Raw genomic sequence first — 72,089 nt, 5'->3', positions numbered from 1 at the left:
GACTATTTACAGACTATCACTAAATCCTTCGATTCCAAATTATTGTTGTCCAATGAACGAGTTACATTTTTCCACCTCATGCGGCAACATAATAGAAGGCGAACTAATTTTATGGAACATCTCGTATTAGAAAATAACCAAGTTGTCACGGCATTACCTGATATTATGTCTAGTTTAACACAGCATTATGAACAACTGTTTGAATCGCATCCAGTTGCTACTCAGACATGGCCCACTTTCTTTTCCAATATATCTTGTAAAGTAACAAAGGCTGACAATGCACAATTGTTAGCCCCGATTACTAAACAAGAGATTTGTGATGTGTTAAATACTACCAAGCATTGCAGCAGTTCTGGAAAAGATGGAATCATTTTTCTCTTCTATAAACAGTATTGCGATGTGGTAGGAGATACTTTCACTGCTGTACTTAATGATATGTTTCAATCTGGCAATGTTATGCAAAATGATGGTATCATTATTTTAGTTCCAAGAAAAGGAGCCCAAGCTCATATTTCTAATTTTCGACCCAATACGCTGTTAAATAGTGATGTAAAATTATTGTCTAAGGTATATAAAGTACGCATGGAAAAAGTTCTTGAGAAAATTTTAAGTGGTAAGCAGGCAGCGCTATCAAAAGAACGTAATATTTACTATGCCCTGTGTAGCCTACGAGACATCATGGGATATTTTCAAGTGCAACAGCTCCCTGTCTGTGTCACTTCTATAGATTTCAAACATGCTATTGATTTTGTCGAGCATAACTATCTTTACACTGTTTTACAAGCATTTGGTTTTGATTCACGCTTTATTGATAGTATTAAAAATTTATATCACAATGCAAAATCCCAGCTCCATATCAATGGTTACTTTAGCTCACCCATATCTATCAAGCAAGGTATTCGACAAGGATGTTCATTGTCAATGTTGTTATTTGGCTTAGTTCTTGATCGTTTATTGCAAAGTTTGTCCTGTTTTCCAGTTTCAAATTTACATGATTTTCAAAATATTGTTTGTTTTGCTTTCGCTGATAATGTCTCAATCAGTTGTACTACTGTTGCTCACATCAACTATGTGCACAAGTGCTTAAATAGCTATTGTAATGCTAGTGGAGCAAGTATTAATGTCAATAAAACGAAGAGTTTAACCTTTAATAATTGGGCTACTGTCAATAAAGGGTTAACTATCTGTCACTCAGAAATTGTGACGAAACTAAAAATTTTAGGCGTTATTTTACGAGTAATCTTGATCCAGACTCTGAGACAGTCTGGACGCCAATAATTAATAAAATCAGGACAGTTGTTCTCCAAAATCGTCATCGACAGCTGAATTTAATCCAGAGAGTATGGTATGTAAATACTTAGTCTTGCTGCTTTCCGCATCTACGGATTCAGATAATGGAGGCGGAATGTCGTGAAGTACTTTAGTAGGCGGTATCTGAGAAACACTGGTGTTGGAAGCCTCCTCTATTGCCGACACACTTATTAACGAACACTGGTCATTGACATCAGGCACCATGGGCGGATCTCCTATATCTTCGGGGACGCACTAGTTATTGAATCCTGTATCCCGGTATCCGTGGGTCGATCCATGGGAATAGGCACAGTCAGCATTGGAAACTCATTGAGGTCCTGTAACGATGGAGCACTGTGGGCACTGGGTAATGAGTCAGATAAAGCCGTTGTTAATGTACTGTTACCAGGTTGAAAGCTCTCATCGGCTGAGTAACGAGGAGTTTGATGAAGAGTTTTTCCAGATAACTGGGACATATTAAGCGTCAGAAGAGCTGTACTCAAATGTTTGGAGCGCTGTAGGCGTCGGGAACAAGAATTAATCGTCTGATCGACCTGGTGGCACGCGAAGCAAGTTGGGGGTTGCCCAGAGTATATAACACTTGTTCGATAACCTTGGATGAGTAATTTCGAAGGAATATGCTTCTTGAGTTCCATAGATGCTATACGTACGCCATTAAACACAGAAAAGCGGTACTTGTGGGACCACTGCTCATTTTCTATCTTTTTCACACTTCCGTAATTACTGAGGGCAGAATTGAGAAAACTAACATCTAGTTCAAGGGAGAGATCTGTGATACGCACACGTGTAAGAGCATCTGAAACATTTTGAACTAAAACAAGGCTCCGGGACCCATCTTGATGCAAAAAGAGAAGCTCACTAGGTGTATTGAGGAGAAATTGTTCAAATTTTTCTGGAGAACTTAATTTTAAGAACACACAATATTCCTCACTGTTTAATTGAATACCATCAATCTGATCCAAATTCACATGTACCTGTTCATCCAGCCAGACATGGATATCCAAAGCAGTTGGGCGTATATGTCGTGTAGTTTTATCGAATGCAAGTTTCACTGTGTTCTGACGTAAACCACGAAACATGAAACGCACTAAATCAAACAAAAAAAAACTTTTCAAACAATAACTAGATACTCTAAAAGTATCAAAGCTGTTCACTATAGCAAGATAGCACTAATAAGAGTCACTTGAAATAGCACTTAGCTAGCCGCACTTAACTGGCTACTCGGTAGTCACAACGAGCAGGAGCAAACGTCTGCACTCCTTCACGTCTACCGGTGAACTCGAGAACACTCGGCCATGAGGGCCGACAGCAGCTTGCCTTAATTTCCGCTATACATAGGTCATGACTCTTGATGTCCTATTTGTATCGGCCAATAAGATCAGATGGTATCTGAAATTCTTGGAATCTCCCGCACACCAAAGTCTGCGGGTCGTTAGTTACGCCTCTGGACCCGTTCCAAACACGACAAATTAATTAAGCGGGCAATATTGACAAATCTGACAATATACGAATATATATTATTTCTAGTGCCCCTAATAGTAGACATTTTTTACGGAAATGGGCCCACGACTCATTATTGTTTTATTTACCTTTAGTATGCTGTTCTGATCATGTAGTGAACCTATTTGATGCTTCACTTATAATTTCATTTTCGTACCGTATATGGAGTAATACAATTTTGTCTTAAAATGGGAACCCCTTGAACGGCGGGGAGCTTCCCTGGGGGTGGGGGGCAGTGGCCCCCTGACCCCACAAGTTACGGCCCGTCGTCGTGGCAATCATTTCTTAATAGTCACTTGTTATGTCATCAAAATGTATATGCTAAGGTGGAGGAATAAAGTTGCTCGTATTTCATGTTTAAGCAATAACTGCAGCATAATATGATATACTTTAAGAAATTGGAGTGAGAAAATTTAGTGGAGTGGCCTGTATCTTTTATTACTTATTGAGAAAATAGTTATAGAATTTTTCCTCTTAAAGTGGAATTTCACAAAATGCTGGAGCAAATGTTCAGTTACTTTTAATACTGAGTTTATATACTGTTTCATCTCCCTAACATGTCGCGAAGTGTAAACAAAAACTTAATTGGAAAATTCATGACTACCCCTATAAATCGGAATGGTAAGACAAATGTGGAAACAGGGAAGAAAGCGTGGCATTGTTTTCAAAGCACAAAGTGAAAATGCCTTGTTCCAGAGTCCCCACACGGTCCCAGGTGGAGTCCAACTAAAAAGTTTCAAATGGCAAGAGAGGTAGGACATCGTTTGAAAGCTCTTGTTAAGTGAAAGAAGATGGAGCACGTCTCGACTTTCTACGGCAACCCTGTCCAAAATTACGGCGGGTCAAAATATAAGCAAAAGCTTAATTGAAAATCTATGGCCACCTTGAATCCAAGAGACAGCTTAAAACCTATATCGAAAGGATAGGCATACCAAACTACTGAAGCTAGGAAAACCAAATTTGGCATGAATGTTGATCAGTGGATGACGAAAAGATGCGAAATGTTCAAAAACGAAACGTCTTGAGTTAAAAGTGCCGTAGTATGTATCGAACGCATGTCCAGCTCAAACCACTGGTGTTGGAGGTAATCCAATATGGCTGCGAGCGTGAAAAATGAGTTTCTATATAAATATTTTATTTCCTGGAATACTGTAATTAAACCAACAAAGTTTGGCTCGAAGTACTGAAATGACTTACACATGGTTTGGTACTACTCGATAGTCTTGCAAATGATTTTTTGTTGTATATATTGGTATTGCTTGGAGTATTGCGATCAAACCAACGAATGACATACAAATGTAACCGCCACGAATACGCAGTTACGAATTACAATAGAGCCACCCACCTACTGGTGCAGCAAGTCCTTTATGCATGAACTACGTATGACAAAATTAGAGGAAGTCAGAGTTGTGTGTTCATCGCATATTCGTTATATTAAAGTAAATGATGGCGAGGGAACCAAACAAAACATATATGTGTTGTTACCGAATGAAATTATAGTTGAGGTGAATCGAAATTCAATTGTTCTTTAATCTTCCTACTGTTGCTAAATATATAATAGAGAAAAATAGAGATTTAAATTTGTACTGTTATGAACGACATAAGTTTTAACCGGCCATCTTGGATTCGAGGTGGCCATAGTTTATCAAATAAGCTTTTGATTACTTTTTGACCCGCCACAATTTTGGACAGAGTTGTCGTAGAGAGTAGAGACTTGATCCATCTACTTACATTTAACAAGATCTTGCGAACGATGAGCTACTTAACCCCACTTGCCATTTGAAACTTTTTAGTTGGACCCCATCTGGGACCATGTGGGGACCCTGGGACAAGACGTTTTACCTTAAATTGTTGTACTTTGAAAATAATGCCACACTTCCTTTCCTATTTTCACATTTCTCACCGTTTCCGATTTATAGGGGTGACCATTGACTTTTCAATTTAGTTTTTGTTTACATTTTGACCCTCCGCCATTTTGCACAGGGTTGTCGTAGAGAGTCGAGACTTGCTGCATCTTCTTTCATTTTGCAAACAGCTTTCAAACGATGTGCTACTTAATCCCTCTTGTCATTTGAAAAGTTCGAGTGGGACCACATGTGGGACCCTGCGAGGATCCTGGGCAAACTTTTTTATCCGAAAAAGTGTGTTCTTGAAAATAACGGGATACATATTATCCGAGTTTTCCATTTACCCAACCGTTTCCGAACAAATGATTCGGTCAAAATATTTTTACAGCTTTGTAGTTCTTACATTACAAAATATGTTGTAACTCACGATATTCCGCTCGGTGGCACGTATAACTTTGGGATCCATCTAGTTATAACATATCAAATGAAAACACATTTGTCTCGTTCGGATCTCAGCGGAGCCACTGCGTGACCCTTCCTTGTTAGGAGTCTGGATATGTAAACCCGCTTAACGTAGGGATTTATTTCTGTGAAATTTGGGACATGGCGAATAAATACGAGTGAGCTTGGAAATGTGAAAGTTCATCTGAATTTGTTTTACAATCACTTCAAAATACAACTTTATATATACTTTTAAAAAGCCATCTCTATTTTAAAAAAAGAATCTTACTGTACTCAGGCTCGAACCGCCGCCCTCTGGTTCTAGAACTCTAACAGCGCTATTAGGCACACTTGACCACAGAGGCAACTCACGAAAATGCGTTGTGATATAGCTAATAGAATCGTTCCAAGCGCAGGTTTACACTTGGAGTTTTAAATAGCCAGTTTCTGTCTTTTTCAGTAATTCCAACTGAAGATATTGACTGATTTCCCATATTGGAACTTTGCGTGAAGTGTGAATTGTATGCTCATTTCAAAAATGCACTATTTTTTGTTCTTTCAATTTTACGTACTTGTGAGTGTTCCTAAGACCTGTTGTGTGCAGCGATTTCCACACAGTTAAGCGTTTTACTAACCCCCGGAGGCATAATATGTTAAACGTAGGCAGCATTCTGTTGTTATCATAGTAGTCACTTGTAAAGGCACAAATAGTATTAGTTTTTTGTTCTTGTGTTGACCTTGAAGGACCAACAAATGCCTTTCGTGAAGCTACAAGTTTTCCTTAAATTTATACTTTATAGCAAGAATATTAACTGCTATATAAGACACAATTATATACCTGTGGCGTGGGAGACCCTGGTTTGATTCCAACGGGAGCTCATGTGTTTCGGATTACATGTTAATCAGTAGGTCCCGTCTCATATAGCCTCGCTGCTGAAAAGGGCGCTAAACTCAAAATCAACTCAACTCAATAATTATCTATACATTGAATTTAATAATAAGGAGGGAGGCCGAATAAAGAGGGAGATCATAAAATTTAAAACGTAGGGTCAGTGTGAGTCAGAGAGGTCACGGTGGGTGGTGTGTCACAGTGAGTCACGTCCTATTGACCCACAACCCACTGACCTACTTACAAATCTTGACCCAATTGACTCACTCCATCTCTGGACTGTACACACAGATAAAGCAGACACATATGTAATCTGACCTTACTTGGCCTTCACTAATTTAAGATAATCTACAAAAAATTAAAGAAAGCAATTTCAAACGCAAAAATATAGAAATGTATTTTCAACGGAACAGAAAAAAACGTAACAGCCCAGATTTGAACCCGTATTTCTCCACTCAGCAAGCAGACGTCTTACCGACTTATCCACGGCATATCTTCCGACTTCTGGTTTTGAAACTTTATTTACATTGCGTGTGTTACGTAACAACGTTACGAGATGTCCTTACTGTTGTGTTAACACGCGTTCAGTAAATTTACGAAGTCGCTTTTTTAATCCTCAATCAATCCGACACACACACACACACACACACACACACACACATATATATATATATATATATATATATATATATATATATATATATATATATAGATAGATAGATAGATAGATAGATTGATAGATAGATAGATAGATAGATAGATATGTTGGTGCACCAGTAAGCTCCCAAGAGTACAGATTAATTCATTCTTGATTTTAATTTACAGAACAAATGCTTTTTATGAAAGCAAGGGGACTGCTACCCATAGATGGCTAAGTGAGGTAAATAAAATTTAAACTTCAAATGGAACTGGGGTGGCTCACCGACAATGGCTGATTTAACACGTTTGAGAACAGCGCGGGTAATAGCTTATTTATAGATAGAGCCTGTGTAGGTAAGTGGATACCGCGTGAGACTGTCATTCTAAGGGTCTGGGGTTCGAGTCTCGGCCTAGACTGAGTTAAAATTTTTTCAAGGAATTCAACACTATAAATGATGTTCGCTTTTGATACTGAAAGAGATTTATCTTATGAAGGGAGAAAAACCAAGACGGGGGCAGGGGGAAAGACGGACACTGTTTATCCTTAAGTGTTAATATTTAATTTATTCCCATGTCTTTTGCTCTTTCCTTTCCTTCTTTTCTCATTTTGTTTAGCTTTCCGTACTTTTTCGGTTTCTGCATGAAGCGTATTATTCTTTTCGTTTTCTTTGCATTAATTCCTATCTCTTTGAACTTAATGTGAATGGAATTTCTGCAGATTTATCTCGTGGTTGTTTCTCTAAATGATGCTCTCAGATAGTAATACTTTTTCCTCCAAATGGAGGAATATCCTGGCATGTTATGTTTTCGGGCACGTATTTGCTGTCATGTTGGTTGTCCAACTATCAGACATTGAGTGAAACTATTCTGCTACTGGAAAAAGCTATCATTTCTTATGTATCCAACCTCCATTTTCTACTGTCGCTGACTGTACAAATTAATAGTCCAGGGAGCTTTATTCTTTCGTTTATTTGAATTGTACAAAATGATATAAAATTCTGAGCTAGTTAAAATGTACGTTCTTTACTTTTTAAATAGTGTAATTTATTTCCTGGTTGGTAGAAAACTAAATAAAAACAAATTTATTCCCTTGCATATTTCAATAATGCCAGAGGTATAAGATTTTAGCTAGTTGATATTGACTTTCTTTGCTAATTTAAATAATTCAACATTTTTGGTACGAAAATAAATACAATACCCAAATTAATTTGTTCATTTATCTGAACAGTACGAAAGATACAAAATTCTGACCTAGTTAAAATGGACCTACTTAACTTTTAAAATAATTCATTTTTTGATTGAGATTAAATTGGTTAAAATTAAATAAATAAGGCATTAAAGTTTTTCCATCGTTTGTTTGAAAAGTACAAAATGTAGAAAGTTCTGCGATAGTAAAAATAGACCTCTTTTCTTTTTCAAATGCAATTTTTTTGGTTGGTTCAAAATTAAATAATGCATTGAAATTTTTAATTGGTTTATTTGAATAGTTAAAAACGATTTAATGTTCGGAGCTAGTTAATATGTACATCCTTATTTTTATGTAATTCAACCTTTCCTGGTTAGTATAAAAATAAATCGCCCACTCCGATTTGTTTCTTCGGGTAACTGAGTAGCACAAAAGAATATAAAATTGTGAGCTAGAAAATGTTCTTTTTGCTTATTTAAATAATACATTTCTGGTTGGTAAAAAATTATTAAACCCCCATATTTAATCCTCGGTTTATTTGTATTGTACAAAATTGTAAAAAATTCTGAGATGGTTCAAACTGACTTTGTTTATTTCTTTAAACAATGAAATTTTTGTGGTTGTTACAAAATTAAATAATCCACGCAAATTTATTTCTTCGTTCATTTCAATAGTACAAAATGATATAAAATTCTGATTTAGTTGAAATGAAGCGTTCTTTATTTTCAAACAGTACAATTTATTTCCTGTTTGGTACAAATATAAATAAGGCACTCAAATTTATTCTCTTTTTTATTTGAATGCTGAAAAGGGTATAGGGTTCTACTTAGTTAAAATGAACGTTCTTCACTTAAATAATTCAGTATTTTTTGTACCAAATTGAATAGGACACAAATTATTTTTGTTTATCTCAATAGTACGAAATGTAAAAATTTATGAGCCAGTTAAAATATACCTTCCTTTATTGTTTAAACAATGCAGTTGTTTTCTGGTTGGAACAAAATTAAATAGAACACTCAAAATTATTATTTTCATTATCTGAATAGTACAAAATGACTTAATACAGTTAGCTAGTTGAAATGCACCTTCTTTACTTATTTAAATATTGTTATTTTTCATTGATACAAAACAATTATGGCACTCAAATTTACTACTTCGTTTATTCCATAGTACAAAAGTACAAGATTCTAGCTATTTAAAATGGATCTGGTAAAAAAGACACACCAAAATTAATTCTTTCTTTTATCTGAATAGTACGAAAAGTATAAATTTGTGAGGTAGTTAAAATAAAACTTCATTACTTTTTCAAATAGTTCATTTGTTTCTTGGTTTATACGAAATTAAAATGCCTACTTAAATTTATTTCTTAGTTTATTGAAATAGTACAAATAATATAAAATTGTGAGCTAATAAAAATGCTACTTCTTCGCTTATTGCATTAAGATATTTTTTCAGATTGGTAGAAAATCAAATATTCCAATTAAATGTATTCCTTTGTTTATTTGAACAGTACAAATCGTATAAAATTCTAAGCTAGTTAAAATGGTTTCTCTTTTGTTCTTTATATAATAGAACATTTTACAGCTTTGTACAAAAATATATAGAATACCGAAATTCATTTCATCGATTATTTGAGTTTAAGAAAATGATATAAATTTGTGAGCTAATTAAAATGAACTTCTTCGCTTATTTATATAATATATTTTTGTGGTAGGTAGCAAAATAATGAAGTCACCCAAATATATTCCCGGGTTTATGAGAATAATAAAATTTAAATAAAATTCCGAGCTGGTTGAAATTGCCTTTCTTTACTTTTTTAAATTATTTTTTCTGGTTGATACAAAATTAAATGATAAACTCAAATTTATCCCTTGGTTTATTTGAGAGGTACAAAATGGTTTAAAACTTTGAGCTGGTTAAAATACACTTTCTTATTTTTTAAATACTGCAATTTTCCTGATTGGTACAAAAATAAACAGGGCACTTAAATTTATTTTTCGTTTATTTAAGTAGCACAAAATGATATAATATTATGAGCTAATTAAATTTTGCTTTTCTTGTTTATTTAATAAATATATTTTTTGGTTTTTACCAACATTATTAAGCCACCCACATTTAATCCTCTTTTTATTTTAATAGTACAAAATTGTATCAAGTCCACAGCTAGCTCAAATCGACTTTCGGTATTTTTTAAACAATAAAATTTTTGTGGTTGGTACAAATTAAAAGTCCAGGGAGCTTTATTCTTTCGTTTATTTTAATTGTACAAAATGATATAAAATTCTGAGCTAGTTAAAATGTACGTTCATTACATTTTAATAGTGTAATTTATTTCCTGGTTGGTAGAAAACTAAATAAAAGCAAAAATATTTCCCTTCTATACTTCAATAGTGCTAGAGGTATAAGATTTTAGCTAGTTGAAAATTTCCTTGTTTGCTTATTTAAATAATTTAACATTTTTGGTACGAAAATAAATACAATACCCAAATTAATTTGTTCATTTATCTGAAGAGTACGAAAGGTACAAAATTCTGACCTAGTTAAAATGGACCTACTTAACTCTTAAAATAATTCATTTTTTTATTGGTTGAAATTAAATTGGTTAAAATTAAATAAATAAGGCATTAAAGTTTATTCCATCGTTTGTTTGAATAGCACAAAATGTAGAAAGTTCTGACATAGTTAAAATAGACCTTCTTTTCTTTTTCAAATGCAATTTTTTGGTTGGTTCAAAATTAAATAATCCAGTGAAATTTTCAATTCGTTAATTTCAATAGTTCTAAATGATTTAAAGTTCGGAGGTAGTTAATATATACATCCTTATTTTTGTGTAATTCAACCTTTCCTGGTTAGTGTAAAAATAAATCGCCCACTCAGATTTGTTTCTTTGGGTAACTAAGTAGCACAAAAAAATATAAAAATTGTGAGCTAGATAAAATGTACTTTTGCTTATTTAAATAATACATTTCTGGTTGGTAAAAAAAATATTAATCCCCCATATTTAATCCTCGGTTTATTTGTATTGTACAAAATTGTACAAAATTCTGAGATAGTTCAAACTGACTTTGTTTATTTCTTTAAACAATGAAATTTTTGAGGTTGCTACAAAATTAAATAGTCCACGCAAATTTATTTATTCGTTCATTTCAATAGTACAAAATGATATAAAATTCTGATTTAGTTGTAATGAAGCGTTTTTTTAGTTTTAAGCAGTGCAATTTATTTGCTGGTTAGTACGATACTAAATAAGGGATCCAAATTTTTCCTCTCGTTTATTTGAACGCTGAAAAAGGTATAGGGTTCTACGTAGTTAAAATGGACCTTTTTCGCTTTCTTAAATAATTCAGTTTTTTTGGTACCAAATTGAATAGCACATACAACTTATTTTTTCGTTTATGTGAATAGTAAGAAATGAATAAAATTCTGAGCTAGTTAAAATGGAACTTTCTTTACTTTTTAAATAATGCAATTTTTTATGGTTGGATCAAAATTAAATAATCCACTCAAATTTATTATTTCGTTTACTTGCATAGTACAAAATGATATAATACACTTAGCGAGTTGAAATGCACTTTCTTTACTTATTTAAACATAGCAATTTTGGCTTGTTTTTACAAAGATAATTTTGGCACTCAAATTTATTACTTCGTTTATTTCCGTAGCACAAAAGTACAAGATTCGAGCTATTTAAAATGGATCTGGTAAAACAGGTATGCCAAAATTAAATCTTTCTTTTATATCTTAGTTAAAATGAAATTTATTTACTTTTTCAAATAATTCATTTTATTGGTTTGTAAAAAATTAAAATTCCCAGCCAAATTTATTTCTTTGTTTATTTAAATAGTACAAAACTATATAAAATTCTGAGCCAGTAAAAGCGCCAGTCTTTGTTTATTGATGTAATTTATTTCTTCTATTTATTATAAAATTAAAAAATGCATTAAATTATATTCTATCGTTTATTTGAATAGTACAAATTTTATAAAATTCTCAGCCAGTTAAAATGCTTATTCTTTACATATTTAAATAATAAAACATTTCTCTGGTTTGCACAAAAATATATAGCGTACTGAAATTTATCTGTTTTTTTATTGAATACTTAAAAACGAATTCAATTCTGAGCTATTGAAAACGAACATTCTTTATTTTTAAATAGTTCAATTTTTTGTTACTTTGTATGAAATCAAAATGTCCAGTCAAATTTATTTCTTCAATTATTTGAGTACTAGAAAATATTAAATTGTGAGCTAGTAAAAATGATACTTCTTCGCTTATTGCACTAATATATTTTTCAGCTTGATAGAAAATTAAATATTCCACTTAAATGTATTCCTTTATTTATTTCAACAGTACAAATCGTATAAAATTCTCAGCTAGCTAAACTGGCCTTTCTTTGCTTCTTTAAGAAATAGAACATTTTACTGTTTTGTACAAAAATATATAGGACACCCAAATTTATTTGATCAATAATTTGAGTTCAACAAAATGATATAGAATTGAGAGCTAGTTACAATGAACTTCTTCGCTTATTTAAATAATATATTTTTCTGTTAGATAGAAAAATAAATAAACCACAAAAATTTTTCCCCGGTTTATCGGAAGAGTAAAATTTGAATAAAATTCCGAGACTGTTGAAATAGCCTTTCTTTACATTTTTAAATTATTATTTTTTTTGTTTGATACAAAATCAAATGGTAAACGCAAATTTACCTTTTGGTTTATTTGAATAGTAGAAAATGATTTAAAACTCTGAGCTATTTAAAATGCACTTTCTTTATTTTTTAAATACTGCTATTTTTCTTGGTTGGTACAAAAATAAATAGGGCACTCAAATTTATTTCTTCGTTTATTTAAGTCGCACAAAATGATATAAAATTATAAGCTATGTAAAATTAACTTTTTTATATATGAAATACATTTTCTGTTTGGTAAAAAATTATTGAGCCACCCACATTTAATCGACTTTTTATTTTAATAGTACAAAATGGTTTATAATTCACGGGTGGTTCAAATAAACTTTCCTTAATTTTTTAAACTGAAATTTTTGTGGCTGGTACAGATTATATAGTCCAGGAACCTTTATTCTTTCGTTTGTTTCAGTAGTCGAAAACAATATAAAATTCTGAGCTAGTTAAAATGTACGTTCTTTACTTTTTAAATAGTGTAGTTTACTTCCTGGTTGGTAGAAAACTAAATAAAACACAAATTTATTCCTGTGTTTATTTCAATACGGCAAGAGGTATAAGATTCCAGCTTGTTGAAATTGACCTTCTTCGCTTACTTAAATAACTCAACATTTTTTGGTACGAAAAAGAATACAATGCCCAAATTAATTTGTTCACTTATCTGAACAATACGAAACACAAAATTCTGAGCTATTTAAAATGGACCTACTTAACTTTTAAAATAATTAAATTTTTATTGGTTGAAATTAAATTGGTTAGAGGTGAAATAAATAAAGCATTAATATTTATTTCGTCGTTTGTTTGAATAGTACAAATGATATAAAATTTTTAGCTGTTTAAAATAGACCTTTACTTTTTGAAATGCAATTTTTCTAGTTTGTTCAAAATTAATTAATCAAGTGAAATTTTCCATTGGTTTATTTGAGTAGTACAAAATGATTTAAAGTTCAGAGATAGTTAATATGCACATCATTTACTTTTATGTAATACAATTTTTCCTAGTTGGTATAAAAATAAATCGCCCAATAAGATTTACTTCTGCGTTTACTTGAGTTGCACAAAAGAATATAAAATTGTGAGCTAGATAAAACGTACTTTCTTTATATAAATAATACACTTCTGGTTGGCACAAAAATTATTAAGGCCCCCAAATTTAATACTCACTTTATTTCTATTGGACAAAATTGTATAAAATTCTGAGATGGTTGAAACAGACTTTATTTCTGTAAAGAATGAAATTCTTCTGGTTGTTACAAAATTAAATAGTCCACTCAAATTTATTTCATCGTTCATTTCAATACTACAAAATGATATAAAATTCTGGTTTAGTTAAAATGGAAAATTATTTAAGTTTTAAACACTGCTATTTTTTCCTGCTTGATACAAAACTAAATAACGCATTCAAATTTATTCTCTTGTTCATTTGAATGCTGAAAAAGGTATAAGGTTCTACCTAGTTAAAATATACTTTGTTCGCTTTCTTAAATAATTCAGTATTTTGGTACCAAATTGAATAGGGGACACAAATTATTTTTTGGTTTATCTAAATGGTACGAAAGGTATAAAATAGTAATGAGAACTGTTCAAATAAACAAAGGAATACATTTAAGTGGAATATTTAATTATCTACCAAGCTGAAAAATATATTACTGCAATAAGCAAAGAGGTAGCATTTTACTAGCTCACAATTTTATATGATTTTGTGCTACTCAGACAAATGAAGAAATAAATTTGACTGGACATTTTGATTTTGTAAAAAGTAGCAAAAAATTGAATTATTCAAAAAGTAAAAAATGTTCCTTTTTATTCCCTCAGGATTTAATTCATTTTCTAATACTCCAATAAAACAAAAAATAAATTTGAGTGTCCTATATGTTTTTGTACAAACTAGAATAATGCTTTATAATTTAAATAAGGAAAGAAAAAGCATTTTAAGTGGCTGAGAATTTTATAAAATTTGTACTATTCAAGTAAAGAATATGTTTTAGTGGCCTTTTTACTTTTATACTAAATAGAAAATATGTATTACTTCAATAAATGAAGAAGTGGCACTTTTACTAGCACAGAATTTTATATCATTTTCTACTATTTAAATAAACGAAGATATAAATTTGGCTGCGCATTTTAATTATGGACAAACGAAGAAAAATATTTTATTTGAAAAAGTAAAGAAGTTTCATTTTAACTACCTCACAAATTAATACTTTTCATACTATTCAGATAAAAGAAAGAACTAATTTTGGTTTCCCTTTTTACGAGATCAATTTTAAAAAGCTAGAATCTTGTACTTTTGTTCTACGGAAATGTTCTACGGTTTTGTTCTACGAAGTAATAAATTTGAGTGCCGTAATTATTTCTGTAGCAACAAGGAAAAATTGCGATTTTTAAATAAGTAAAGAAGGTGAATTTCAAGTAGCTAACTGTAGTAACTGCATTCACTTCAAGTAGCTAGAAGGTGAAAGATTCTTTACTATTCAAATAAACGAAATAATAAATTTTAGTAGACTATTTAATTTTGATCCAAACAGAAAAATCATTTTTTGATAAAGTAAAGGTCTATTTAACTAGCTCAGAACTTTATACCTTTTGTACTATTCACATAAATGAGGCATTAAATTTTTATGCCTTATTAGTTTTTTACCAATCCGAAAACTATAACATTTAAATAAGTGAATAAGGTCCATTTTTCTTAGCTCACTATTTTAAACCATTTTGTCGTATTCAGATAAACGAATAGATAAAACTGAGTGTCCTATATATTTTACCACAAAACAGAAAACTGTTTTATTATTTGATATGCAAAGAAGGACCATTTTAACTAACTGAGAATCTTCTACCATTTGTACTGTCCCAATATACGACGGAATAAGTTTCATTGTCGTATTTAATTATTTACCAACTAAGAAATTGTATTATTTTTAAAAATTAAATAAGTTATATTTTAACTAGCTGAGAATTGTATACCTTTCGTACTATTTAGATAAACGAAGAAAAATAATTTGTATGACCTATTCAATTTGGTATCAAAATATACTGAATTATTTAAGAAAGCAAACGAAGTCCATTTTACCTTGGTAGAACCTTATACCTTTTTCAGTATTCAAATAAACAAGAGAATAAATTTTAATGTCTTATTTACTTTTAAACCAACCACGAAATAAACAGCACTGTTTAAAAAGTAGAAAACACTTCATTTTAACTAAATCAGAATTTTATATCCTTTTGTACTATTGAAATGAACGAAGAAATAAATTTGAGTGGACTATTTATTTTTATAACAACCAAAAAATTTCATTGCTTAAACAAGTAAACAAAGTCAGTTTGATCCATCTCAATTTCTATACAATTTTGTACAATACAAATAAACCGAAGATTAAATTTGGTAGTTTAATAATTTTTGTACCAACCAGAAATGCATTATTTAAATAAGCAAAGAGTACATTTTATCTAGCTCACAATTTTATATCCTTTTGTCCTACTCAAATAAACGAAGAAATAAATCGATGCATTATTTATTTTTATACTAACGAGGAAAATTTGAATTACATAAGAAGTAAGGAAGTACATCTTAACTCCTGCATTATTTCACTGGATTATTTAATTTTGAACCAACCAGAAAAATGCATTTCAAAAAGTAAAGATGATCTAATTTAGCTCAAAATTTTATACCTTTTGTAAGATTCAAATAAATGATGCAAAAATTTTTATGCTTTATTTATTTTTGTACCATTCCTAAAACTATATCATTTACGTAAGCAAAAAGGTCCATTTTTGTTAGCTCACAATTTTAAACCATTCTGTGGGATTCAAATAAACGAATAGATAAAATTGAGTGTCCTATATATTATTCCACAAAACAAAAAATGATTTATTATTTAAATAAGCAAAGAAGGAACATTTTAATTATCTGAGGATATTATACCATTTGTACTGTTCCAATAAGCGAAGGAATAAATTTCAGTGGCCTATTTAAGTTTCCAATAACTAAGAAAAATTGAAATATTTTTAAAAAGTAAACAAGTTCCATTTTAACTAGTTCAGAATTTTATACATTTCGTACTATAAAGATAAACGAAACAAATAATTTCTGTGTCAATTTGGTACTAAAAATACTGAATTATTAAATAAAGCCAAGGTCCATTTTAACTAGGCAGAACTTTATACTTTTCAGCGTTGAAATAAAGAAGAGAATACATTTGAGAGCCTTAATTACCTTTGAACCAACCACAAATAAAATTGCATTGTTTAAAAACTAAAGAGGACTTTATTTTAACTAAATATGAATTTTATATCATTTTTGCTATTGAAATGAACGACGAAATAAATTTGAGTGGACTATTTAATTTTGTAACAACAAAATGTCATTGTTTAAAGAAGTAAACAAAGTCAGTTTGAACCATCTCAGGATTTTATTATTTATGGCCTTATTTAATTCTAAACAATTTAATTTCAATCAATATAAAATTGAATTATTTTAAAAGTTAAGAAAATCAATTTTAACTAGCTCAGAATTTTGTATTCTTTGTACTGTTCACATAAATAAAAAATTAATTTGGGTAATGTATTTATTGTCGTAACAATAAATGTTGAATTATTTAAGCGGAGGTCAATTTGAACTAGCTGGAATCTTATACCTCTTGCCGTATTAAAATAAACATGATAATAAATTTGTGTTTTTTATCTAGTTTTTTACAAACCACGAACGTATTTACACTATTTAGAAAGGAACGTACATTTTAACTAGCTCACAATTTTATTTCGTTTTGCACTATTCAAATAAACGAAAGAATAAGGCTCCCTGGACTTTTAATTTGTAAAAACCAGTAAAACTTCATTGTTTAAAAGATAAGGAAACTCGATTCGAACTAGCTGTGAACTTAATAGAATTTTGTAGTATGAAAATAAAGAGAGGATTAAATATGGGTGGCTAAATAACGTTTGTACCAACCGGAAAATGTATTTTTTAAATAAACCAAAAAGCTACATTTTACATAGCTCATAATTTGGTATCATTTTGTGCTATTTAAATAAACGAAAAAATAAATTTGAGTGCCCTATTTATTTTTGTACCAACCAGGAAAAATTGCAGTATTTTAAAAATAAAGTGTATTTTAACTAGCTCGGAGTTTTTAATCTTTTTGCTATTCAAATAAACCGAGGGGTAAATTTGAGTTTACCATTTAATTTTGTATCGACCAGAAAAAAATATTTATTTGAAAAAGTAAAGAAAAGCTATTTCAACCAGCTCAGAATTTTATTCAAATTTTATTATTCCCATAAACCGGGGAATACATTTGGGTGGCTTATTTTTTCTACCTAAGAGAAAATGTATTATTTAAATAACTTCATTATAACTAGCTCACAACTTTATATAATTTTGTTGAACTCAAATTATCGATCAAATAAATTTCGGTGTCGTATATATATTTTTGTGCAAAGCAATAAAATGTTCCATTTCTTAAAGAAGCAAAGAAAGACAATTTTAATTAGCTTAGAATTTTTTAACATTAGTACTGTTCCAATAAACAAGGGATTACATTTAAGTGGAATATTTAATTTTCTACCAAGCTGAAAAAATATGTTACTGCAATAAGCGAAGAGGTAGCATTTTTACTAGCTCACAATTTTTATCATTTCCTAGTACTCAAATAAATGAAGAAATAAATTTGACTGGACATTTTGATTTTGTACATAGTTGCAAAAAATTCAATTTTTTAAAATGTAAAGAATGTTTGTTTTCATTAGGTCAGAATTGAATTCTTTTATTCTTGAATTCTTTCTAATACTCCAATAAACGATCAAATAAACTTGACTATGTTATATCTTTTTGTACAAACCAGAGAGTTGCTTTATTATTTAAATAAGGAAAGAAGATGCATTTTAACTGGCTGAGAATTTTATAAAATTTGTACTATTCAAGTAAAGAATAAATATTAGTGGCCTTTTTAATTTTATACTAAACAGAAAAAATATATGTCTTCAATAAACGAAGAAGTGGCACGTTTACTAGCAGAGAACTTTATATCATTTTGTATTATTTCAGTATACGAAGAAATAAGTTTGACTACGCATTTTAATTTTGTATAAACCTGTATAAACCAAAAAACGAACTATTTGAAAAAGTAAAGAAGTTTATCTTCAACTACCTCACAAATTTATACTTTTCGTACTATTCAAATAAAAGAAAAGGTTAATTTTTGTGTACCTTTTTTTACCAGATCCATTTTAGATAGCTAGAATCTTGTACATTTGTACTATGGAAATAAACCAAGTAATAAATTTGAATACCATAATTATTTTTGTAACAAGGAATATTTAAATAAGCAAAGAAGGTGCATTTCAACTAGCTAACTGTATTATGTCATTTTGTACTATTGAAATAAACTAAATAATAAATTTGAGTGGACTATTTAATTTTGATCCAATCAGAAAAAAACTTCCATTGTTTGAAGACTAAAGGAAGGTCTATTTTAACTAGCTTGGAATTTTATACATTTCGCAATAATCTGATAAACGAAAAATAATTAGTGTCCTATTCAATTTTTACCAAAAAATACTGAATTATTTAAGAAAGGAAAGGTCCATTTTTACCAGGTAGAACCTTACACCTTTTTCAGCATTCAAATAAAAAAGAGAATAAATTAGAATACCTTATTTAGTTTTGTACCAACCACGAAATAAATTGCACAGTTTGAAAAGTAAAGAACGCTTCATTTTAATTAAACCAGAATTTTATACCACTTTGTACTATTGAAATGAACGAAGTAATAAATTTCAGTGCACTATTTAATTTTGTAACAACCAGAAAAATTTCATTGTTTAAAGAAGTAACCGAAGTCAGTTTGAACCCAGAATTTTATAAATTTTGTACAATACAAATAAACCGAGGATTAAATTTGGGGAGCTTGATAATTTTCGTACCAACCAGAAATGTATTATTTAAATAAGTTAAAAGTACATTGTATCTAGCTCACAATTTTATATTCTTTTGGTGCTACTCACTTAAACGAAGAAAAAAATTTGAGTGGGCGATTTATTTTTATACCAACCAGGAAAACTTGAATTATATAAAAGTATAGGATGTACATATAAACTAGCTCCGAACTTTAAATTATTTTGTACTCTTCAAATAAACCAGTTGAAAATTTTGATGCATTATTTAATCTTGATCCAATCAGAAAAATTGCATTTGAAAAAGGAAAGAAGGTCTATTTTAACTAGCTAAGAATTGTATATCATTTATACTATTAAAACCAACGATGGAATGGACTTTAATGCCTTATTTATTAAATTCTAACCTATTTAATTTCAACCAATAAAAATTGAATTATATTAAAAGTTAAGATCCATTTTAACTAGCTCAGAATTTTCTGTCTTTCGTACTGTTCAGAGAAATGAACAAATTATTTTGGGTATTTTATTTGTTTTTGTACCAAAAAATGTTGAATTCCTTAAGTAAGCGAAGAAGTTCAATTTCAACTAGCTAAAATCTTATACCTCTAGCACTGTTGAAATAAACAAGGGAATAAATTTGTTTTATTTAGTTTTCTACCTACCAGGAAATAAATTGAACTATTAAAATGTAATGAACGTATATTTTAACCAGATTAAACCTTTATATCATTTTGTACAATTCAAATAAACGAAAGAATAAAGCTCCCTGGACTTTTAATTTGTACCAACCAGAAAAATTTTATTGTTTAAAAAAAATAACGAAAGTCGATTTGAACTAGCTGTGAACTTTATACAATTTTGTACTATTAAAATGAAAAGAGGATTAAATGTAGGTGGCTTAATAATGTTTTAAAAACCAGAAAATGTATTTTTTAAATAAACAAGAAAAGCTACATTTTACATAGCTCATAATTTTATATCATTTTGTGCTACTTAAATAAACGAAAAAATAAATTAAGTGCCCTGTTTTTTTGTACCAACAAGTATTTAAAAATAATAAAGTGTATTTTAACTAGCGCAAGGTTTCAAATCGTTTTGTACTAAAATAAAACCAAGGGATAAATTTGAGTTTACCTTTTAATTTTGTATCAACGAGAAAAATTATTATTTAAAAATGTAAAGAAAGGCTATTTCAACAAGCTCGGAATTTTATTTAAATTTTACTAATCGTATAAACCGGGGAATATATTTGGGTGACTTCATTATTTTGCCACCTACCACAAAAATATATTATTTAAATAAGCGAAGAAATTCATTTTAACTAGCTCACAAATTTATATCATTTTCTTGAACTCAAATAAACGATGAAATGAATTTCGGTGTCCTATATATTTTTGTACAAGGCTGTAAAATGTTTTACTATATAAAGAACAAAAGAGGAAACATTTTAACTAGCTTAAAATTTTATACGATTTGTACTGTTCAAATAAACAAAGGAATACATTTAATTGGAATATTTAATTTTCTCCCAAGCTGAAAAAATATGTTACTGCAATAAGCGAAGAAGTAGCATTTTCGCTAGCTCACAATTTTATATCATTTTGTGGTACTCAAATAAATGAAGAAATAAATTTGACTGGATATTTTGATTTTCAACAAAGATACAAAAAATGAATTATTTAAAAAGTAAAGAATGTTGTTTTTTATTAGCTTAGAATTTAATTCATTTTGTAATACTCCAAAAACGAACAATAAATTTGGGAATCTAGTATGTTTTTGTACAAAGCAGAGATATGGTTTATTAATTAAATTATGAAAGAAGAAGCCTCTTAACTGGCTGAGAATTTTATAAAATGTGTACTATTCAAATGAACGAAAGAAAAATTATAGTGGTCTTTTTACTTTTATACTAAACAGAAGAAATGGATTATTTCAATAAATGAAGAAGTGGCACTTTTACTAGTTGAGAATTTTATATCATTTTGTGCTCTTTAAATGAAAGAAGAAATAAATTTGACTGTGCATTTTAATTTTGTACCAAACAAAAACAAATTATCTATTTGATAAAGTAAAGAAGTTTCATTTTAACTACCTCACAAATTTATACTTTTCGTACTATTGAGATAAAAGAAAGTGAAATATTGGAGTACCATTTTTACCAGTTCCATTTTAAATAGCTAGAATCTTGTACTTTTGTACTACGGAAATAAACGAAGTAATAAATTTGAGTGCCATAATTATTTTTGTAGCAAATCAAAATTGCAATATTTAAATAAGCAAAAAAGGTGAATTCCAACTAGCTAACTGTATTATATCATTTTGTATTATTTAAAAAAACGAAATAATATATTCGAGTAGACTATTTAATTTTGACCCAACAAAAAAAATTGCGTTGTTTAAAAACTAAAGGAAAATTTATTTTAACTAGTTCAGAAATTTATACATTTCGTACTATTTAGATAAACGAAAAAATAATTTGTGTCTTATTCAATTTGGTCCCAAAAATACAGAATTATCTAAGAAGTGAAGAAGGTCTATTTTAACTAGGTAGAACCCTGTAACCTTTTTAGCATTCAAATAAAAAAGAGAACAAATTTGAGTGCCTTACTTAGTTATGTACCAACCAGGAATTAAATTGCACTCTTTAAAAAGTAAAGAACGCTTCATATTAAATCAATCAAAATTTTATACCTTTTTGTACAATTGAAATAAACGAAGAAATAAATTTGAGTGGACTATTTAATTTTGTAAAACCGGAAAAATTTGATTGTTTAAAGAAGTAAACAAAGTCAGTTTGAACCACTTCAGAATTTTGAACAATTTTGTACAATACAAATAAATCGATGATTAAATTTGAGGCCTTAACAAGCTTTGTACCAACCAGAAATGTATTATTTATATAAGAAAAATTACATTTTAACTAACTCACAATTTTATATTTTTTGTGCTACTCACGTAAACGAAAAAATAAATCTGAGTTTGCGGTTTATTTTTATATTAACGAGGAAAAGTTGAATTACATAAAAATATAGGATGTACATATTAACTATCTGCGAACTTTAAATCATTTTATACTATTCAAAAAAACAATTGAAGATTCGAATGGATTATTTAATTTTTATCGAATCAGAGAAATTGCATTTGAAAAAGAGAAGAAGGTCTATTTTAAATAGTTCAGAAATTTGTACCTTTTGTACTATTCAAACAAACGATGGAATAAATTTTAATGCCTTATTTATTAAATTCTAATTTATTTAATTTCAACCAATAAAAAATTGAATTATTTTAAAAGTGAAGAAGGTCCATTTTAAATAGCTCATAATTTTGTATCTTTTGTGCTGTTTAGAAAAATGAACAAATTAATTTGGGTATTGTATTTATTTTCCTACCAAAAATGTTGAATTATTTAAGTAAGCAAAGAAAGTCAATATCAACTAGCTAAAATCTTATACCTCTGGCACTGTTGAAATAAACAAGGGAATAAATTTGTTTTATTTAGTTTTCTACCAACCAGGAAATAAACTAAACTATTTAAAAAGTAAAAAACGTACATTTTAACTAGATCAGAATTTTATGTCATTTTCGACTACTCAAATAAACGAAAGAATAAAGCTTCCTGGACTATATAATACGTACCAACCAGAAAAATATCATTCCTTAAAAAATTAAGGAAAGTCGATTTGAACTAACTGTAATTGTTTTTAGAATTTTGTACTATTAAGATAAAAAGTCGATTAAATATGGGTAGCTCAATAATTTTTGTACCAACCAGAAAATGTATTTTTTATATAAACAAATAGCAACATTTTACATAGCTCATAATTTTATATGATTTTGTGCGACTTAAATAAACGAAGAAATAAATTTGAGTGCCCTATTTATTTTTGTACCAACCAGAAAAAATTGCACTATTTAGAAGTAAAGAAAGTGTGTTTTAACTAACTCAGAGTTTTAAATCATTTTGTACTATTCAAATAAACCAATGGGTAAATTTGAGTTTACAATTTAATTTTGTATCAACCAGAAAAAATAAAATTTAGAAATGTAAAGAAAGGCTATTTCAACCATTTCGGAATTTTATTCAAATTTTACTATTCTCATAAACCGAGGAATAATTTTTTTCCGCTTATTTATTTTTCTACCTACCAGAAAAATGTATTATTCAATAAGGGAAGAAGTTCATTGTAACTAGCTCACAATTTTATATCATTTTGTGGTACTCAAATAAATGAAGAAATACATTTGACACCACATTTTGATTTTGTACAAAGTAAAAAATTAATTTATTTAAAAAGTAAAGAATGTTCGTTTTTATTAGCTCAGAACTGAATTCTTTTTCTAATACTCAAATAAACCAAATAAATTTGGGTATCCTATATATTTTTGTGCAAACCAGAGAAATGTTTTATTTAAATAAGGAAAGAAGAAGCATTTTAAATCGCTGAGAATTTTATAAAATTTGTATTAATCAAATAAAAGAAAGAATAAATTTAGTGCCTTTTTAATATTATACTAAACAGAACACATGTATTACTTCAAAAGACGAAGTGGCACTTTCACTAGCTTAGAATTTTATATCATTTTGTCCTATTTCTATAAACGAAGAAATAAATTTGACTAGGCATTTTAATTTCGTCTAAACCAAGAAAAAATGAACTATATGAAAAAGTAATGAAGTTTCATTTTAACTACCTCACAAATTTATATTTTTCGTACTATTCAGATAAAAGAAAATTAATTTTGTTGTGTCTTTTTTACCAGATCCATTTTAAATAACTAGAATCTTGTACTTTTGTACTATGGAAATAAACGAAGTAATAAATTTGAGTGCCATAATTATTTTTGTAATAACAAGGAAAATTTGCAATATTTAAATAAGCAAAGAAGGTGCATTTCATTAGGTAACTGTATTATATCATTTTGTACTTGTTGAACTAAACGAAATAATAAATTCGAGTCGACTATATAATTTTGATCCAATCAGAAAAATTTGCATTGTTTAAAAACTAAAGGAAGGTCAATTTTAACTAGCTCAGAGTTTTATATATTCCGTACTATTCAGATAAACGAAAAAAATATTTTTTTGTCCTATTCAATTTGGTACCAAAAATACTCGATTATTTAATAAAGCGAATAAGGTCCATTTTTGCTAGGTAGAACCATATACCTTTTTCAGCATTCAAATAAACAGAATACATTTGAGTGCCTTGTTTAGTTATGTACAAACCAGGAAATAAATTGCACTGTTTAAAAAGTAAAAAACGCTTCATTTTAACTCAATCAAAATTTTATACCATTTTCTTTTATTGAAATGATCGAACAAATAAATTTGAGTGGACTATTTAATTTTGTAACAACCAGAAAAATTTTATTGTCTAAAGAAGTAAACGAAGTCAGTTTGAACCATCTCCGAATCTTATACAATTTTGTACAATACAAATAAATCGATGATTAAATTTCGGGGGCTTAATAAGTTTTGTGCCAACCAGAAAATTATTACTTAAATAAGAAAAAAGTACATTTTATCAAGCTCACAATTTTATATTCTTTTGTGCTGCTCAAGTAAGCGAAGAAATAAATCTGAATATGCTATTTATTTTTGTACCAACAAGGAAAATTTGAATTACATAAAAAGTAAGGAGATACATCTTAACTAGATGCGAATTTTAGATCATTTTGTACTATTCAAATAAACCAATTGAAAATTTCACTGAATTATTTAATTTTGAACAAACTAGAAAAATTGCATTTGAAAAATAAAGCTGTATATTAAATATCTCAAAATTTTATATCATTTGTACTATTCAAACAAACGACAAAATCAATTTTAATGCTTTAATTATTTTTCATCTAACGAATTTAATTTCAACCAATAAAAAATTGAATTATTTTAAAAGTAAAGAAGGTACATTTTAACCAGCTCAGAATTTTATATCATTTTGTACTATTCAAATGAAAAGAGGATTAAATGTGGGTGGCTTAATAATGTTTGTACCAACTCCAGTTTGTACCAGGTTGATCCAGCCAGAAAAAAATGCATTGTTTAAATACTAAAGGAAGGTATATTTTAGCTAGCTCAGAACTTTTTACATTTCGTACTGTTCAGATAAACAAAAAATAATTTGTCCTTTTCAATTTGGTAAAAAATACTGAACTATTTTAGAAAGCGAAAAGGTCTATTTTTACTAGGTAGAACCCTATACCTTTTTCAGCGTTCAAATGAAAAAAGAGAATAAATTTGAGTGCCTTGTTTAGTTTTGTACGAACCAGGAAATAAATTGCAATATTTAAATATGCAAAAAAAGGAGCATTTCAACTTGCTAGCTGTATTATGTCATTTTGTACTATTCAAATAAAGGAAATAATAAATTTTAGTGGACTATTTAATTTTGATCCAGCCAGAAAAAATTCATTGTTTAAATACTAAAGGAAGGTGTATTTTAGCTAGCTCAGAACTTTTTACATTTCGTACTGTTCAGATAAACAAAAAATAATTTGTCCTTTTCAATTTGGTAAAAAATACTGAACTATTTAAGAAAGCGAAAAGGTCCATTCTTACTAGGTAGAACCCTATGCCTTTTTCAGCGTTCAAATAAAAGAGAGAATAAACTTGAGTGCCTTGTTTAGTTTTGTACGAACCAGGAAATAAATTGCACAGTTTGAAAAGTAAAGAACGCTTCATTTTAACTAAATCAGAATTTTGTACCATTTTTTACTATTGAAATGAACGAAGAAATAAATCTGAGTGGGCGATTTATTTTTATACCAACCACGAAAATTTAAATTACATAAAATAAAGGATATACATAATAACTAGCTACGAAGTTTAAATCATTTTGTACAATTCAAATAAACCAATTGAAAATTTCAATGGATTGTTTAATTTTGATCCAATCAGAGAAATTGCATTTGAAAAAGAAAAGAAGTTCCATTTTAACTAGCTCAGAATTTTTGTACCTTTGTACTATTCAAGCAAACGATGGAATAAACTTTAATGCCTTATTTATTTAATTCTAACCTATTTAATATCAACCAATAAAAATTGGATTATTTTAAAAGTTAAGAAGGTCCATTTAAGCTAGCTCGGTATTTTGTATCTTTCGTACTGTTCAGAAAAATAAACAAATTAATTTGGGCATTGTATTTATATTCGTACCAAAAGCGAAGAAGGGCAATTTCAACTAGCTAGAATCTTATACCTCTTGCACTATTGAAATAACCAAGGGAGTAAATGTATGTGTTTTATTTAGTTTTCTACCAACCAGGAAATAAATTACACTATTGAAAATTAATGATCGTACTCTGTGAATTTTATACAATATTGTAGTATTAAAATAAAAAGAGGATTAAATGTTAGTTGCTTAATTTTTGTACCACCCAGAAAATGTATGTTCTAAATAAACAAAAGAGATTCATTTTATTAGCTCATAATTTTATATCATTTTGTGCTACTTAAATAAACGAACAATAAATTTGAGTGTCCTGTTTATTTTTGTGCCAACCAAAGAAATGCATTATTTTAAAAAGTAAAGAATTTGCCGTTTAATTAGCTTAGCTTTTTATATCATATCATATTTTTATATCAAATAAACGAAGGCATAAATCTGAGTGGACTATTTAATCTTGAACCAACGAGAAATATTGTTATTTAAGAAGTGAAGAAAGTCCATTGTAACCAGCTCAGAATTTTATACAGGTTTGTACCAATCGAATAAGCAAAGAAATAAGTTTGAACGGACTATTTCATTTTGTGCCAACCAGAAAAAGTGCGTTACTTAGTAAAGTGAAGAAGGTCCATTTTAATTTGTCTAGAATTTTATTCATCTTTGAGCTATTCGAATAAACAGAAAAATAAATTTGTGTGGTTTATTTATTTTTGTACAAAAGTAGGAGAAATTGCATTATCTAAAAAAGTAAAAAAGGTCATTTTAACTAGTTCGTAATTTTATATCATTTAGTACTGTGCAAATAAACGAAACAATAAATTTGAGTGCCTTACATATTTTGTACCAACCAGGAGAAAATATAGCATTATTAAGAAAAATAGGGAACGTGCATTTTGATTAGCTAAATATTTTATAAAATCTTGTACTATCAAAATAAACGAAGGAATAAATTTGAATGGACTATTTAATTTTGTATCATCCAGGAAAATATTGCATTGTTTAAAAAAGTAAAGAAGCTCCATTTTATTTTTGTGCTATTCAATAAATTTGTGTATCTTATATATTTTTGTACCAACGAAGAAAAATTGCGTTATTTAAAAATAAATTTATGATCATTAATATTGAGAAGCATAAATATATGTTGTAATTGAATTTTTAATACACACAAACTTACAAAAATAACAGTTTTGAGAGTGTAATGAAAAAAGTTCACAGTTAATAATTCTACCTTTTTTCATAGTAAGCTTCTTTTTCGCTTGTAGAGCATGACTTGTGGGTGGCATGAAAATTTTAAAACTTTTCTCGCCTTACAGAGCTGTTTTATATTTTTATGAGATTTCTTCGTTCCTAGATTTAAGTAATCTATCCTGGTTTTCTTTCTGCCTTTCCCTGTATCAACTCGGTGATCCAATTAGAGGGCTGAATAAAATGGTCAAGGATGCTATTTCTTCTTTTTCCTATTAGCTTCATAATTTTTCGTCCTCCATTACTTTGGTTTAAGACATCTTCATTCCTTAATAATGCTGATTTCTATTGAGTCTTTTATACAGAATAAAGTAAAAACTGAATGTTTGAAATTACTGTCTTCTATTTGAATATTGTTTCGTCTGTAATTTAAATTCAATTTCAATGACAGCTCATGCAGTATAAGTGTTATGTTTAGTTATATGTCGGCGGATTAACCACTAAGTTCTATAGCAATTCAAAAGTCAGAAAAATATATTTAAAACTTAATAATGAAGAAAAGTTCTATATAGTATTGGCTTAAATATTATTGTCTGGCAGGTTTTTCTTAGGACTAAAGTTCTGTGTTCTAAGAACTGTTGATATTACTACTTTGTGGAATATTACGATCTTTTGTTGTATATTACTACTATTTCAAAAGCACTTGCAACAATATATTTACTATTTAAAGTAGCAGAGAGATCATTGGTAAACGTTTTAGTTAAAATTCGAATATAAGTACGTCACACGACTGCTTAATAATTTCCCAAAGTTTAATATGGCTCTCCTTGTAATAAACTACTATAAAATTTTGAGCTAGTTAAATTTTATATTAAGAAATTGCTTCACAAAAATTGGTCTGTAAATTTTAAAATGGTCGTTCTTAGCTTATTTAAATAATATAATTTTTCTAGGTGGTACAAAAATATACAAAAAAATACAAGCTTCAAATTTGAAAATGTCGCACCACAACAAAATAGCTCACCCAAATTTAATCTTCTGTTTATTTGAATAGCCCGAAATTTCTTGGTTGCACATAAAGGTACGATTTCTGAGCTAGTTAAAATTGCCTTTGTGCCATTATTTAAATAATATTTTCTCTCGCTGGCACAGTAATAAATAGACCCCCAATTTTATTCCTTCCTTTATTTGAATAGCACAAAATTTCTTGGTAACATAAAAAGTTACGAAATCCTTAGCTAGTTAAAATTGCCTTTCTTTGCTTATTTAAATAATACATTTTTCTGGTTGATAGAAAGTGTACAAAAGAGTACAAAATTAAATTTTAAAATGCTGCACTACAACTAAATAGGACAGCAAAATTTTAAAATAATTCTCCTCGGTTGATTTTAGTGATACAAATATTTACTTGCTGTTAAAAAATAATTGAATTCGAAAATTTCGCACCATAACTAAACGAATCTTCGTTGATTTGAATGGTACAATTTCTTTCTTTTTGGTACAAAATGTAGGCAGCCAAATTCATTCCCTCGTTTATTTGAATGGCACAAAGAATTATAAAATTCTGAGCTAATTAAATGGACCTCTCTTTGCTTTTTTAAATAATATTTTTCTGTTTCGTACAAAAATATAGAAAAAGTACGAAATTCAAATATTAAAATGTTGCACCACAACTAATTAGGTCACAAAAATTTATTCCCTCGTTTATTTGAATCATACAAAATTCTAAACTAGTTAAAATTCAAATTTGAAAATGTAACATTATAGATAGGAAATGTTTTTAAATTTTTAAAATATATCTCCTTCGTTTGTTACATAGTACATTGAATTTGAAGACATTACACCACAAGTAAATGAGCTCAAAAAGTTTAATATGACTCTCCTTGTACAAAATTTTGAGCTAGTGAATTTTTGAATTAAAAATTTTCACGAGAAAAATTGTTCTGCAAATTGTAAAATGGGATTTTTTGCTTTTTTTAAAAGAACACACTAATACACGTTGGTACAACAATATATGTAAAATAGTACCAAATTTAAATTTAAAAATTCCAAGCTACTTAAATTCACACAACAAAAGTGTTTTTTTCTGGTTGGCTCAAAAGAGAATAAAGTTCTAAGCTACTTAAAATTTAAATTTAAAGATGTTACATTATACCTAACTGGGCCTTTCTTCGCTTATTTAAATAATGCAAAATTCCAAGGTAGCTAAATTTGCACCACGAATTGATTTTTTTCTGTTTGGTACAAAAATGTACAAAACCAAACGCAGTTCTAAGCTAGTTGAAAATTAAATTTGAAAATGTTACACTACAATTAACTAGGCCCATATTTAAACAACTTGCAGCTAGAGGGCGTTAGGGGACATAACGTGCATTTGGGTTCGTAGTCACTGTTTTCATAGGCTTTTATAAAATTGCTTACTATGTGGGTTACATCAAATAGAGACCCTTCTTCGCTAATTTGAATAATGCAATTTTTTTATTCATTGGTACCAAAATAAATAGGCCATCCAAATTTTAAAATAAGTCTCCTCCGTTTATTTAAACCGTACAAATATTTTCTCAGTAGCACAAAATGTATAAAATTCTGAGCTAGTTAAAACAGCCTTTCTTCGCTTATTTAAATAATGTAATTTTTTGGAAGTACAAGAAAGGTACAAGATTCCAAACTAGTTAAATTTGCATAGCAAAATTGAATTTTTCTGGTTTGTACAAAAATGTACAAAATAAAACAATATTCTGAGCTATTTAAAATTTAAATTTGAGAATGTTACACTGTTACACTACAACTAACTAGAACCATATTTAAGCAATCTCCAATTACGGGACGTTAGGGGGGCATAAATTGCATTGGGTATCCTATTCACTACTTTTATATAGCATTTATAAAGTAGCTTACTATGTGGGTCACATCAAATACAGAAGGTCACCGCTTTTCAATACCCTGATACCAAATATAAAACACAGAATATATATATATATTAATATATATATATATATATATATATATATATATATATATATATATATATATATATATATATATATACCGTTTACGAGAATATTTATAGGGGTTAGAAAATAGGCCATAGTCTTTCTTATGTAACTTCTGCTATAGTAGATAAAAGTTCAAAAAAGAGAACAAACTCTGTATATGTGACTTCATTTTACGATTATTTTAACATTTTCTTGTTTAATCTCTGCAATGTTAAATAAAGTTAGACAAAAGTGCCAATCTCTTATAAGGGTTGACTTGAGGTCACAAATTTTCTCACATAAACTATTATGACTAGATAAAAGGAAATATGATATTCGTAATCATGTTCGAAAACCCGAGTTTGATCCAAATTGGCTAAACTGCTATAAAAGGACATATCCCACATAAACTATAATACCTAGGTAAAAAGAAATATTATATTCGTAACCAACATGTTTGACAATCCCTATATACTGAGTTTCATCCAAATCGGTTAAATTTATTATAAATAAGCGTACCCCACTTAAATTATAAGGCCTATGTAAAAAAATGCAAGTATAATATTCGTGATCGGCATGATCGAAAACCCCCTTACACCGAATTTCATACAAATCGTTTGAAAGGGCGTAACCCACATAAACTGATATAATATTCGTAATTAACATGTTCGAAAAACCTGTGTAAAATAAGAGTTGCAAAAAAACGAGGTCTCAGCCTCTATGTTAAATATGGGTTAAAAACAGTGCTTGTAACATTTAGGAATAGGGGTTGAAATAAACCATAGTCTTTTATAATCTCTGCTATGTTAATTAGAAGTTGGAAAAAGGTACCATGAAAGAGAACGAGTATACCCATATATACTAAAAAGGGTTTCGAAAATTCCTGTGTTCGTACGATTTAACCTCCGCTATGCTATTTAATGGTTCGAATTTCTATTATATGCCACCGCCTTATGCAATCTCTGGTATATTAAAAAGAATGAGTACACCCCCATTATTCTGTGTTATGTTAGTAGCCTTTCTTACGTAATTTTTGTTATGTTACATAAGGGTTAGAAAGGTGATCATACTCTTTTACTAGCTCTGCTATGTTACATAGGGTCTTGCAAAAATATGTCATACTCCTTTATCAGCTCCGCTACGTTACATAGGGGTTGTAATATGTGTTCATGGTTTTATGGAATCTCTACTATGTTCCATAGAGTTTGTATAAAAAAAAACATACACTTTTATTGGCTCTGCAATGTTAAAAATAATGTTTGAAACCTTTCTTGTGCGATTTATGCTATGTTGAATAAGGGTAAAGAAGTAGGCGTAAAAGAGAACGAGTACACCTCCATTCGTCTCTGCTATATGTTCATCGTCTTATGCAATTTTTGCTATTTAAAATAGGGGTTGAAAAAAGGATCGTAGAGAACGAGTACACCCCCAATTAGCGGTCATAAAAGAGAACGAGTTTTCGGGGTGTTCGATTTTCTATAGCTGGACAGTACGGGTGGCATCACGTATTGTGGAGCCCTAGAAAATTGAGTCTCTATTATCAGGACGCTCTGGAAAGAAGGCGATTTTTCGCAAAATTAGGTTAGGTGCCGCGCATCTACTCACGCAAGTAAGTCACCTGGTGCTGCGGAAAAAGACGCCGTCTTCCAAAGGTAAGTCATTATTTCAATTATTTTAAGAACTTCTTTCACATCCTAGTTTAGTTTATAAATGAATTTCGTCAATTAACATAAATTTTTAGAAATGAAACTTGACCCTACAATTTTTCTTAAAAACTAAATTACTTCATATTTCATATCACATATGAATTTTATCGCAGGACATAACTAATTTAATTATAGTTTAATTAAAAGGTTAATTAAATGTATTGATTTTTAGTTATTAGAAATATCATAATTAGCTATAAACATAATCTCTGCAGGGTGCATTAAGGAGAAAAATCACTAAATCCGGCTACTTGAGATTAGAATACAGAGAAACGCCCTCCAAAGACTTACAAATCACTAGATCTAGGCAAAAAATCCCTAAATCTAGTTCTAGAAAAGGTCATTTTGGCGAGTATTACTACTGGAGTGATTACTTTGAACGGTTACTGGAGGGGTAACAGTGGCAAGCTAAATCGATTGAAAAAAAAAAAAAAACGCAATTCAGTCCTCTTACCGTTTATGCTCTATAGAAATAATTATTGAAACCGGAAGTACTTGTAGTAAATTTGAACCACTTCCTGTTTTATTAGATTGTTGTCGATACTTATCTTAGGTTGCTTTGCGACACTGACTCATTTGTTAAAAGATGCAATACTCGCTATCTTTTACTGTTTTATTCCTACATCGATAAACGTTGAAACTGGAAATGGCTAATATGAACCACGTTCGTTTTAAGTAGAGGATTAGCAGACAAAATGGAACTTATTTTTTTGGACACTGATTGGAAAAAAAACTTCTCTATATCTCTTACAGATATTTCGATACCTGTCTACAGACAGACGGACGGAAAAAGCCGTTCTTTAAGACTTCCGACATTAATGCATAACATAGTCTTTCGGAAGTCTAACATATTCCGACATAACATAGTTTGGAATATGTTATGCATAATCGTGAGACATATTACGATATTAATGCATAATCGTGAGACATAACTATGTTATGCACAATCGTGAGACATAATCTAATATAATCGTTAGACATAACTATGTTATGCATAATCGTGAGACATAATCGTGAGACATAACTATGTTGTGCATAATCGTGAGATATAATATAATCGTGAGACATAACTATGTTATGCATAATCGTGAGACATATTCCGATATTAATATGCCGATTAATAATTATAACATAGTTTGGAAGTCTGAAAAATAAATGAAATGAAATGTTTGTGTTTAATGTCACACATGCTCTTTAAGCTAACGGAGACGGATGATTAAGGCAAGTGAATGACGAGGAAGGAACGGTGGAATGAGAATGTAGCAGGAAAGGGAAATGAAATGAAATTTTTGAGTTTTACGCCCCACGCTTATGCCGGCTAGGCTAAAGGAGACGGTGATGATGAGTAATGAGTGAAATGAAAAAAGTGGGAGGAAACGGGAGAACCCCGAGAAAACCCACGCACACGGTGTTTGTCCACCACAAAGTTCACTTGGTGGGAGCCTGGGTTTGAACCCAAGACCCCATGCACCGGAGGTGAACGCTCTACCACTGAGCCACGGCAGCCCCTAGCAGGAAAGGGATGTAAGACTACGAAGACTACTAAAAAACATCGTAAGGATTTGTTTATTATCAAATCTGGCAATGAGAACTGCTAGTCTAGTGTGAATTTACAACCTGAAAACTGTGTGAGAGAATTGAGTAACAAGAGAAAGAGTGAGAATATCAGAGCGGATGAAGGTTAGTTTGAGTTTGAGGACGAATGAAGCTAAGTGTGAGAGCGAGTGAGTGTTATTGTGAAGACGAATGACTGTGAAGTCGAGTGTGAGTGAGAAGAAGGCACCAATAATATCGTATGAATGTAAGTGAGGCACCAATAATATCGTAGTTCTGAGTAAAGGCAACTAAGTTTGAGGGAGGTGATAGAGGGTGATTTGATGTGATTTATTTTCTATAGCACCCCTCTCAGCAGTAAGGCTAAATGAGATGTGGACGTACAGCTTAAAGTGAGGTCCGAACCAAGGATGTTATAAATAGACTATCTGCCCATACAACAAACTCGTGGAGCCATACGTCACTGTTTCGCCACACGTTCTCTGCCCACTCCACGCCACTAAAATTGCCATGTTTCGAGCCAACAATCAAGGTGGAAGCGAGAGTAGCCCATCACACGTGCTGGTTCAGACGATGCTCGGTTGTTTATGGCTTCATTGAGTTAATAGGATTAAGATACGTATGGGCAGATTCTCTATTTTATAACGTCCTTGGTCCGAACCACATGAGCTCCCACTGTGAATCAAAAACGGTCTCCCACTCCAAAATTGCATACACTAACCGGTTACCCAACAAGGACCTTTTGATAGAGGATGTGAGTGAAAGCATCGATAATATTTTAGAGCGATGGTGAGTGAGTGCTATGCAGCGGATTGAGGGTGAATTTAAATGAGTTCTATAATATTTTGTGGTCAAATAGAGTGAGCATGAATTTGAGAGTCGAGCAAGGGCCAGTGTGAGTGCTCAATAATATTTGAGGATTAGAGCGAATGAGCAGACCCCATATCCACGATGGGCCGGCACCCTTAAATTTTTACTAGCCCCCTAAAATGTTCACGGTAGGCGTCCCCTAATTTTTAACGGCGCCCCTAAATTTTTGAACTGGCTACAGGCCTGTGAATGAGTTCAGTTGAGTTGATTTTGAGTTTAACGTCCCTTTCAGCACAAAGACTATATGAGACGGGATCTACTAATTAAGGTGGAATCCAAACCACATGAGCCCCCGCCGGGAACCGAACCCGGGTACCCCGCGCCAAAGGCGCGTACGCTAACCGCTTAGCCACAGAGTATCTCGGCCTGTGAATGAGTATGAGGAAGTTAAGAGTAATTGTGTGAGGGCATCAGTGATATTTGAGGGTGAGGGAGAATGAGTGTGAGGGAGTTGATTTAAAAAAATGAAATCTCTGAGTTTTACGTCGCGGTGGCTCAGTGGTAGAGCGTTCACCTCCGGTGCTTGGGGTCCCTGGTTCGATCCCAGCTCGCGCCGTGTGGACTTTGTGATGGACAAACGCCGTGCTCGTGGGTTTTCTCGGGGTTCTACCGTTTCCTCCCCCTTTCTTCATTCCGCCATTTCATTCATCTCTCATCATCACCGTCTCCTTTAGCCTAACAGGCATAACCGTGGGACGTAAAACTTAAAGATTTCATTTCATTTTTTTTTAGTTTTACGTCCCACGTTATGCTGACTAGGCTAAAGGAGATGGTGATGATCAGAAATTAATGAAATGGTGTAATAAAGGAAGTGTGAGGACACGGAAGAACCCCGAGAAAACCCACGCACACGGTGTTTGTTCACCAGAAAGCTCACTTGGTGCAAGCTGGAATCGAACCAAGGACTCATGTACAGGGAGTTTATTAAGAGTTAATGTGTCAGGACACCAATATCATTTGAGAGTGAAGGCGAGTTAATGTGAATTTAGGTGTGAGTGAGTTGCTTGAGTAAACGTGTGAATGATAGTTTAGGAAAGATGCCCGTTTCTTCTACTCTAGAACTTCCACGTTTAACTGATGTTTCTTGGGTGAGGTTAGATTTACATTAAAGGTGGAATAAAAGGGGGAATTTCTAACCCTCTTCAGTCGCTGACGCTCGCTCATCCATGTTTCGTACCTTAAGTGAATTATTATTATTATTATTTATATCAATAAAGTCTTGTGTGCAAAGTGGACTAATACCACGGAACATTACGTCACGCTCGGGTGGTGCAACTTCAAGCTAAATTTAACCTCACCCGATGTTTTCTATAACGCAGCTAGATTCTCAGCCAAGCTACGAATTGCCCTGCCATCTATTGATAAAACTAAGCACTAGGAATATGGGAATGGTGGTGTTTTGTGGATGAAGTTTATTAATTCGTTTTTGTTACGAAGCAATATATTCATTTGGAACTTATGCAATGTTTCCTTCTTACTGAACAGTGTGTGAGGATTTGAGCTAAGTACTGCATCCAAGAAAAATGGAATTAAGTTCCAGTTTTACTGTAATTGACTGTGCCTGTGAAAGGTTTTGCTGCTTGGTGAAATTTCGTAATTATAAAAGGAAAAAGAAAATATGAATACTCGCAAAGGGAATATATATTTTTACACAACACCAGAGAAGTCTTTTATAACGGCTTCAATATTATCGACGTTATGACGACGAAAGTAAGTATTATAGTGTTTGTTGTTTGATAATTAGACAATCTCAAATGACTCCGTCCTGCGTGTTTTCAATCTGAGCGAATAAAAATTACGATTCGTACTTTGTGTTGAATACTATTGTGACATCCTTAATCAGTAGCTCCGACACTGGTGGCGCAAGCTATCGGCACACTAATTTCATAATTACGAATACAGTAACTCAAACGTTAAATACCGTGCAAAAATAAATATTCAGTGGCAACTATGGTTTCATGCAGAACAAAGCTGATAACAATAATGCATGTTGAAGATTTGAAAATTCAATGTTGCATCTGAAATCACAAAAGGATGTTAGATACGCAAGGGTATAAGGAGGCGAGTAAAATATGCAGCGCTCCCGAGGGGGAGGGGCACCAGGTAAACAAGGTTGTCCGCCACTGTTCTTGGTTTTGGAATCTATAGCCTATAATTTAACTCCTAATATACAGTGCGTATTTCTCGAGATTCATCCCTGATCGAAACTCAGTGCACTAGGACTGACAATATTTCTGAAAACCGGGAAGCGATATTACACACAATACGAGGCATGACACGAAGAAGGAATTTCCCCCAGTACGCCCCTGAAATTATCAGTGCTCAAACAATAGAAATAATAATTTCAAATTACACTTACTCGTGGTAATTGCGATAGCGGCTGCGCAGAGGTCTTGGATGACATTTTTCTATATAAATCGTGAACAAGATCAAAAACGTAATGTCTAATAAATCACAAAGTAAAATTAATGGTTTGGGAACATATTTATAAGAACGACAGACGAGTACGTTATCTGTCAACACAGAAACGGCGTTAAAAAAGGATAGTTCATTGCTATGTAATTATAATGGAAGTTCGCTCTTCACATCGTTTCCATTTACTTACATACCCACGGTCGCTAACACGTCCGTTTTCTGCGGACGCACCTCGTGTTCGCTCTGAAGCTTTGCCATGTCCTGAAGTAGACGCAAAGCTAGATTGTATTGATAACCTGGTATAGAATGATGCATGTTTTAAACAATATTTTTTTTTTCGCGCATGCTGATAGTCTCTGGGACCATCAACTTTACCTGTGCCAAGTTGGGTGGTGGTGCTGACTGCAAGTGTATTACAAAAGCATAGGGAAACAATTAGTAGAATAATTATTTATATTAAAAACTATTTCTGGGGCTCCCCTTAACCTTACATGTGCTAAAAGTGCTATATGGTGTCCGTCAATGCAAAAAAGCTAGCAGAAGAATAAGGGCATAAGTAGTGGAAGAACTATAATTTCTCAATTATTTCGAGTCCCATGTTATTAATTTTACCTGGGTCTTTATTGCATAACGGTTTGTGTTAACGCAGTGCAAAATTCTCATTTTATTTTGTAACAATCGACAGAGTGATACATAGTTATTGCGTTGCGATATGATCCGCTAATTTTTGTGAGGGTTGGTATGGAATGAGGCTTGCCGGCAACACTTTCCTATTTTTTACGCAACATTATTTTAATGTTTCACACTAGTATATTACGTATTTCGGTTTCGAAGCAGGATTTAGGGCTAAAATACAATTTAAACAATTGGTAAGTTTCGGAGCTATTCAGGAAATTGTCAGATGCAATCTAGGGTTTGATTCTTTTTCTGACCTGGTACTACATGTTTGTCTACTTTTCACCGGTTTTGTTCGCACGTTGTCACAGAGGTATGTAATTTACTGAGTGATATAAAATGTCTTAATAATGTATTACACTCACTTTCATAGTTAAATTATTCATAAAGGATATTTATAACATTTGAAACCTATGTTTTTCTATGTTGTGCATGATGTCACTTCGTGATAAGTGAAATAAACACGATATATCTTCAGTAAGTTTCAGACACACGCATAAGTTATTAGTATGGCGGAACGTTAAATTTTATGTCACATTTTCCCATATATGCATATTATTTTTGTGTAGAAAATTAGAAAGAGGTTGGTAGACCATGCTTTCTTCTTTCTAAAAACAAAATATAACCATATTCCGGTGCAGTACGTACGTATTTCATGCATAACAAATTTACTCTGAATGTGTAAATGTCAAGTGGACGTCATTTGCACCAGTATTTTCGTTTTGTTTTCGTGTTACTTTCCGTGCAGCTACAAAGTCTGTGTGCCACTATACAGTACTTGGAAATGTGTTTTAGTTTTACGAAAAAAAGCGGGTTAAGTGGTGTATCATCGGACCAATTCTACGAAATTTGCCGGGTCAATTGCAGAATTTATTTTGGTTTGTGAGGAAGAGTGAGTGAAAGTCAGTTGACGTGAATAATTGAAGTTAAAAAAGTGCTTGTTGTTGATAGTTTTTGAGGGTTAAGTGCCGTATCGCCGGACGAGTTTTATTAAATTTACCGGCTCAATTGGAGAATTTATTTAAGTTTGTGAGGAAGAATGAGTACAAGGCAGGTAGGGGGAATAGTAAAAGTTAAGAAAGTGGTTGTGTTTGTTGATTGTTTTTGATGTTATTAGCGGCACTGTATGTGCAGGCGGATGGATTATTTCGCGGAGAGGTGCACTTGATTTACTATACTAATCCATAAATTGTAAATTGTACAGAAAAAATTTGGGTTAAGTTCCAAAGTTGGGCGTCCGTTTCCAGCAAAATTTTTAAAATTTACAGGAAAGATATGGATAATTTGATCGTTTGTGTGCTTGATAATATATAAGAGTCTCAAAAAATCTGTTTATTTGTTATATATATGTGGCTATAAACATGGGACTATACGGCTAGCGGAGGGAACTACTTGGCGCAATGTAACTGAACAGTTGCATTGTGGGAAAGAAACGAGCATTTATGTTATCAACATGGCGAATGTACAAGGGCAATGAACTAACAGTTTTAACATTTGTGAAGCAATACGTTGATAACGAGCAAAATCTTTTAAAAGTTTGTGAAGAGCACGGATTAATGAACCTAAAAACAAGTTGCAGAAAGTGTGCAAAGGAGATAACAGCGAAAAAACGTGGCAAGTCTTTAATTTGCCCATTTCATGTCGAGAACAGAACCCAACCAACTCTTATTCCTACTACTACTTTTACTTATACTCTGAATCCGTATTAAAGTAATACTGCACGCCTAATGTAACGTAATCTAACCTACCATAATGTAATGCAACAACATATAACCGGATGCAATACGTTTTGGTGCTTTTTTTTTCAGTTTTCAAAGTGGTTCGGCGATACGGCACAAATGCCGTTTTTTATGTTGGTAGCGTTGCATGTGAAGGCGGAAGGGACTATTTGGCGGAGAATTATACTGGTTATAATTTAGTCGCGGGAGTGGCAGTGTACAAATGGCACGTATAAGTCTGCACGGTTTTCTACTCGAAATTCGAAGGTTACATCCCTCTGTTTTGAAGTTCGAATCTAACCTAACCTAATCAAGTATATTTTGTTACTTTTGGGATGGCATTTATTATCTCCCCACTATCCACACATAAGGTTAGTGTTTTATGCCACATCATATGTTTTGCGCTATCAATATTTGTTGCGTTCTTACTGTCGCTGATGCGCTTGCTCCGTACAGGCGCATCCTCTCGCTTGCGCTCGGGCCCTCCTGCTGTGCTCCTGCCCTGACTCTGTTAGATACCATTCGTGCATTTAATGGCTATTTAGAGCAAATTGGTTAGTGTCTTTTCCGCTATTATCTCGTATGTATACTAGAGTTCTAAAGTAAATCTGCACAGAAGGTTGCAGGTCTACACTCTCATCGACGTCTCCGAAGCCGGTACTTGAGCCAGAGTCATGAGCAAGTGATTTGGGGAAGTTGCGACGGGCGAAATTTAACATTCCGCCATACTGGTGATCATCTTATTCTTGTATCTATTAAATGCTGAATATTTATTGTATTTATTTCACCTAAAACTAGATTCCATCATTAAGAAGGAAAAATATGTAATTGTATGAGTGTGGACGTATGGCATATAAAATACACTGCAGTGAAACACAAACCAATTTGTGCTAGCTGGTCACTAAGCTCAAATGTTATATATCCGAGTCAGGGCGGGAATACAGCAGGGGGAGCAGTGGAGGAGGGGTGCGTCTTTAGGGAACAGGTGCGTCAGCGATGGTGAGTTTACGTATAAATTAAGTATTTACAACGGCTCACTATAAGTCACAGTACCGATTTCAGAGCCGTCGATGGATTTGGTGTAGACGCTAAATGCCATTGAAATTATGTTTTATTCACAATTTATCTCCATATTCTTCTGAAAGGTAATGCAGTAAGCTAGCTACATGGTAAGTGAAGTATATAAGAGAGACTAATATAAAAAGTACTTGCATTTTTACTTCTGGCACGACTCTCGAAATAGTTGTTAAATAATTCTAAGTCTTTCACTTGATTTTTTCAGTATTGTGTCCTAAAAGATTTGCGTTGGGAGACAAAAGTATTTCGCTTTGCATACATGGGGTTCAAGGGGGCCACCAAGAATAAATATTGAAGAGTTATAATTTTTTCAGTAATTTCCATCTTATTGTCCCGTATAAGTTCTGGGGTGGTCGACATGAGATATCTCACTTGGTATAGATAGGTTCAACGGGGCCACAAGGAATAATTGTTGAAAATTCATTTCTATCAAAAATTTTCTTCCTCTTCAAATTACTTGTACTAAGCTTAACATAAATTAAGTTCAAGGGAGCCACCACAAATAAATGTTGAAAGGCACAAACCAACACCAGGTCACCGCTAAAAAGCACGAATGGTGCTTGCGTTAGGGCAGGGCGAAGCTTGTGGATAGCGCCCGTGGGGAGCAGTCGCGTTAGTGATGGTGCGTATACGCAAATACAACTAACGTTCTATAGATGACCTTCGAAACTGTTATGTGCTTAGCTTAAACTTTCTCATTGCTTCTCTTGATGAATTTTGGTGTCCTTTCTTCGGACGATGTTGAGAAATTTGGTCATGATGTATTCCCCTTGTCAATGTACTTACCTTTTGCGACATTTGTAAATATATATACATATATATATCTGTAAATTTGTATATATTTCTGTTCTCTTTCCACGTTCAATTCGTTTCGCATTTGTTTTCCCACAATGCTGTTTATGAGTCCGGAATGCCCCAATGCGAGTCTGTAAAGATATACGGTATAAACGTATGCAAGGATATACGGTACGTATGTTCATGTGCCACATTGTGCTTTTATTCTTCTGTTTAATTTGTTATTTATAGATATGTCTTTTCATGGAAAATATTAAATTTTACCTGTAGGTATAGGTGTAAGAAAAATAAATAAAGCCATCAACCTAGATATGATGGAGATTGTAAATACAGTACAACCCCTCAAACCCGAACTAATTGGGGCTCAAGCCTGTTCGGATTTTGGGGGGTTCGGATTACCCGGGAAATAATATTACATACTTATTTCGTCACTGAATTTCTGATCTTCGACAGTTAAAGATAACTGACTTCAAGTGAAAAATCAGTGTTTGTTTAATCTTGTGTTGCAAATTTTCTTGTGAATCGTAATCCAGTTAACCTAAAGTGATTTCATTGTTTTGGATGTTTTGATATACGTGAGTAGACGCAAACTATTGTCTATTTTATCTAAACTTAAGTGTATTTTATAACGTTTTGAATAAGCATTAAGTCTAAACATGTTAAAACCTTTTTTAAAAAAAAAACTAAATTTGTGTGATTAAATCTATATTTTTTTTCATTTTCTAGCTGTAGTTAATTTTTTCCCCCTAAGAACGTGTTCGGATTTGCCGGGTTTTCGGATTTGAGTGGTTATACTGTAGATCGTCCTAAACATGATACCGGCAATTTTAAAGTTGAGTGAGTGACTACATATAAAAGGGTAGTGTATTAAGGTAATTTCGGTGTGATGTATTTAACCTGTCTTTTATGTTTACAAGTTTAGATTGCTAGTCTCAAAGTCTGTTGAAATGACTATACATATAAAAGAGGATTGTATTACATACTATTTTTAACTCGCAGTATTTCTGTACCGTGTACGGAATCCATATTCTATGGCCGTGTCCAAAACTGCTAAGTGTACAGTCAGTTATATTGACTTTTGTTCCACACTTCGCCCCAGTACTTCATCGTGTTACAATAGAAAACATTGATGACGAAAGAGAGGATTATTTCGCGTGCTGATATATACATATAAACGGATGAATCACTTTCCGGTTATATTAATGAAAAAAAGTATTTGACAGATTGACAGTATGGAGTACCCATAAAATGACTTATAATTTTTTTTCCACGTATAGTAACAGCTTCAGAAGTTGTATTCCGTCGAGCACCTAGTAATATTTGTCATTTTGGATCTTTCACGCACAGAATAAGAATGAAGTGTAAACGCAATGCTACATACATATTGTGTTACGCGCACAATAAAGTCGTAATAGCATGAAAATTACCACTATTGGCAATGTTTTGTTTCATTAGGCATGGTAGTAGGATCGAATATTTCAAAATCCACCAAAAGGAGAATAAAACTCGGGGTTAGGTTGACCGTTGCCACTGCTACTGGCGCTGTTTACAAGAATTGTGACTTAAGTTTTTGAGCGAAGGCAAGCGATTAGCAAGAGCGTGAGGGCGCCAAAGATACTGACGGGAGCTCTATTTATGGTAAATGTGGTTCAAAACTAGTTTGAGAAATGCATATTATACCATGTCTTACGAAGTTCATAATGTGTGTAGTTGCTTTCTGTACGGTGGATTGCACAACGACGACACTTGCTTAATTATGTGGTTTCTAGTATTGCTTTAGTTATAGGTGTACTCATTGTGTTATTTTTACCATATTGCGCCAATAATTAAGTTAGATGTACTCTCGCTTTATGACTCATCATGGTTCTACCCGTAATTCTTCGAAATAGTGTCTCCATATTCTTAATCTGCACCGAAAGTTAACACAGAGATGAAAAGGAAAGTAGTAATGCAGTTGAACAATATGAAGGTGAACGTTTCCGAAATTTAAAGGAAAAACTAACTATATCACTGGGAATTACCAAACACCAACATATACGCACATATCCCTAATTAAAGTAATATGCTAAAAAGAAAAAAAAAATTATGAGGTTACTACTTTATAAGCCTCCTTATTATCGGGTTACTGAAAGGTGGCCTCTGATGGATCGCTGCACATCTTGTAAGCAAACAGGACGTAGGATTGTTCGCCAATCACAGCAGTATTTTTTCACGCTGTTGCTAGGCAACGAAGGTCACTGACCGCTCTGTTGCCGGTAGTTGAGATGACTTGTTAAACGTCTTAAGTTTGTCACCAGAGCTGCTGTCTCTGTTGTGAAGCCTCTAGCAACAGCGCCTCCAATACTCCACGTGCTCTACGCAACTACCTTTCCTTGCGCACACAGTAAATAGTACATTGGATATATGCAATCCAATACTTGCATGTACTACACTATAATATTCTAAGCCAAAGCTAGTGAAGCGCGCTCTATGCCTTTAGGCCCTACCCCTCTCTTGGCATACATCTGCCTTCTCTCCCTCATGTTTCCCGTTGTGAGAATGATTACTCCATTAGGAATCAAATGCTCTCATCCAGGTATAACCATAAATGAAGATTGCTTAATATAAGAATTTTCTGGAAATTAAGAAACCGTTTTATGAAACTATATATATATATATATATATATATATATATATATATATATATATATATATATATATATATACGAAACTCATTGTTCAACTACACGGAAGAATTATTTATTCGTTTCATAGTGGGTGCAGTAATGGGATTATACAAGTTAAGGAATTTCTAAAAATTTTGTTAGCTGTATAGAAAGTAAATTTTACCTGTATTTCACTTTTGATTAGCTGTCAAAATTGCAAAATTCATGGCAGTTGGTTTACTACGGTCATTCACTCAGACTAAGTGCAAGGAAATAATATGATAACCTTGAAAGGAATATGTTTGTTTATAATCAAAACTAGAGAATTAATCCTATCTACCTACCAATTAACTTTTGCAGCTGTAGCTATAGCCAGAGTAATAAATAATATAGGCGTTCATTATTCTCTGCTATAACTTGAAATTTTAATTCATATCCTATTGAAGTTTGTCATTTACGTGCAATTTTTTATACTAGCACTACAGATAGTCTAATTATCACGACCCAGCTCGTGTCAAGTGAACTTTGTGGTGGACAAACACCGTGTGCATGGGTTTCCTCCGGGTTCTCCCGCTTTCTTCATTCCACCATTTTCATTCAATTCTCATCATCATCGTCTCCTTTAGCGTAGCCGTCATAATCATGGGACGTAAAACTCAAAGATTTCATTTCCTTTCATTTTTAATTATCACAAGCTACATGAACCATGTAATACTTTAAGCACAAATCTTTATGGCGTTATTAAAGATTCTGGTTGCTTCTCAAATTCCATTGCATACTCAGAGAATATAACATAAATGCGAATCGCTTATGTTTGTATCATTTTGGTATTCCACGTATAGAATCAGTAGTGTGCATATTTATCAATTAAATTATTATAACATCACCTCGACAGTAAAAATATTAAAAGTATACCGGTACTTTCCAAAGTTTTATTTAGAAGTCATTTTGACAGTATCGTTGTTCTTACTACGAGGAACCGCTGTCTTAAGCGTACAAGTGTACTAACGTACTGTAGATCTCGGAGGCTTGTGAACTTGAACCTTTCGGCACTAGGTGATGTCAGTTCCAGAAATGAGCGTATTTCGAATGCACTTGTATCTTTTGGACACGGCGTATATCCACAATTGTAGTGTTACCAGAGTGAAACTATTACAATTTTTATAGGAATTGATATCACCGCAGAAACCACTTTAAGATACTTGAAAATACAACATACAAGCCCAACGTATTCTACTAACTTGATTTATCCGATTCTACTAGTCTAACCTACCGTACTCTCCTCTACCGTATGTTCGTGAATGTTTTTGCTTCACTACTAGTTTTGATGACATCAGTTGGCACTCATATTATTAACCTGTACACAGTTATATGCGCATGCCCCAAAAATTGATAGTGCGGAATGTCTTAGAAAATCAAGAAAACTGAAAGAAAAATTACTTCTTAATTTGATGATCTATTCACAATCTGTACACTATTTATAAATACAAATAACTTTTGCACCTATTTCGGTTTAAGGCAGAGTAGAGTTGAGTCCTTACAGGATTCGTTAGTGTAATGTTAGGGTCAGGTAGGTGTGGGCGCATTAGTGACGGTACATATGCAGGTAACGAAAGACGTGTGAGAAACAACTTTAATCTAGCTCTGCATTAGTAGTTGGATAAGACACTGCTAGTGTAAGGCGTGCGTTTAACTTTATTGTGTTTCGATATTACCTTGTGGAATGTATATTGTTCGTTGTTGACATCTAATTCTTATAGTGTAGGCCTAATACTTAATATTGAAATTGAAGTAAGTGCAAGGTTGAATTTTTTAAAAATCAGTGTAATTTCATCAAATAACGGACATTGTTATTTTGGTAATTCGAGCCCGTGTAAGCATTTAGATTCTGAGCAAAAGGTAAAGTAATAGGTTCTTCATCCACAAATTATTTTACCAAAGATGTAAACAGGAGACCACGCATTGTCTGATGCGGTAGTTTATCAACCCTTCAAATGAACTTTATTGAATTTTACATTTGTAGCTGTGGTTTTTGCTGTTAAGAAAGTGTGTTGTCTTCGTAGGGTTAAAAAAGCAAGAAATAAAAAAAGGTATATTGGTTCACGAAAGAGTGTAACATTCCTAATTATTTACGTATCGATGATGATGACAAGCAGTCATCGAAGAGTATACGATAAAATTAATAAAAAGTCACGGTCACTTTTTTTTGTAGTGTAACACCCCACGCTTATACCCTTTAGGCTAATTGAGTCAAATGTTTAATGAAGGGAAATGATTGTGAAATTAACTTTTTGTGCTTTTATTATTATTATTATTATTATTATTACTTTAAAAAATAACTCACTCTGTAACAATGCATCATATTTTTCGATAATAGTATTCATGTGCTTTTGTTGCTGTGATTTTGTGTAGTATTGCCATACCACTTAAAACTGGTATGTACTTATTCATTATAATTATTTGTATTTTTTTCACTATTTCCTGCTTTCTTCAACACCTAATACGATCACACACAAAAAAAGCGAATTCATCGATAAACCACATGATTTTACGTAATAATATTTAAGAAATTAATATCAATGCACCCGCAGATATTTGCTTAATTATTTTGAATATATGATGCGATAAACTTATCATTAAAAGAGACTGGATAATCTTTGCGTTTGTAACTCGTTTAACTCGGTCGCATTTCGATACGTAAATACAGCAAATTAAGTAATATTTAATATATTACCAAAAATAATATACTGCTGATGAATATGTATATGGGGTGTTACAAAGATGTGTCATAGGTTCCTCACATCTAAGTAAGAAAAAATGTTCATATGGACCTGTGGTTGGACTATAGGACCGATCGTAGTCGGGTCAAGACATAACTGAGGAACTAGTATGTGAACTATCCAAATATCCATCTTCCAGAACATCTGGTACTTACACAATCATTTTTAGAGAATCTGTTTGGGAATTCTTGATCAGGCTTAACAAATAAAACACAGTTCTGACCAGAGCAGAATGAAATATATTAAAAACTATACTTACAATGTATTACAGTTTCAAGGACCTAACGTCCTCTTCATCAGACACCAACACTCTAAATTGGTGTGCAACTATTGGAGAATTCTTAAACATGGATATTTGGATGTCCATATCACATACCACTTCCTCAGTGATGTCTTGACGCGACTACGATTGGTCCCATAGTAGTGGAGCTATGAACTTTTAAAGTTCACTTGTTTCACGTTTACTACGCCCTAGAACACCGAAATTATTCACTTCTGAGCACGGGTCCATATGATTTTTTTTCTTTTATGTGAGGAATCTGTTTCCAAAATATTGTGACATATTTTTGTAACACCCTGTATATACAGGTTCGAAGTTGAATCTATCCTTTTCTCGCGATTTGCTATACAACCGCCTCGCAAGTTATCAAAAATTTTAGCTTTACTTGGTTATTCGCTTTGGTGCTCAAGGCACGATCCAGGAGACAGTTGCTAATAGCACTTCTGCATAATTGGAAATTCCATTTCTGTTGTGGGGGCGCGGTGGCTCAGTGGTAGAGCGTTCACCTCCGGTGCTTGGGGTCCCTGGTCCGATCCCAGCTCGCGCCGTGTGGACTTTGTGGTGGAGAAACACCGTGCTCGTAGGTTTTCTCGGGGTTCTCCCGTTTCCTCCTACTTTCTTCATTCCACCATTTCACTCATCTCTCATCATCACCGTCTCCTTTAGCCTAACCGGCATAATCGTGGGACGTAAAACTTAAAAAGATTTTTTTTTGTTGTTGTTGTTTCTACTTCCGTGCAGATCCTTGCATTTTACTTCTATGTATCGTGCCTTATAAAGAGTTATCCCTGATTAGACATCAGCGCCAACGGTCTCTATGGAAAATAATACTTTTGTTCCTTGTTCCTTGAACATAGGTATCTATTTTAAAATTAAGGTAATCTTTCTTTCTCTGTGCTCTCGTTATTTTGTAAACAGTAAAAACCACTATTCCTAAATCCGTCATTCATTACTTCCGCAGACTTTTTTTTTTTTTTTTTTTTTTTTTTTTTTTTTTTACAGGAACCCATGGATCACACTGATCCTGTACTTATTATCTCATCCAACACTAGTAATGATTTCCTATTCCTCTACAGAATCGCTTACAACATTCGAATATTCAAATATTTATTAAGGGAACTGGTCCCTTGAGACAGTCTGTACCTCCACCGAAGCAGTGCCAGTAACCTTATTCGACACTATGGTGCATCCAGCCACAAAGAAGACAGAAACACATTCCACCATTTAATACATAATAATCACTCATCTTATTTTACATCCTTAAACGTACCCATTCCTACCAATCTTGGGGAACTTTCAACACCTTTTCAGACTGCATCAACAATCACCGATACCAATGCAATCTACCTATTCCAGAACACAGTTCATTCTGTATATTCCGGGTAAGTTTACTCAAAATTGTATCCCGTGAACCTGTTACGTCCTTCAGTAAAAAATGGAAAAGCACTACCATCTTATCCGAAAGTTACACATAATTTTGACGACTTATATAACATCTACACTTGAGTCTAATCTTCTTCAATGTATGCAATTTTTGTTTTATTATTATTTTTGATATTTCATTAGATATTAATATTATTATTTCATGAATTTATGCATTGGTTTTTATTTTTCATTCTTACTAATTTATCTTCTATGTATTTAAAGACAATTCCTCGGGATGGAGAGGGAACAAGAGTGGTTTTGGTCAGAAGATCGAGGACTTCATACGTAAGTAGTAATTTTGTATGCTAATATCTGACTTATGTTCTAATCTGAAACAGTCTGTTTTGAAGATATTTCTTCTTGATCAGCAGTTTTTCAAAGCCACTTATATCACAGTACTGCTGAAAAACGCCATTTTAAATTCTCTCCTCTGCGTTAAAGCACAGTTTGATCAAGTTGTACCATTTCCCTTGAACTTTCCACGGACTGTTGATGTCGGAACGCTCGTTTCAATAACGGAAACCTTCATAATTCATCAGGGAATTTTATAAGGATCTCTGTAATGCGGGTTACATGAACTCGCGTTTCACGTGTCGTCCGCTCGAAGCATGTCACCATAGACTTCGTCATGTGACTGGACGCCTCATTCTTGCGTATGACAACGCGAAATGTGTCGATGACGTAAGGGTTGCCATATATTTGGTCCAGAAGTGTTCGACTAGTAATGAGCTTAATAATTGACTGAATTTTTGTCTACTTCGCATCACGTAAGTTTCCCGTTATGTACCAACAACTGTAAAGCGGCGTTGAAAACTTCCCTCTCGAGTCACGGGAATATAGAAGATGGCCCTCTGTTTATTTCATTCTGACAGATACACCCATGCTTCGTCCAGCCACTACAAACTTCCACGTGCCCCTTGCAATATAACGTACCCATTCCTACTAACGTTCATACTGCTTTTGACTGTTCGTCTTTCTTTCCATGGTATATGAAGGATGGAACATATAAACTCAAGTCTTATCCTTCTTTACCATATGTAAATCTTACTCAGTTATGCAATTTGCGATCGAAGCGGAACATTGTTTTTCATTTGCTATTGTTTCTCGAGACATTGGGTTCTCACGTCGCACCAAAGAGTGCTCTTTTCGCACCACATCGGGGTGCCTTCGGTATTTACCATGCTCAATACTGTAGTGGCCAACAAAACAGAGGTGCCCATTTTGTTGCGGTTCAACACAGCTTTGATCTCTTTCTTTGATATGCGGAAACTTTTTGTCATATAGTGTTCACTTATTTGGCCATAACTAAACAACGTTGGAAAGACCACAAATGTAGCTATCCCTGCAAGTCAACACAAAGCACTTTCCTACTATCTGCAGTAACTTCCCAGGCATATTCATGCGTGCTGCTACGTAGCGATCAAATTCTGAAACCACTTTGCAAGCAGTGTGTGTCCCTTTTTTCCCCTCTCAAAACGAAATTGCCCCTTACAGCAATTATTCTCAAGGTCTAGTGAGCTTGGGAAGAGGAAACCTAGTTTTAATCCGAGAGTTAGTAACCTTCAATACGATTTCGTTTTTTCCTAACAAATAAATAAACGCGCACTGTTATTATTTAAATTTAGATTTAAAAATTCACACTGAATTGTAGCCTTAGCGACCTTAATGTGCTTTTCTTTATAATCATTGTTATGCTGGACACTCGGAACTCCTGATATGTTTAATCCTTTGAAGTTCTAGTAGCTATATATAGGCACTAAAGCAGTGTCTTTTATTGTGTAATTAAAAAAGTACCAATAAAGCTTTTTACTTCGTTTTTTTTATTGTTTATTTGTTTTGTTTTTTCAAGTCTGGAGGCATTGTAGAGCACGTTACGTATGGTTTCACGCCTTTCTGCGTCGAGACATAGGGTATGATGACGTCATAACTTAAAATAATTTTTAGGGGCCGCGGTGGCTCAGTGGTAGAGCGTTCACCTCTGGTGCTTGGGGTCCCGGGTTTGATCCCAGCCCCCGCCAAGTGAACTTTGTGGTGGACAAACACCGTGTGCGTGGGTTTTCTCGGGGTTCTCCCGTTTCCTCCCACTTTCTTCATTCCACCATTTCATTCATCACTCATCATCACCGTCTCCTTTAGCCTAACCGGCATAACCGTGGGACGTAAAACTCAAAGATTTCATTTCATTTAAAATAATTTTTTATGCCTATTACTTTTTGGCGGGCTTACTTTTGCACCTAGAAGATTAAAATTTTGCACACACATTCAGTGCATTCCTTAGTACTTTTCAGATCTCTGCGTTAAAATAGAGGGGCAAGAAGGTTACAAAAAGGAATATTTTTAACAAAAAAAAATCCATTTTTAGCGATTTTCCCGCCTCAGATACATGATGGAGACATGTGAATGGAACCGTTTAAAAGGATGTTCTATTCTGAAAAGAGTGATGAACGAACCATGATCGTAGGATAAGTAGGGATGTCTCAGGACATTTTTATGTTACATCCTGTTCTTTTGGAATAATCTGGGGCATTGTGGGCCTCATTGGTAAATATTTTTTCCGTCGTTACTATTCAAGATACAGGCTTGAAATTTTGTACACACATTTAGTATACCCCGTAGCATTTTTCAGTTGATTTTGAGATCTGTGCATTAACACAGGGGTGTTCAGAGAGGTTTAAAATTAAAAAAAAAAAAAAAGAAAAGAAAAAATTCCGATTTCTCTCAAAATTTCCTGGCTCAGGGACGTGGTAGGGAAATATGAATGGTACCATTTGAAAGGCTGTTCTATTGTGAAGAGAATGAGGGGCGAACCATGATCCTAGGATAAATAGGGATGATGCTGTACCGGCTTGACTGGAAGTCTATAATTTACCTAAAAGAAGCTAGAATTTCAAAGGGTGATAGATAAATAAGTGTTTTTTTTATTACACCATTTTTTGTCATCATTTTTTTTTTATTTATAGTTTTAACTAGTGCTGTTCATATTTCATTACTTTTTTTTTTAATCTATCATGTGGAAATAGATTGTCGGTTTCAAAGGCCGAAACTGAGCAAGCAAACGTGTTATAAAAATCGAAATTCAACTACACATTTGAAAATAGTAAATTGAATTCAAAACCCAACAACAACTGGCGAGTTTGGTCAGCTCTCCATTATAAAAATACTTCCATGTAAATAAGGATGCTCTAATAGGAGGAGCGCTAGTTCTTTTTTTCTTTCCGTTCCTTTAAGATTAACATTCCCCTAGCTTTGGAAACGTTTCCTATATAACCAGTGCTCGAAACGAGGTACGTCAAACACTAGTTCTAGTAGCCTATATATTTTGCATATGAATTTCCAAGTGTACCGACCAGTTCAAAACTTTACGTAGTCTCACTATGATAGGTGCCGATATAAAAATTTAATGGGTTAAACTACAGTTGAAGTATATTATACCGGAGTATACGACCTATTTCAAGCATTGGATAACAGAGTTAGTGCAACCTATAGGTCCACGTCTCATATAGCCTCGCTGCTAAAAGGGACGCTAAATTGAATATCAAATCAAAATTAGTCAGAACCCATAATAGCGGACTCCTTCAATCGATTTATATTTGTAATTCCCCAGTCGGGTCTGCGATACCTTGTTTCTCCGGATCCCCAGCTCTCTCTTGAAAACCATGGATGGGTAAGACCATTAAAACAAAACAAATCAATCTACTAGACCTGGATTTTCAACAAAGACGTATTACACGTGAAGTATGTAGTAATATCTACAGATAATTTGACATACTGATGACCAGCTTCGTCGTCGTTTTAGTGACTCTTACTATTCTGTAGTCAAGGTCCCAACCTGAGCTGGCTACCTGCAAAATATTGTGCAATGCGATGCGATGCATGCTGTGTTAGTCGTTTTAGAATTTAAATGATTTTTTTTTTCTTTTAAATCAGGTTTACTGCTACTACGAAACTTTAAATTTTACAAATCTTACACTAAATGAATAATAGAGTAATTCAGATATTCAGTAATGTGAGCTGCAAACAGTGGTTACGGGGCGGACCTGTGCTCTTTCTTCGGGGGCAGCGGTGTGTTGCTCTGCTTGCGTCGCCGATTATTGCGGCTCGGAGCATACTTATAATAGTGGTTAATACTAAGTTCCGGATATTCAGAATGAATGCTAGAAAGAGTGAAACAAAATACAAAGTTTGATTTTTTCACACACAACCGGGAATCGAACGCATGACCGCGTACCCAAAGGCGCGCACTAGACCAGTGGGTAATGTAATTTTGTTGTATATTTTAGATAATGCAAATGCGTTTTGGGATAATATGTCCAAAAGCCATTCAGTTTTATTCCGGCAAACCGAATTTATCAAGTTGTAATTTTGTGTAACGAAATCAGTATATGCGTGATTGCCAAATAATTACAAAGATATATTCTAGAACTTTGTTTCTAATATATTCTTTCTATATTCATGTAACTTAGTTCACGCGAAAACACATGAAACAGGATAATCAAACCGTTAAATTACAGCTGACATTTCTTGAAAATTAATTTTGTCATATTTTACGTATGGAACAGAACAATCTTAACGAATAGTAGCACAGCTAGGATTGCTTTCAGGGAGCAGTAGTGGGGCCATTAAAATTGTGAGCGACATTTGTGTTTAATGCGCCTTCGAAAAGAAAAAAAAGAAAAAGATACACACACTGAGTGGCTGTAGTTCAGTTGGTACATCATTGGCGCAGCGTTTAGGTTTCCAGATCAACTGACTGAGTTCTATTATATACCTAGGTAGATCTAAAACTCTCATCCGTACTCAACGAGGGGTGATACTAGAGGTAAAAGTTGACGAAAATATCATGACATTTAAACTCTGGAGCCTCGTTTCGGCAGTAGGTCGCAGAAAAATGCGACGGTGCGCCGAAGATCTCAAAGCAAGTGTCGTTAACAGCAAGGGGATTCCGATTGCTCGGTGCTGAGTAAGAGCAAGCGTGTGACTATCAACCAGGTGATCCGTGTTCAGATTAGGTTTTTGGATGTTTTCCTCATGTTCTGACAGAATCTTTTCATGTAAGTACAATCTTACATGTCGTGGTGCTGGTAATGTTTGGCAACCCGCAGTCACTATGTTGTAATGTGTCAACCTCGGACTCAGACCAAGCTTCTCAGAGCACTAGAGATAAGCTTCATGGTCGCATTTTACAGAAGGAACACGCATACCTTATATATGTATGTAACTTATTTGTGTTGCAAAACATTAATACCATATGTCCACTTTGTAGCACAAATTAAATATGTGCAGACGTGCGAGTGTACTATTTCTGTTTATGCACATTATTCCCATTTCTAAAATTGTTTTCGTTCACATTCACTTCAAATAACACGTGCACGGTGAAGAAAGAAAACACACACACACACAAAAATAGAATTTTGGTTTTTGAAAACCGAAACCGTAAATCTATTTTGAAAATCAAAAACCGAAAGTAGATTTTTTGAAATTCCAACTTTTTCAAAAATTGATTTGGATAGCACTAGTTTTAACGTACACAAATCTATCATTAAATATTAACCGAATGTTTCAGTTCGTTTTTTCGAACCTACTTAGAATTGGGTGCAATTTTTGTAAGATTTTTTTTCCTTCGGAAGTGATTGATTATTTTTCCGTTTATTTTTGTTCTAATGATAATAATTAATTACTACTTTTTATTTCTTTGTTTTAGAGATGAACGCCTTAGTTTTAGGCCAAAGGAATGGATTACCAAAGAAAAGAAGCGATCGTTGTTTATTGAACTTCTGATATATCAACAGAGGCTGGAAGCAAGACGGCAAGAAGAGAATTCTGATGTTAGTTCTTCGTAATTACATAAATCAAACTTAATTAGTAATCCTGTTATTTTGTTAGGTTTCTGTTTACCATAAATTTCTCAGAAAAAAATGTAATCAGGCGTTCTTACTTGTATTTCATTTTATACTTTATTAATGATTCCACAGAGCTGCTTCGTGGCTAAGCTTTTAGCGTACGCGCCTTTGGCGTTTGAGACTCGGGTTCGATTCCCAGGAGGAGCTCATTTAGTTCGGATTCCACGCTAATCAGTAGGTTCACGCCTCATATAGCCTCGCTGCTGAACGGCATTATAAACTCAAAATCAACTCAACTATTAAGAATTCCACAACGTAGTATGCTATTTTTTCTCTAAAAAGTTTTTTTAAGAACGATTTCCTCAAAACTGATATTGACGATTTTGTTCATGTTTCATAACTTAGTATTTCTGTAAGAACTCTAGAATATAGTATAAGTCGCTATGTTCATAATACGAGGGGGATTCAAAAAGTAAAAGCACATTTGAGAAAATCTGTACTTACTCGAATGATAGAAAACTGACACATACCGTACTTATTCTAATGGCAGAAAACTGAAACATACGTAACCTCCCTGGACTTCAATGCACTTTCCCAACGTTTCACAAGTTTTTTTTGATTCCGTTAGAAAAAATGTTTTTCGGTTGCATCTGTAACCAATTTTGCACCGTATCAATGACTAGCTGATGGTTGACGTTTACATTTTTTAACTTCTGGTAATGATGGGTGTTTCCAAACCATGCTCGCAGCCTTAATTTCCGGTTCGGGATTGATGTACCCAAGTTCCTCAGTCTTTGAGATCGATGGCCTGCCGGAACTTTCATCGTAACATAAAGAAGTTCTTCCCTGTTTGAAACGCTCTATCCATACGTAGATCTTTCTTCGTGATAAACAGCTGTCACCATACTGTGCTTGCATTCGACGAATAATGTCCGCAGGTTTCACACTTTCTGCATACAAAAAGCGAATCACTGCCCGCATTTCCTCTTTAGTGCAGATCGACAATGGAGGTGCCATGTTTAACAATCTGCTACACTCCAACGACTAATGCAGGAATACGAGCGACACGTTGTCTCCTTGTCTCGAAGTGTTGCCAATTACACTCACTCAGCGTAGGTTACTAGCAGCGTTGCCAATCCCTGGAAAGTGAAATTGCAAATGTGCCTTTACTTTCTGAATTCTCCTCGTATATATATATATATATATATATATATATATATATAGAGAGAGAGAGAGAGAGAGAGAGAGAGAGATAGATAGATAGATAAGAATAGTTTACCTCAGAGAAAGGTTTCCAAAATTTTATTAAAGTTTCGTTTATATTTGATAGATATATGTTCCCGTAATAACTGGGGTATGACATGTTTTAATTAAGGAAATGGAAAGCAGGAAAGTTTATTGTGCATTTTATGTAATTTTTCCCGACCTCCTTTTCACGCTCATTGCTTGTACTTTCCTTATCACTCCCTCTCCCACCGTTTTCTTTATATGTTTCTGTTCCCAGATTATTCAGTATTTCATGTTGCAGACTTTTACTTTCCTTATCCAGAGTGTCTATCGGTTACGAAAAAGTCACGAAACAGAAAACGGTCATGAAAGTCAAGAAAAAGTCACGAAAGTGACCTTTTGGGTCTTTTTTTAATTTGTACAGGTATAAGTACAGGCTGGAAAATTTTATTCTATAATCGTCAAAATTCTCCTCGAAAAATGCCTATGGTCGACTTTAGACGCTATCAGATCGCAACCAAAGCACGCCTCTATCTCATACATGAAAATTCAGTCGTAATTCACACCCAAATTTGCTCTTGAGAATGTTACGAAATTTTGTGGTTTGGTAAAGAGATAAAGAAAAAATGCCGAAATTTCATTTTGCAATTTTAGTAGACACCCTGTTATCACTCAATCCCACCATTTTCTTTCTATGTTTCTGTTCCCAGATTATTCACAATTTCATGTTTCAGCCTTTTACTTCTATAGACGTTTCTGTGAAGTGTTTTCACCTTAATAACCTCTTCAGATTTTGGCTTCATCATTTAACTTCGGTAATAGCATTCAGTATGACCCACAGCGGAACAAGATGAAACCTTAATCCATATTTTACTCCACCCCTTCTGCTATAGTACTTTCTTTGTTTCTACACTTCGAAGTCGAGGTTGGTGAGTGAATGCACAGTACGCTTTTGCTTTATGAAATTTCGTGTTAGATGCGTGGTTTCTCTTGTTCGATCCCAGCTCGCGCACCAAGTGAGCTTTGTGATGGACAAACAACGTGTGTGTGGGTTTTCCTACCACTTTCTTCATTCCATCATTTCATTCATTTCTCATCTCCACCGTCTCTTTTACCCTACACGGCATAACTGTGGGGCGCAAAATTGATGGATTTTATTTCATTTCATTTCATTTCAATTTCGTGCTGGTAACGTAATATTGAATAAAAGGTACGGGCCATCGCATACCATTTTCTCGCTTCAATTTCTTAAACTAAATCACGTTGTGCTGTTGTTATTAGTAAAATATTTATTTGTGAAATATGAAGACAATTGTTAGATCTTTCCGGAAACCTTTGTCCGAAGAAAACGTAATCCCTGAAGTCAAGTACCCCTTGCGAACATTTTCATCGGGAAGTAATTTATGCCGTAAATTACGGTTATTAATGGAACATTCTTTTATGAAATATCACTAAAATTGCATGAGTTGTATTTGAGGGAGAGAGAGAGAAAAAGAAAAGAAAAAAGAAACTCACCCTCAAGAGTAAACTATCTGTTGTGCATATTTTCAGGTGTACAGTTCGGTCCAGAAAAATATTCCCACTATGAATTTTGATTGAAAAATATCTTTTACTCAGATTTTCGTTCAAGTTTTTGATTCTACATGGACTGATTTCGTAATTCGGTAATGGTGTTATATTTTGAAATCGTTTATAGGAGTTTTTACTGATATCTAGTATAATCAACTAATTTTCTCTGTCGTGTGTTTGTTTAGGGGGAAATATATATTTTAACCTATAATTGTTTTGATGCTCAGATATATTCATTAAACAAAAAACTGAAGCGTATTGAGATCAAAGACGTCATTTATTGTATTGTATGGGTACTAGATGGCAGAAAAATGTTCGAAGTTCGAAAATACTTGCCCTAGATGGCGCAATTGTTCGGTTCCCACCATTTTTCAGTCAGCTGTTTTCTAGCTGGCAGAGTGGTGGGAAAAGAGTGCATATTGACAAATTTGAAGACTGCTGGTGGTGTATTATAAATTACAAAGCTGGGTTCTGTTAATACAAAGCTGTGTTTGTGTTAATACCCGTTGTATTCAGTGATTTGGTCATATATTTTCAGTTTCTACACCATGGGAAAGAAAAAGGTCCTAGGTCAAAGAAAACAAGGTATGATTTTGGGACTGAAGTTACAAGAAATATCGAATAGAGAAATCGTAAGAATGTTAAACATTGACTACAAAACACTGGGTAATATTTTAAAACTTAAAACAGGAACTGCAATGTTAAATCTACGGCATCAGTGTAGACGTTAAAAAAAAAAAAAAAAAAAAAGCAAACCTGAGATTGTGCAGGCAATCAAAAGGATTGCGAAGCAAGAGAGAAAATTAAGTGCAAGGCAGATTGCTGCGAAGATAAAGGAGGACTTAGGTGAGAGTATTTAACACCAAACAGTGTTAAGACGTCTATCGGATATGAATATTAAAATGAAAGCGCCCGTAAGAAGCTTTGTTTGACACACAAGAATATCAGGGGCAGAAAAAGATTTTTGGATATGTTTGGAAAATGGACAGTTGACGATTGGAAAACTGTAATTTTCTTTAGATGAGAAGAAATTTCGGTAATGATTGTGGTGTAAATGTGTGGATGGAGCTGGGAGAAGAACTAAAGCAAGAGTACATCACGGAGAAAAAGTTCAGTGAAAGTATGCCATGGGGAGCAATGTGTTCCAAAGATGTGGGAAGAATTAAAGTTTGCATAGGTCCAATCGATAGTTTATCATACTGTGAGATACTAAAATAGGAGTTTCTGAATACAGGTAGGGACCATTTCAGTGATTTAAACCTTGGACTTTTCATTTTTCAAGATGATAATGCATCGTGCCACCGATCAAGGCTTGTCCAACACTGTTGAGTCTGAATTAGGTATTCAAAGGTTATGGTGGCCGGCCATTTCACCTTATATGAACCCCATCGAAAATTTGTGGGCTGTTATGTGTTCCAAATCGAGCAAATAATGTTTTAGTAACAGAATAGAATTAATGAAGAAAAATGTTCATGTTTGGTTGCTTGAAATCGAGCCTGGTACATGTAAGAACCATGTTGCATCAATGCAGACAAGAAAAAAAAAAATCGTAAAAAGCTAATGACACACAAAATATTGAAACACTGTTCATTTCTATGTTAAATAATGTAAACTGTATTGTAAAGCAATAACATGAAGATATATTACATAATATGAGTAAATAGCCTCTCATTAAAGTCATAAACAAAGCTTTTCCAAAAAAAACCTACGGGTGCGGATATGTTTTTGAACCGAACTGTAGTAGTAATATGAACGAAATCTCAAGTCGTTTTTGAGAAACTTGTCCGAAGAGACCTCATTATCAAGAGCCAACTACCCTTCTTTCTTTTTTTTTAAAGTAAATAAAATGAAATAAAAATAAATTAGTTGTACAGCAGTATAGGGTTGTTAATGAAATATTGATGTATGTAAATACAAACAAAATCGTTAGAGCCGTGTAGCAGAAAATCGTAGTTTTTTATTTTATTTATTTTTTTAATGATCATTTAAACGTTCATTTCATCAAGAGAATTAATTTGATTTTAGTTTTACGAGGATATTCGCAGAAGGTTAATGTTTTTTTTTTTTTTCCCTCTTCTTTTGAATTTCAGGATAGGTCAGTATGTGCTGAAGCAGGAAGTTCAACCGAGTCTGTGCATGGTGACGATCAAAGCACACGTAATGAAAACTCGTCAGAATATGAAGATGCGCAAAGCACGTCTAGTAGCACCTCGACAGTGTATTACGACTGCTTGGACATTGAAACGAGTACCTGAGAAACCATAAGGAGCTTATCAAGTGGCTGTTCGTGTACATCAATTGCCAGTGCCAACAATTTTGTAAGAAAGATAGGTTTTGGAGTTGGACCGTCCAAGGCGATTAAACAAGGATTTTTCTGTGATACTTTGCCGCTTGTTAATGGTTACAACTAGACCAAGAATAGTTTTACAAAAAGGAACTGGAAGTCGTTCCAGATGGTCGTGCTCTGGATGGGAATTTTTGTGCTAAACAATTAGAGGATCCATCCATGATATTACATGCAGTCATATAGTCATCTAATCCATAAACATTTTTACAAGGTATTCGCCGTTTTATAAACATCTATGATTGGAATAAATTAATAATGTAAAACGCATGTGTTAATAATTCCATTAAAATATAAAAGCTGTGATGCTGTTTTAGTCTGAAAATATTTTAAACCAGTGGTTCTCAAACTTTCCGATAATGTGGACCCCTGTTCATTCGGAAAGTAACCTGTGAACCCCCTTGCAATGCTATGTGAAATTTCCCATGGTATTGAAAACATATACTAATTAAAATTACCACTTACAAGAAAAAGATCAGGAAAAATAATGCAATTACGTAATTTCTTCTAAAGATATATGATTGTCTCCTAATGAACGAAATTTCGATTGAAAATACACTAACTTTCAATACTTTTTTTCTTTTTTTTTTAGCGAAGTCCGCTTGGTAAACGATGTTCTGAAATGTGGGGTCACTAATGTGTGGAATGAAATAGTTTGTGTTTTTCCATAATTGCTGGAATAAGTTTTGTCACCATCAATCTTAGGTCCAATTTTACATTAAGACGATTTCGCTTTAAGGTTTTAATACTGCGAACAGCAAAAAAGGTTTGCTCACATAAGTAACTGGTAGCGACAGGCATCAAATGTTGCAATGTCTTTTTAGACAACTATCTATACTCACAACGCACACGCAACCAAAACTACAAAGTTCATTTTCTTTGAAAATGTCTTTCCATGAAGTATCGCAGTATAGTTCCAATAGCTCTTCTTCTTCTCTGTTAGAGAGATTCATACCTTGTATGTCATGGATTTCTACATTAGGGAAAGGATTTTCAATCTAACCATTACCAGGTTGTGGAACAGGAAAATATTCTCGAAAACTTGCAGCTAATGCTCTCAGTGTCCTACAGGTGTTGTGTGCATTTGGGCACAGAGATTTACATCTGAAAATTCAGTGAACTCCTTGTGCATTGGAAATGATGAATAGTTATTGTTTTGTACTTGTACTGCCCACAGTTGCAGTTTCTTAATCTTAAAAGTACTTCTTGCATTACTGCTGTGAGTTCCACTTTATTACAACACATTTCAATTTTTAGGTGTCCTGGGCCCTATGGCTAGGTCCAACGAACCCCACTTTGAGAACCACTGTTTAAACTATTATCTTTGTGATGCTCTTCAATAGAATACGAAAGAAAGTGATAGAATAGAATGATTACTTTATCACAGGAGTCATGACATAAATAAATATCTATAAGGAACAAAAGTAGAAAGTACTATATGCCTTTAAGTAGCAAGTATAAATAACTAATCTTAAGAGAGAGTGTACGGCGTATACTGTCGCATATTCTCTACTACAGTCCTGGTTATACAAAAATATCCAGCTCTTTTCGAAGTCATTAATGTCCAGTGCAATTCATTGCTCACGCGTAGTTACAGAGCAACTTCAGGAATAGCAAAGACTCTAATTGTTAAAGTACCCTTCATACAGCCTAGATCTCGACCCTTCAGAAAATAATTTGTTTCATTCACTCATGAATTTTCTACAAGGAAGATGGTTCGAAACAGCTAACGATGCGGAAAATGGACTACACAAATTTTTGGCCTCAAATGTGGCAAGTGGAATCGACGTGGACTACAGATCTCGCGGAAAGCTCAGACTGTTTCCAAACAGTAATGACGCAGCACAAAATTTCGTACGTTGTATTTATCTAAATCTTTGTGTCCGCCATATTCAATTTACCTTTCAATCCCTTTTGGCAGGTATTTCACAAATCAATGAGATATTCGAGTTTATACATGAATAGTTTCTACATACCAAGGTTTGTTCATTTGTGTTACATAAAACATTTCCTCTTTCCTACAAATCCGCCATATTAATTTTGTCTTTCTTCAATTTCTGAGAGGGAATTCTCGGAACTTCGTGTAATGAATGTAAAGTAATTTCTGCAAATCGATAAGCGCTCATATACCAAATTGCACGCCTGTAAATCAATTGGTTGAAAATACTTTCCTTCTCTCTGTAGCCGCCATATTGGATTCCTTTAAACATGTATTCTCTGCGTCAAAAGGCTCCCATGAACTTCATATTGTGACTTCATATTTAATGCATACTTGGGAGGCGCGGTGGCTCAGTGGTAGAGCGTTCACCTCCGGTACTTGGGGTCCCTGGTTCGATCCCAGCTCGCACCGTGTGGACTTTGTGGTGGACAAACACCGTGCTCGTGGGTTTTCTCGGGGTTCTCCCGTTTCCTCCTACTTTCTTCATTCCACCATTTCACTCATCTCTCATCATCACCGTCTCCTTTAGCCTAACCGGCATAACCGTGGGACGTAAAACTTAAAGATTTCATTTCATTTCATTTTTAATGCATACTTAGCTAATGCAATAGTAATAAAATATTCCATATAATGATATATGTTCGCACAACTTGTTCCATCTTTTACGCCATTGGTCAGTTCTATGGAGAAAACGAAAACTGATAGCTGGCCTATAGCAACACTAACTTTCAGTGAAGACACTGGTAAAGGTTTTATTGAAATGCGTCACATAGTTTTTGAGCCACTAGGGGTTAAATACGTCTACTCCCTTATAATTCTATTAGAATAGGTATCTAGTAAGCTTTTTATGTGGTTAATAGATGACAGCATTTACGTTGTAGGTAAAAATGAACAATTCTAAAGAGATGAATTACGATATAGGCAATATATATCGATAATGATCAGGACACAATAAGTTTTGTGCACTGAATTCTGTTGTGGTTGCATATTTCAAATATTTGGTTTCAATTCCTGCTGATAGTTAATGTATCCAAGCTTTCAAATTGCTTGCACAGGTAACGTGTCTTCGAACAGCCAAGTGATAATAATAGCGTTTGCTCTTTTTGAAAAGGATCGCTAGGCGAATCCTTATTAATTAATGAAACGATGAGCCACTTCTGGTGCGTGGGATCCCTGGTTCGATTCCAACTCGTGCCAAGTGAACTTTGTGGTGGACAAACACCGTGTGCGTGGGTTTTATCGGGGTTCTCCTTTTTCCTCCATAAAGTAGGCGGATACTGGTAGGAAGACTACAGGGGTATCAGTGATGGCGTTGGCAATGGTGGTCAAATATACCTACTACTGTCCGTAATAATTCTAATACAGGGTGCGGCAGCGTTCATAGTGGGATATTAAAAACATACCATCAGGCAGTAACTGTAATTTGTTTATTACTTCTTATGTCAATTAATAGTTAAAGGTATGCCATTTACTAATGTGTAAGTCACTGTCCATTGTGTGGATTACTTTTTGAATATGACTCCTATCAAATGATGCCCCTCTGCACAACACATTCATCTAGGCGGCGTTGGAAGCTTTCCATAACTCGGTGTAACGTATTCCCTAGGACATTGCCGACGGAAGTTCTGATGCGATCCTTCAACTCAGGAATGGTGGCAAAACGTGTTCGGAACACTTCTTGCTTCCGGTAGCCCCAAAGGAAAAAGTCTGCACATGAAATATCAGGTGAGCGAGACGGCCAGGAAATGTCACCAAAACGGGAAACTACTCTACCTGGAAATGTCTGTCGCAAGAAATCCATGCAAATTCTGCCTGTATGTGAGGTCGCTCCGTCTTGTTGAAACCATAATTGTTCCACATCCACATCGACCATACCGAATTGGGGAAGAACGAAGTCTTGCAGCATCTTTAGGTAGCGTTTACTGGTGACAGTTGCAGCCATACCGCTGTCATCCTCAAAAGAAGTAAGGGCCAATAATCCCAAAGGAAGTAACTCCACACCACACTGTGACATGAGAACTGTGCAAGGGCTTGAGGTGCAGTTCATGCGGGTTTACATCACTCCAATAACGCATATTCTGTTTATTCATTGAACCACATAACTCGAAATGAGCTTCATCTGACATCAGGATGGTGTGCAACATTTGTGGATTTTGGCGAAGGAGATCACGCATGGTTAAGCAGAATGTTTCTCGTGAAACCCAATCGCGAGGCCTAATTTCCTGAACAATCTGCAGCTTATATGGGTGAAAATGGAGATCTTTGTCCAATATTATCCTGAATGAGCGATCGGATATATGCACAGTTTGCGAGTGACGACGAGCAGATCTTTTGGGCTACGCAATATTGCAGCACGAACATTTCCCACGGCTTCTGGTGTCCGCACAGTTCTTTCACTTCTTCCCGGTTTGCCATTGCAAACAGAACCTGTTGTTCGAAATGCACGTACCCACTTCACAATGGTCCGTCCATCTAGAACTTTTCCATGAAGTCCCAAGTTGAAATGTTGCCGAAATAGACGGTGGGTAGCAATAACAGAGTCGTTATTCTTGAAATAAAACTTTCAGCAGCAAAGGCACGATGCTGTGCACTCCACCGCTCCATATTACTGTCACAGTCGAAATGGCAGCTCATCAGAACACGAATGCGGCACGAGCTGGCGCGCATTCATCCAGTACGTCATTGTACTAACAAGTCAAATTACGCTATGAACGTTGCCGCACCCTGTATAAGAATGACATATCACAATAACAGTTGTTGGGAAGCCCTTGAATAAAAGTCGTTGTACCATTGGAACTACTACACTCAGAAACATTATTCTTGTATGAAAACAATCATTGATTATTACAGCTTTTTAAAATTTCTATCACTGTGAGATACAATTTTATACTTTGTAATATATTTTTATGATCACATATAGATATGCTAAATTTTAATTACATATATTTTCCTAATTTTAAGAAATTGCTCGGTTTTGGTGAAATGACATGTGTTGAAAAAGAAAAGTTCCACGCTGCATATTAATATTTTCTTGTAATACGTGTGTTGTTCGAGTTTTAATCCCTCCCATTTCACTTGTAAGATCAGTTATACATCATAAATATATATTTTCTCTTCCCCTCCCCCAAGTTGCGGGGCTGAATTTGGATTTAGACGGCATCGGAAGTGTTAGTCTTCATCTCAGTGAACACGAAAACTATAGATTCGACATTAATATTGGTCATTTTTATATATCTTATCCCCTCCCCTAAGTTGCACGATCAAAGTGAAATAAATAAATAAAAAAATCCTAGGCCCGAACCAGAACTGTATTGAAAATTTGATCGAGATCGGTCGAGTGGTTCAAGAGTTAAGTCACAAACATGGTCACTTTCATTTATATTAACCACTAGTATGTATTATGTAAGAATTGTAGAGGTCCATAATATTTGTATGCAAGCGTCTTCAACTATACTGAAATCTACTTAAGTATTCTAACCACTGAAAGGATCATTTTATTGTTTAATAAGTTGGTGTGTTCTTTCTGTTGCTGTGAACACACTTACTTCATACAGTATATCCTGAAAGGGCATTTCATATGAATAATTGAGAGACACCCGTTTATATGATAGTGCTGGACCACGAAGATACATAAATTTGAGAGTTACATCTCCTCCTTTAGCATTTACTGCTTCACCAAAGCCAACATTCAAACGAGAATCATAAACATAGACCAAGCATGAATTTGCATACCAACTGTAATCGCCATGTGCACGTTTCAAACCAAATTCTGAAATGATGATGTAATGTTGATCAGCACTTAGTCTTTTTACACCAGATTTTAGTAACTTACAAGAGTACAAAGTGATGTAGATTGCGAGCCCTTGGAATTGTAATGGTTTGCTGAGATTTTCTACTCAATTGAACACGTAGTTGCATCATGTCTTGCTGTGGTACGTAAAATACCTCAGTTTCTTTAAGTTTCACCACAGAAGTTGTACATGTCTAGAGTACTTGTTGTTTGGCAAGCCACTTTAATGTTGCACCTAGTGATGAGCAAAACCGGTTTCTAGAAAAACAAATCCGAAAACCGACATTTTGGTTTTCTCCCAAAACTGTTCGGTTTTCTCCAAAAACCGGTTCGGTTTTCACCGAACACAAAACTATTTCTGTTGAAAAGGAATCGGTTTCCGGAGAACGACGAAACACTATTCTGGTCAGAAATAGAACGTTTTGGAGAAACTGAAACCGGTTTCGATGAGAAAGTGAACTGGTTTTGGAGAAAACCGAAAAAGCGGTTTGTGTGTCCACCACTAGTTCCACCAATACTATCACAAGTTGATTTACTATGACTACTGGGCAAATAATGATAGTTTACAATTTTTATTTTTATTAAACAGCAAGTAAGTAAATTCTAAAATTGTAAAACTTTGGGTTACTAAATTAGTCCTGTAAGTTGATACTTATTTTCTAAATTCAACTACAGCATCATCCTCCTCCTCGTGTGCGTGGGGTTTCTCGGGGTTCTCCCGTTTCCTCCCACTTTCTACATTCCACCATTTCATTCATTTCTCATAATCACCGTCTCCTTTAGCCTAACCGGCATAACCGTGGGACGTAAAACTCAAAGATTTCATTTCATTTCATTTTCATCCTCCTCCTCCTCCACATTTACGGAGTAAAAACTGTTTCAGAATTGAGAAGCTAAGGCATTTGTCACACAATTTTAACCTATCCTATACATTCTGCTATTCACGTTGCAAAGAATTATTTGAATTAGATCTTTGTAGTTTTCACAACATACAATGGTGGACAACAAGAGTTGGACATTTTAGTGTATTGAACACTTCTGGTCATAGAAACCTAGACGGCGAAATAACACTAAGTTCGAAAAAAAACTCTAGAACCTTACGTCCCTCAGATTTGTGCTAACAGGGAAATGTATTTTCCCTCCATTTTGCTAGAATAGCATGACCATTTGGAGCAGAAATATTGACTTATCAGGACGTTGCCGTCAAGTAAATATGTAATTGCCATATACGAAAGATCATAAGATAATATGCACAAATGGACAACTTCTAGAGTCTTCTTGCAGTAGTAGTTAGCATAACGGATTTGCGTTCAGACCTTCATTTTAGCATACGTTCGAATCCTGTTTAGAAAACATTGTTTTTTGTTTAAAACAAAGAAAGAAAAAACTGCGTTCTATTGCAAAGAAAATTATTATTATTTCACAGCTATGTAATATAGTTTATATATATAATATATATTAAACCAAATGGTAGATTGCTCTCCTTTTATCTGTAATATATGTTCTTGAGCCGAAAGTAACATAGAAGGTATTCATCTAGTTCTTCAGTATTTCGCCCAAAAGGGAATCATATGAGAAAACAAACTGGCACTAAATTATATGTATAGGTTTAACCGCAACCAATGGGAATAATCTAGTTGACCTATAGAAAATACATACCCTGATTCAAATGCGAGAACAAAATTATCTTGTATAGAATATTCCAAATGGAATAGTTTCTGAAGTAATATGAGATTTATTGTGTCGAAATAATTGAATTACAGTTACCAAAGAATATCATTGTGAATTATAGAAAATAAGCACCAAAGAATCAGGCAAGGAAAAGAAAGTAACGATAGTCACTAACACGAATTATATTTACTATTTTGCGGCATGATCAAGTGGTTAGCGTACCAAGCTGCCACGCGGCAGATGAGGATTGGAATCTTATTCCCTCTATTTTTTACGTTTGGTTTTGCCATTTGATTAAGACATTGTTGGAGAACAGTTGAAAACTAGATACGGATGTGAGATATTATCAACTATTAATATTAAGCAAATAGTGTCAAATTAAAGTAATACCTAACGCAGTGATCGCCAAACCGGCGACATTTTCGGTTGATCATGTTAACGCTGCGGCTGCCTAACCTTGATTCCTCCACGGAGTAAGATTTTTATTTTTTTTTATTTAAGTTGGTAGGAGTTTTTAGTTGGTAACTCAGAGTAGGATTTAAAAACTGTATGGGAACTCATAAGTTTCATAAGTTCGGCGACCACTGACCTAGAGAGAGGCGAAGTATGAAGAAAAAATAAGAAAATATGAAAATCGAAAGTCCAAAATACGAAGATACTTTAATTATATACTTTCTAGTACACAAAAGTAGTAGGTTTACACAATTATTTCAATAAAAGCTGAAACCAATAAACTTAAACGAGATGTCTAGTTTGATGTTCCACTATTATGCTCTTTAGGCGAAAGACAACGCATCTATAATGAAAATGAATGATTATTAATAATTCGTGCATTAAGAATGTGGAGAGGAAACGTGAGAACGCCGAGAAAACCCACGGATACAATGTTGCCCATCACAAACTCGCGTGGCCGGAGATCGAATCCGAAATCCCTCACACACTAGAAGAAGTGTTCTATGAGTGAGTCGTTGTTCCTCTTTACGATTCTCATTGTATCCTGTTTGAAATGGATGTCTGAACGTAGCTAGCAATTATTTCAAGCCGGATTTTTATCATGTTGCTTTCAGTAAGGAGAGAGGGAGATTCTATATTTATACCAAAAGTAGAGCTCCTAACGAGCCCAAAGAGGACGATCATCATCACCAACACTAGGGTCTACGAGGACTCATGAAGATAGGATATAAAAGACACCGCAACACCTTCGAAGGCATCAGTCTTCATTGGGACTGGTCCCCTTAACTATCTTCTCTTGGTTGTACTGGGCCCTGAGAACTACTTTACCCTTTCTTGGCTGCGTCTGGTCCCTGAGAGAAACCATACACCGACCTCTGGGCCCTGGGACATTCTTAACCACCTTCCACCAATTTACGGGACTTGGTCTTCGGATCACATTAAGAATTGTACTATACCGTATCATAGTAATTGTCTCTACCAACCTGCTTTCCGAAGTTTACAATGCCAACGTCATCTGGCTCTTCTCTTGAGGAAGAAGATCGAAGTCGTCTTTGTCTGTTAGATAAAATCTGTGGTTGTGGCTGAGAAGGGGCAACAACAGAAGTTCGATCCTTGGAAGAAATACTTTTACCAGCTGGAACTTCAATTTCCTTCCTTCAGTACCTAAGAAATTAGGTAGTGTTATCTGTAATAGCTCTTAAAACAGCATTTTGAACAAAATACCTGTTCCCCCTCATTAGGTGCAGGAACAAACATTCCAGCAGAAAATTTCTGTGTAATCGAAGAAATCAACATTTCTTAAAATAAACTTGAGAGTTTGCTTCCATTGCTAAATAGAACTTATTTATTAATTTCTACAAAGCAAGAAATATATCTTTGGTCTTTTTCAATATTTTAAGCCTGTCTGAGTTTTACTACCGTTTTGCGTGAAGTCATGACATAATTTCTTCATGGCACCAAAAAATGTTACATTCATGAATTCTAGCACTTGGACGCTAACGCAACTGTATATCTTCGATCTTTTATCAAACTAATCCTGAAATTCTGCTGCATCAAACTACTATGTTTTAAACCTGTTATAATAAGACTTCTTGGTGCCACTTTCAGTCCAAATCCACTATAAATGATCAGCCTCGTAGAATATGCACGTTTGGATTCCTTCGGTATTACAAGAAAACATTGTAGCCTTAGAGCACGTGACATAGTTGTAGATAATTTCAACATATTTATTGCCTCGCCTAAAGGAGACGGTGATGGTGAGAAATGAATGAAATGGTGGAATGAAGTGGCAGGAAACGGGAGAAGCCCGAGAAAACCCATGCACATGGTGTTTGTTTAGCACAAAGTTCACTTTTGCGCGAGCCGGGATCGAACCAGGGACCCCACGCACCAGAGGTGAACTCTACCACTGAGCCGCCGCGGCCCAGATGGAGAGATAGAGCAGGAAGAATAACTGTGATTGTTCCTTTTTATCCGCATCATCATCTTTTTCTTGCAAAATATCATCTCTCTGTGACAACTGTTTCCGAGATACGGCTCCTTAAATCTCCGGAAATCGGCCATTTTTTGGCTAATATCTCGGGAACAGTAAGACTGACGCGAAAAACTCTATCACTTTCTCAGATGGTTTTTGATGCTCTATCGAGTAAAGAGCTCAAAATTGAAAAAAAAAATAGCAAATAACAGACGCACACACACAGGAAGAGAGAGAGACAGAGAATTCAGTAACGAACTTTTGAAATTCGTTGAACATATATCTCGTAAAGCATATTTTAAGAACAACTTAGAAACTAAGAATTAACAAATTCCAAACTACTGATTGCGAAATTCTATTTTTTTTTTCCACTTGCATATGGCAAAAATGCAGGAAAAGTCACTCTGCAGCGGAACAGATATCTCTCTCAATTCAGCCGATAATTCTCCTCGCTCCACACAATTATCTAACAAAAAACAATCTTTATCCACAGAGGCTTATCAGTTTAATGGAAAACCACCTGAAATAAGTTTAACTTCCAAGGATAAATACTGCGCTCGATCACCACTCTCCCTCAGAGCAGTTCTGATGCAACATGAAATGGTGTCTGGAAGTCGTGAATGGCATATTATACCACTTACGTACAATGCGTCACTGTTACATGAGACAGAATGACGGAGAAACATCTACGCCGCATTTGTCTGTCTAAATCGATTATCACAGATCCGGCGATTAGGCGACCCAAAGATAAATTTCATTCCAAACTTCCTCAAACCACACCTCAACAGCTATGTAACTAAGCGCATTATGATCCTGGAATATGGCGCCTAGTCTTCTAAACTGGCGGCATAATCATGGGCAGTAACGCGACGGGTAAACATCAGCACAGAACCCACTGAAAACCTGGATATTGTCACATCATCACAGAGATACTGTCATGTTTAACACTTACGGTACCTTCCTACGTGTAGAACAGCTAGAGGGAGTGACACTATTTCTTGGACAGGAGTAATGGAGGTAGAACCGCATTAATTACTGTACAGTATCATCATGGCGACCATCTTGGATTCAGGATCAAAATTTATAATAACAAAGCGGTCCTGAGAGATATCGTTTTGGAATTGTTTTCTCATAAACACACATTTGATGTTATTTTCAACTTACCGTCAAAATCATTTATTAGTTATTACCTTCATAATAAAATGAAAATTATTAATTGTTGTGGTGAATGATTTATGGTGATATTTGATGTGAGAGTATAATGGTAGATTAATAGCCAGCGGATGGGCTTCTCCTGCGTAGATGCTACTTGTAATACAATCAGCTTATTTTTTTTATGAAGGCCACGCGCTTGCCCACACAATTTTACTTTACGATAAGAAAATAATATTACTAATATTTGGTGATATAAGGTAACCAAGAAAGTTCTGTCGCTTTTTCACCCACCACCTTCGAACATCAATATGTCACCTAATACGTGCCTGGAAGATCAAAAATAGTCCCCATCAGCATCGAAGACCTTCTGCCAACGTTCTGGAAGGCCATGGATTCCATCGCGGTAGAACTTGGTGTGCTGTGAAGCGAAGAAGGTATCAAGTGCATTTTGCACCTCTACTAGGGATTTGAACTGGCGTCTTCTAACGTGATTGTCCAAGGAATGGAACTGGTGGTAATCGAACGGTTCAATGCCCAGGGAGTATGGCGGATGTAATAGTGTTTCCCATCCAAGGCGTAGAATGGTGTTCCGGGTCATCCTAGCCACATGGGGCTTAGTGTTGTCCTGTAACAGGAGGACCCCTTTGCGATACAGAAGTGCTGGCTCCAAAGTCTTGAGTTTTTCTAGAACACGGCTCAACTGCTGACAGTACACAGTTGCGTTGATGCTCTGCCCAGCTGGTAGCAGTTCCTGATGCACGATGCCGCGAGTAGTCCACCAAACACACAGGAGGACCTTCTGGTGCAGTGCTGGTTTCGGCTGTTTTGGAACCGGTTCATGGGATGCTAACCAATGATGACGGTGCCGTGGAGCTTCGTAGAGGATCCACTTCTCATCCCATGTCAACACTCTGTCCAGAAATGGCTCCTTCCTCAGACGAGACAGCAAAGAAACAGGTATCTGCTCGCGTTTCCTCCTGGCCCGGAGTCAAATCATGTGGGACCCATCGACCCAACTTTGTAGTGCTTCCCAAGTTGATGGAGGTGCTTCTGAATGGTTTCTCCACTCACACTGAATTGTAATCCCAGTTCCTCACATGTCTGACCACTGTTCGCCTCAATTGCTGCCTGAAGATCTTCATTTTGTACATGTGTTGGTCTTCCGGCACGTGGTGCATCTTCGAATGTTTCGTCACCGTCCTTATACTTGTTAAAGCACCGCTGCGCTGTCCGCGTAGTCATGACACCTTCAGCGAAGTCCTGGCATATCTTCCGCCCCGCTGCAGCGGTGTTTGAACCCAGTTTGAACTCGTACAGCATACACGCCCTTATGACGCTCTGTGGAGGCTCCATGTTCACTCTGTCCTTACGCAAGTTCACTGTGTAACTGAACTGTCACAACCAGCTAGTATGTTGGATATACCCTCACCAACAACTGATCTTTGCTTTGTTTCCATTCATGTTCAAC

General features: G+C 33.8%; 1 protein-coding gene across 1 annotated transcript; it reads left to right on the top strand.

The window, feature by feature from the left end:
- The first annotated feature begins 38,179 nt into the window (after positions 1-38,179).
- On the top strand, positions 38,180-60,052 carry LOC145674371 (uncharacterized). Its single transcript, XM_081744339.1, has 4 exons — positions 38,180-38,251; positions 48,881-48,943; positions 54,360-54,483; positions 59,385-60,052. Exons 2-4 carry the CDS (start codon positions 48,894-48,896, stop codon positions 59,547-59,549), a joined length of 339 nt encoding a protein of 112 aa, XP_081600465.1. The 5' UTR covers positions 38,180-38,251; positions 48,881-48,893; the 3' UTR covers positions 59,550-60,052.
- Positions 60,053-72,089: the final 12,037 nt, after the last annotated feature.

The sequence above is a fragment of the Thermobia domestica genome, chromosome 17 (genome assembly GCF_964235325.1).
Source record: "Thermobia domestica chromosome 17, izTheDome1.hap1.1, whole genome shotgun sequence".
Lineage (NCBI taxonomy): Eukaryota > Metazoa > Arthropoda > Insecta > Zygentoma > Lepismatidae > Thermobia > Thermobia domestica.
This window is presented reverse-complemented; position numbering and strand designations above follow the sequence as displayed.

Coding starts and splice junctions, on each gene's coding strand:
- LOC145674371 (XM_081744339.1), top strand. CDS start 48,894: ATGGAGAGGGAACAAGAGTGGTTTTGGTCAGAAGATCGAGGACTTCAT. Junction 48,944..54,359: donor GAAGATCGAGGACTTCATAC/GTAAGTAGTAAT, acceptor TCTTTGTTTTAG/AGATGAACGCCTTAGTTTTA. Junction 54,484..59,384: donor GGCAAGAAGAGAATTCTGAT/GTTAGTTCTTCG, acceptor TTTGAATTTCAG/GATAGGTCAGTATGTGCTGA.